The 60,948-nt window shown below is 37.7% G+C and overlaps 1 protein-coding gene across 1 annotated transcript; it reads left to right on the top strand.

The window, feature by feature from the left end:
• Positions 1–349: 349 nt before the first annotated feature.
• Positions 350–59,041, top strand: LOC134308114 (potassium voltage-gated channel subfamily KQT member 4). Its single transcript, XM_062990650.1, has 15 exons — positions 350–642; positions 34,880–34,970; positions 37,133–37,259; positions 37,351–37,526; positions 39,007–39,132; positions 39,277–39,387; positions 39,475–39,570; positions 40,510–40,598; positions 41,594–41,716; positions 47,064–47,120; positions 51,317–51,546; positions 51,628–51,727; positions 56,658–56,789; positions 56,927–57,065; positions 58,838–59,041. The coding sequence occupies exons 1-15, from the start codon at positions 350–352 to the stop codon at positions 59,039–59,041; spliced, it is 2,094 nt and encodes a 697-aa protein (XP_062846720.1).
• Positions 59,042–60,948: the final 1,907 nt, after the last annotated feature.

The raw sequence follows: 60,948 nt of genomic DNA, 5'->3' as shown, positions 1-60,948 counted from the left end.
GAAAGTGTTTGCGTTTTGAGTGAGTGCTCCATGCGCTTTAAGATGACTTTCTTTACTAGTCTGAAGTGTTTTAACCGTGTGGATAAAGAAATGTTAGCAGAAAGACCGCTGACCTAGAACTAATAAACAGAAGGATGTGAACGCGCGTGAATTCGCTCAGCTCCACATGATCAGCTTTTACATTCTGTAGGACTTCTGTCAGTTAACTTCTCAGCCGCTTTAACATGCTTTTAAATATATGTTTCTAATTTAATACAAATGCACTGAGAGTATTACCGACCCGCATGGCGCGTGTGTAGGCTATATGACTCGGATTGAGATCGAGTATTAGTGTCCGCTGTGCAGAGGCATGCTGTCCAGCCCGTCTAATAACGGCGGGGTGAGGATGCTGGTGCCCCCGGCGGGCTCAGACGACAGACGGGTTGAATTCGTGGCGCTGGCCGCTGTGCGCACGGAGCCTCCCAGTCCAGAGCGCGCACAACCCTCTCAGCGCACGGGGCTGCTGGGTACCCCGCTGTCCGCACCATCCGGGCGACGCACCGCCACCTCCGCCTCCAACAAGCGCTACCGCAAAATACAAAACTTCCTCTACAACGTGCTGGAGAGACCGAGAGGATGCGCGTTCATCTACCACGCGTTCATGTAAGTCCTTCTTACTCATTCATTCATAAACTAAGCTACAGTTTGCATTGGCACAGTCTGTCAGTCCTGCTGCACCTGGACTGTGAGAGTTCTTACAATGTCTCATGTAACCGTGCTGATTAATAGCATCACTGGATACAATAATGTGTAGGATGCATTTTGCACTGGCAGCAAAGCAAAAAAGCTGTTAGACTAAATTGTACACCTGCTGAGCTCTCACCTGGAAGCACTGACACTTTTGGAATGGAAATGTCCCAGAGATCAACTGCACTATTTAAGCAGAAGGGTTCTGACAGACCATTAATTCATATTTAAAAAAGCTAATTAAGTTTCTACCCACCAGGGTTATTATAGCTTCTGCATTTAATTAGTTTTTAATTTGCTTTTCACGTTGTTTACAACTGTTTAGTTCTTCACTCCACCGCTTTATCCTGGTCAGGGTCATGGTGGAATGAGTGCAAGGCAGGATTATGACCTGGACAGGGTCTCAGTCACTCACTCACATACTCGGGACAGTTAAAAGTCACCAGTCCATGTTTTGAGAGCACAGGGAAAGCCAGAGTACACAGAGGAAACCCATCCAGACACGAGGTCAACATGCCAGACTTCACAAACACAGTGACTGAAATAATGTGTGGCACCAATGACTTTCTATATATATATATATATATATATATATATATATATATATATATATATATATATACTGTATATATATAATACACATACACTCCATACAGACCAGTTAATAATAATTTAAATAATAAAACATTTACCCAAAGTTTATACAATGTTAAAGGATTCCCAGCAAATATCTGTGTTAAACAGACCACAAATACAAAAAGGTTTAGTTTGAATATTTGAAAAACAATATCAAACTATGATGCCATGTGATTTTATTAAGGCAATGCACATAATTTAAAGTTGTGGAATCTAGTGATTAATTGTGGTCATATTAAATTATCATAAATAACCACAATTAGAAGATGATGCAGTAATTATTACAAGAATTTGTTTTTGCATTAGTGCAAGTGGTATAGTGGAGAGGTTAACTGTAACTGCAAGGGTAGAGTAAAATATATCATATAAACCAAACTATTTACACTGCATTACTTATGCAAAAGGCAGTTATTATATCGTCCATTAATAATTAATAGCATATGGAAATATTATTAATCAATTCGTTGTCAATTTGACCACCACAAGGAAACCCACACAGACACAGGGTGAACATGCAAAATCCACACAGAAAGGACACTGGCCTCTCGGCTGGGGAATCGAACCCAGGCTCTTTCTGCTGTGAGGCGACAGAGCTACCCACTGTGTCACTGTGCCGCTCTAAAAATATTAACAGTTTTTAAATCAGCAATTGTATTTGCAGGTTGGTTACTTTTATAGTGCACTGCAGATATTGTGGATGCCACACAGCACCGTGAAGTCACACATCTGGGTCAAACCTGCCCACATATCATTGTCTGTACAGAGTTTGTCAGGTTCTCTCTGTTTCTTCTGGGTTCTCTGGTTTTCTTTTACTTTCCAAAGTACACAGGATTCAGGTTCCACATTATGCCTATTATACTTTACAGTTTGCTATTGTTATCAGATTCTTAAAACATTAATATTAGAGTTGGATTAGAAGTGGGAAATGGGATCACAGCATTTTTGTCCTGCAAGATAAATTAAGAAAATCTTAGTAAGCATGTTTACAAAATGTATACTTAGTTCTGTATTCTCAGTATAATGAGAGGTACGTTTTCGAGGTCTTAGTAAAATGCTGAGGTTGGCAAACTCTACAGTCAAGTGTCTTCACCTAACTGTTCTTTTATCCACTTGGTGGTTTTGGCTGTATATCAGTCAGCAGTTATGCTGCATTTCTCTGGTCTATTAAGATCATGTCCGCTTATGGTTAAGAGCATATCAATCCTGGGTGATATAAACAGACTGATGGGTGGCAAGCACATGAGGCTGAGTGCACATCTTCTCTTGTGCAGAAATGAAAATTTAGATTCAAGGATCTACTCCAGGCTTTACTGTTTTTAAAAGCAGGAAACAGTGGGCATATACAAACCCCATTTCCAGAGAAGCTGGGACATTAAAAAATGCAGTGAAAACAGAATCTGTGATTTGATAATGATCTTGAATTCTTATTTAACTGACAAAAGTAGAAAGGAAATATTTCTAACATTACACTTTCATTGTACTTTGTAAACACATTTAGAATTTGATGCCTGTAACATACTTTAAAATTTGGAAAGAGGCAAAATAAGTGTGAAAAGTTATTAAAGGTACAGTATTTTGAAACATTCCACAATAAGCAGATGAATTGGTAACTGGTGAGGGAATCATTATATAAAAGGCTATAAAAAGAGAATCCACCAAAAGCTTAGCCTGTACAAGCAATGATGGGTCACACACACACACACAAACACACTTTTCCCTACAATTTTTAGTAGCTCCAATTGGCCTGACTACACGTCTTTAGACTTGTGGGAGAAAACTGTAGTTCTCAGAGGAAACCCACATGGACAAAGGGAACATGCAAATTTCACACAGAAAGGACCAGCCCGCGGAATCGGACCTAGGCCCTTCTTGCTGTGAGGCGACAGCGTTACCCTCTGTGCCACTGTGCCGCTCCACTAACAACGTAAAAAACTCAAATCTTTAATTAAGTAAATCAATGTATAGATAATGAAAAACATTTATCTTGAAAAAAACCCACAATTTTAGGCACTTTTTTATTTTGTAGTTTTCCAGCATAACATCACTGAGAATGGTATATATAAAGCAATACAGAAAATCTCCTGATCTTCCAGGCACCTAGGTCCTTTCCTGTGTATTCTTTATGTTTTATTGGGGTTTAGGTCAGTGGAATGGTATGACAATGGCAAAAGTTTATTCCTGTGGTCATCCTATTTTCTTTTGAATTTGGACATGTGTTTTGGATTTATGCCTTGTTAGAAGATTTAATCAGCCAAATTTTCCCTTTTGGCAGTAAGCGACAGCTGCTTTGAGTAGTTGTAGTTGGCATCTAATTGAAGATTTGGAGACTTGGTGATGTCAAATCCTAATCTTTGGCAAATCTCCAAAGGTGATCATGACTTTCAGAGAAAAAAGTGTTACCATCATCCCCACAATGCACAGGAGCAAAATTACATATGTTCTGTTCCAGGCTGTTGTAAACTTTAGTTGTTCCAGTTGTAAACTTCTTTGTTTCTTACACTAACATTGGATATAAACATTTTCAAGTGTGTCACCTCATATTTATACTCCAGTAACACCGTAAGTCATGAATGACTGTTTGAATGCATTTGTAAACATTTAGGTAAATTCAAAAAGCAAAAATAAATGGGAACATCCTTGAAATACCAGGGGTACCAAAGTTCAGTATCAGTGTTTTACAGACGCCCTGATCTCACTGAAATTATTATTTTAAATTTAAGTGGGAAACATCCAGTTACCTACGAGGATTGGTCATGCTTAGCATCTCAGAGTTAAACCGATCAATTAAAAAATATTACAGTGATCACAGAGTTACTGAAATTTGCTCTTGGTGTCTACAGGCAGTGATAATTCAGTTCAATCGGTTCTATTTACATCTGCCATTAGTCACAGCGGGTTGTCTGCAGTGCGATTGTTGTTCAAACTTTAATTACGATCAGCCCCATCAAATGGTCTTGCCAGTTATCCACGACCAGAAAGGATGCAGTCTGCACTGCCTCACCTACTGGAGTTTAAACAAACCTTGCTGTCTGTCACCATCTGTTTATATTCAAAAGAAACCTAAGAGCGGACGGCATTCTCTTGTTCTTTCTCTCACCCTCTTTGTCTTTCTGATGAAATGGTGTTACAGTACGTGTTACAGTGTGTGAGCCATGAAAATCCATTGATAGCACTGCTCATTACGCATACACAGACAGGTGTTAGATTAAAGGATAAACAACATGACGTGTCTTAGTAAGGCATTGGGTCTCCACATGCTGCCAGAACAGCTTTGGTGTTCCCTGGCATCTCTCTCTCTCTGGAACTGTACTGGAATGATGGAACATAATTCTTTGGAACTGTATTGGAATGATGGAACAGAATTCTTTAAAGTGATTCCATATTGTTGTTTTAATTATTATAGTGTAAAGAGCTGTCAGACATGATGGTCCGAAATCTTCCATAGTTATTCAGTTGTTTGATGCCTGTGAAGGCTGTAGCATATCCTTTACATAGCTTTCATATTTATCAAACCCATTGTGCCCTGTGGATGGGGCCAGTATTATTCTGAACTATGTTTCTGTCTGACGCTTAACTTTTCCTCACCTCAGTAGACCAGTGCCTATTGGAACCACCGAACACTTACACGTATCTTTATAATTATATAATGGAGTCATGTGGGGTTATGTTTATTTAAAATCAAGGAAGTCTGGGCCTGGTACAGAACATAGGATACAGAACAGGATATTAATTGCTTAATTTAGCATCCTGTACATATGTCTGGAAGCATCTGCTCTTATTATGATCCTCCAGTCAAAAATAAATTTTTCGTTACCTGTCTGTATATCTTGCTGTGTTTACAGTGTTTACTGTTTCTGAGTTTACATAAATCTTAATTAAACCTAAACATTGAAAGCAACTACAAAAGTGCTCTAGAACTTTTTCCCCCCGTCTGATCCGATATTTAGGCAAGGCACCAATTGTAATAATAATCTAGAAAGCAAATCTTAAATGATGCTTTTGGAGACTCGGGTGACACAGCGGGCTAGTACACCGCTGCAAAGTGTTTCAGACTTGTGAGTTTGAATCACAGCAGAGCCACAAACCTGGCCAGTTGTCCACACAAACACAGTTGATCTGTTTGCAAGGTGGAACACTGGAAGGTGATAAGCGGCCGCAGATTGGACATATGTTGGAGGAGGTGTGTGGTGATACGGCACTCGTTGATCAGATTGGGAGTTGGAATTGGAATTGAAAACTACTAGACTGGAAGATCAAAGAGGAAAAATCCAGTCATGGTCAGCCATTGTTTCTAACAAACAGTATTAGTATTAATGACAACGAGCCAAGCTTGACTGTAGCATTGTACTAGTTTAAAGAATTTGACAGGATTACCTCTCCAAGATCCCCTGTACCCTACCTTTCCCAGCACCAAGACGTAAACCACCTAAACACAGTTTTTAGAAGTATAGGGTAATGTTGGGCCTTTAAACAGACCCTTAACTCTAAACTGCTTGAATTGAATTAGGTTAATTGTAAGTCGCTTTGGTGTCTGCTACATGCCATATATGTAAAGTAAGTGCATAAATGTACCAGGGCTGTTTTGCTCCGTTTTATCAGGTAGGGATTATGTGTTAAAGGGATTTCATAATTAGCAGTTTTTTTCCTCTCTGATAGGTGTTTAAATGTGGTCTATGTTTAAGTCATTTACCATTTTTACATTACATTGTTGGCATTTAGCAGATGCTGTCATCCAAAGTGACTTACAATTATGACTGTATGCAGTTCATAGCGCACTTAATAAAATGCTTTTTTTTAATGGGCAAAAATGAAAGTGATGTTGGCTGCTTGGAATAAGTCTGTAATGCAGAATAATTTACTGTTCACCAATTATCATTAAACACGGCTTGTTTTATAAAAAAATTTAAGTGTTTTGAAACTAATTCTATAAACCTAGTTTTAAGATTTCACTGAATCCTGGGAAATCAGTGTGAAAGGGTGCAACCCAGTAGTGTCATGTAAAGTCCACATGCAAATTTTGCAAAATCAGGTAATTACTGGCATTAATAACACAGTAATTAAACTTTTTAAGTCTAAAGTGGCTTTATAGGGGGTCAATGAGTAACCATCTAGCCAAGATCTTATTAGCACAAAGTATGTCTTAGCTTAAATGGTTTGAATTAGCTCCTTAAATGTAAACTGTTATTAGTGGGGTGGAGTGGAGCTCAGCTGTTGTACAAAAAACTCATCTATATTAAGCTTGTCCTTCAAATGACTTGACTCAACACTCCACAGGACATGTTCTCACTGCTCACTTTTTTGTTTAGACAGAAATTAACCACATATAATCCTATGGCTAACCTTGCAACTCTACACAAGGTTTGAACTGAAATGTTGTCACCATTTGGTAGCTTAAAAAGTAAGCACTTATGTATATAGAGGACATTTTACAGTGTAGAATACACAAAATGTAAAATACACAAATTTGTAAAATAGGCAAACAACAATAGGGTCTTCCCCTCACACCACGTATAGAAAAAACATGTGGTGATTTCATCTGACCCTTAACACACACTGTCATGTTCTGTTCTTAGTTTGTATCTCAAACATAACAGTAAGCTATTAAAGGGTGGTGGTGCTTAGCAGTTTGAGCTTGAACAACTGTTCCACATGGGAACATGCTTTGAGAGAGATTGTTTTTCATCTCAAGTGGAAAAGCATTTTATGAATGTAACTATTTTATGTGTGAAGACTAGCACTTGTGTATCTTTTACACTTCTCTATGTAACAGACAGGGTTAAAGAAGTATATGACACAATTCAGATGACATTTTAAATGCGCTTACGACACCACCAAATGAATCTAATAATTTGTTGGAGGATGTATATACATTATATGCACAAAAGTATTCGGACACCTACACATCACACCTACAGGAGCTTTTATGACATCCTATTTTAAATCCATAGGCATTCGTGGTATTGGTCCCCCTTTGCAGCTATAACAGCTTGCGCTCTCTTAGGAAGGCTTTCTACAAGATTGTGGGGTGTGTCTGTGAAAATGTTTGTCCATTCATGCAGAACAGCATTTGTGAGGTCAGACACTACAGTTGGATGAGAGGAATTTACAGCTTGGCAATCTCCATTCCAGGTCATCCCAAAAGTGTTTCATTGGGTTAAGGTCAGGGCTCTGTGCAGGCCAGTCAAGTTCTTCCATACCAGACGTACCTAATCCTGGCTTTATGAACCTTATTGTGTGCACTGGGTCACAGTTATGCTAGAACAGAAAAGGGCCTTCCCTAAATTTTTCCCCCCAGTTGAAAGCATACAATTGTGTATACAAAATGTATTGGTATACTGAAGCATTAAGATTTCCCTTTACTGGAACTAAGGGGCCTAAGGCAACCCCTGAAAAACAACCCCATAGCATAATCCCTCCTTCACCAGACTTCACAGTTGGCACAATGCAGTAAGACAGATAACATTCTCCTGCCATTCGCCAAACTCAGAATCATTTATCAGACTGCCACATAGATAAGTGTGATACGTCACTCCACAGAACTTGTATTCACTGCTCCAGAGTCCAGTGGTGATGTGCTTTACGACTCCATCTGACGCTTGGCATTGTGCTTGTTGATGGAAATCGTGCATGCTGCTACTTGACAATGGAAACCCATGCCATGAAGCACCCGGTGTATTGTATTTGTGCTAATGTTAATGCCAGAGCAGGTTTGGAACTTTGTGGTTATTGAGTCAGCAGAGCTTTGGTGACTTTTATGCACTATGCGCCTCAGCACTCAGTGACTGAGTAGCTGCGATTCCTAAATGCATCCAGTTTTCATTAATACTTACAGTTGATCATGGAATATCTAGGAGAAAATGAACAGAAACCATTAAAAATCTTTAGACTATTGTAAATAACTAGTAAAAAGAGTTCTTAATCTCACAACAAAAATAAAAAAAACCAAACCTTTAATTGAAGTATTGATTTATTACTAGAAAAATAAATCAAGAAGTAATTATTACCACATGTAACACAATTATTGGCACCTAGGCATTTAAAACTTTGTACAACCTCCATTTGCCAATAAAACAGCACTTACTCTTTTCCCATGACATCTTGTAAAGTTGGAGAACACAAAGCAGGGAATTTAAGACCATTCCTCTTTAAAGAATCTCTCCAGGTTGTCCAGGGTTTTGGCTCATCACTTGTGCATTTTTATCTTTAGCTCACCTCACAGGTTTCCTGTAAGGTTTAGATCAGGGGACTGAAAGGCCACGGCAGAAGGTTGTTTTTGTGTTGATCTAAAGATGTGTTTTGAATCATTTTCCTGCTGGACGATCCAGTGATAACCCATTTTTGACAGAGGCGGACAGATTTGGTATTTCATGGAATCCATGATGCAATTTACCCTAACAAGGTTCTCAGGAAAACAGCCCTATACAATCACAGACCTTCCACCATACTTAACAGTGGTCAGCAGGTGCTTTTCAGTGCAGTCAATTGTCTTTTTAAAAAGCAACTTAAGTCCTCGTTCAGGCAAGTTTGTCACAATTCCAGTTGACTGGGACATTTTATTTAATGACCTTATTTTTAATATGTGCATTTTAGGGCAGTAGCTATTTTTACAGCCATTTTCTGACTAGTCAATCATTTTTATGTAATATATGTAAACTCCTGGCCATAACATTCTTCATATATTTTCATTTATTTTCCTTCATTTCATTCCTAAACTTGACAGTTGACCAGAATTATGTTTATTGTTTAAAATGTTTCATATCACCCGAATTTAAATTAATACATAAAATTAAATGTGTGCTCCCTTAGCATAAACACAGCCTCATACAAAGAGACAATGTATGTATAAGTGAAGGCTTAGTGATTGCTGTGCTGTTGTGCTCTTTAATAATGCATTGTTTGTGCTTTTAAAGACATTACTCAGCAGTCATGAATTTGATCGGCAAAGGACCCTCTTCTTTTGGGAAGGTCATTGATTTTTCTATGTGGTGGCAAGTGCCCCATCTAGACCGCCCTGAGCTTGTTATTACCCAGCGATATGAGAAACGTACAACTGTAGTCAGAGGATAAGTGCATAACAGACTTAATTACAGTACTGAAAAAATTCTGATCATATTGTCAATTTATCTCCCACAGATTTGGCTCTGCACTATATTATAGTGCTATCTGCTCATATTGACCAGTTAATAGTGTTTTAAATAGACAGACCTGTATATTTACTTACACAGTAGTGATTTTTAATTGAGCTTTTTAGCCACAATACAGAACCATGAAAGAAGGGAATACTAAATAAGTCTCATATAAGAAGTAATATATTGGCTTGTATGTGGCATCATGTTTTTTGTCAGTGTTTACTCTGGGTACTTGTTTTTATCTAACCTTTCAAAAATGTGCAAACGTTGGAGAGGCAGTGTAAGATGTAAATAAGTAAGTGAATGTGTGGTACTCTTAAGACTGAAAGGCACCTTTTCCAATGCTTAATCCCTAAACTCTCCCCATATGTAACATGCCCACCTGCCAGCATTGGGCAACTTTTGCTAATACATTCTTTAGTATGTTTTGCCACTTGACTTACCATTTAACCTTCAATAATCCAGTAAAATGAGAGCAGTTGAGATGGATTGTGTTTATGAAGGCATCATCTTAAATCCTCATTATTTATACATAGAGAAAGAGATGGACCGCCACTCCTGCACTACAGCTCTTATCCACACAGGAAGAAATGATAAACCTTGTCAGATACAGGAATGGTCCAGACCATGCTAATGAGCCATGAATGCCATGCTGGTCTAATGAGAGGGGAAAATCTCAGGTCAGTGGAGCGGAAATTGTCTGTAATAATAATAATAATGCTCCAAGCAAGTGTGCTTACTCTGTGGCTCTCACGCCCGGACCATGACTCCATCTTAGTCACCTGAACAAAGAGGTTTATTTTGCAGAAGGGCTTAATGGGTCTGAACTGCCTATGAACTGGCACAATTTTTACTCTGATTTACCAAGGGAAAATCAAATACCACCTTCTATAAGAGTATTATTTAGTATTTTTTTAGTCCTAAATAGCATTGTGGGTAATTTCTGGCTCTTGATGTTTTTGTGGTCTGAGCAGGCATTTAAATTTGTGTTTATTGATGACTAAATAGAGAGAAATGCATCGTAAAGGGAGATCAGGCGGAAATAAAACACTTTCTGCACTTCATCTTTGTTTAACCTGCAGCCCAGCTTGTTTTATTGCTCACAGCAGTTGAGTGTGTAAATTATGATCCATTATGAAGACCCTTATTTGATTATCATTCTGCACGTCCTCGTCAGCTAAACTCTACTATTATCTCCTTTTCTCACATTGTTTTTAATTAAGCCTAAGTATGCACGATGCACTACACTCCAGTTTGTCTTGTCCTCAGCACCCATGTAGTTTTTTCATTTGATGTTGCTGATTGGTAAATACCTGAAAGAGGTGCATATGCCCTCAATCAGTGGCTTGAAGAAGCTAGTCCATTTTATACATACATCACATTCAACCACATCCATCCACAACAGCCATCAGTCAGGAAAGGTTTCATGTGTAGATCAGAATGTACTTTTATAAAGCCGCATGAGCATTATTATATTACTAGCATTGATTTTGGGTGGTGGCATAAGGAGTCATCCCATGATTATTGTATGAATATTTAAAAGTGAACATTCACAGTGGCTTGAAGGAGCTAGTTCATTTTTATTTGTAACAACATCTAACAACATCCATCCATAACAGCCTTCGGTCAGGAAAGGTTATCGTTTACGTGTAGGTCAGAAATTCCTTTTATAAAGCCATGTGAGCATTACATTTGCATTACATTACTGGCATTGATTTTGGGTGATGGCATAAAGAGTCATTTCATGGGTATTGCATGAATTGCATAAAGAGTGAACGTTTACTGTTGTACATTTACTATTGTGTTTTCGTTTACTGAAAACTAGTCTAGTTAAATTAATAGACAAATTAATTTCCAATTTCTTTACTGTTTTTTTGTCAGTATTTTATTATGCCATATTCTCTGTGCACAGTGATAAAGGTTAAGGATCTATGTTTTAAAAGACTATCCTTTTTTGGATGCCACATTGATGCCCTGCTGTAAGTTATGTCAAATCTAAGACCTGACGCATATAACACTGAAAAATGTAAAACTTGTATGTGTTGTGATGCAAACTTGGAAACAGATTTAAATATAGAATATTGTTTAAGAGTCCAGATTATAGCTTGCTTTTTGGAGGCATTAGCTAAAGGCTGAAGCTCACTGGAGTGAGTTAATTAAGGTGTTTGTTGAGAATAATTTCAGTCAGCACCTCTGTCTCCTGTTCACAGTAAATTTGACTCTTCATTTTGTATCATTAGTACAGCAGAGTTTAGGGAATCACATAGTTTAGGGAAGCAGGTGCCCCTTTTAAATCCATTTTCCCTTGAGACTTGCATCAAAAGCTTACAAGTAATTGAGCAAAAAATGTGATTATTGTCAGAGTAATGAGATTGCATTAACACAGCACAGATGGTCTAGAGGGATTACAGCTAACTAGCCCTGGAGCTGAGACTCTTTTGGGGAAAGAGCATTGCCTGGTACATGATCATGTGTAAGAGCTTATGCCTCTTCAACTCATAACACTTTTTTTTTATTCACTGCACTTTACAAAAGTATACTTACACAGTGCTGTAAAAAAGTAATGGCCCTCTTTCACATTGCTTTTGTAATTAAAGATAAAAAAAACTAAATAACTGAACACAATTTATAAAATAGGATTTCATTTATTTTTGAGACAATGGGTCTGTTTGAAAACCTAGTGAGCTGCCTTGCTGTCTACTGCCTACATAGGCAGCTGCCTAAGTAGAGAGGATACCGATACCCGTATATAACTATTGTGAAAGGTAATTAGCCACTTAACTGGTTACATCAACTAAACTGTTGGTATAGTTTGATTTTAGCATTTCATATCACTTTTCTCCAGCTGATTACATTTTTTTAGTTTAGTTTTTAGTTTTTGATTCAGTTTTTTACTTGATGTTTATTATTAGTATTATTGATTGGTTATATAGTTCTTTGTAACGTGTGTAGAAAAATTATGAGTTTGTATGCTTATCTCTGCTACATCAGTTATTAACATACAGAAGAGGGTAATAGTAGGTTGTTTGGGAGAGAGTCTGGATTAAGTAGTAACCAGAAGACACTATTGGCTTACATTTGCTCCATGCAGGAGATAGTAGGTAGGTAGACTTTAAGTTGCCTCTAGGTGTGCCTCATCGAAATTGGCGAATGAAAATAAATAAAGAAATTATTTTAATAATGTAGCAGTAAAAGGCTTTATATTAGAGCGGCACAGTGAAGCTGTTGGTAGTCATGTCACAGCACTAAGGATCTGGGTTTCAAATTCCGGCCTCCTGGCCAGGGTCCATTCTATATGAAGTTTGCATGTTCTCCTTCTGTTCGCGTAGGTTTTCTTTGGGTGCTTCGGTTTCCACCCACAAGTCCAAAGACATGCAGCCTGGCCAACTGGAGCTATTAAATTGCCCTAAGTATGAGTGAATGTCCTGTCTGGGGTGTTTCATGCCTTTCCAATGAATCAGAACCACCATGACCCTGACCAGAATAAGGCAATTGTAAAACAGACAATAAATGAATGAATGAATAAATGCTTTAGATTGAGTCTGTTCTATGTGTGTTCTTGTTCAAATCAGGTATATAAAACATTAATAGTTTTAGGGGTTTTAATTTAGGGATTTTAGTTTCTTTACTGATAATGTGAGCATTTACTGTTACCTTACGTACAATTAATTATATTAATTTTGCTTAATATATCCTGCCCCAAAAGAAAAATTATGAGAATAGTTTTTAAATGTTGAGAAAAGCTGAAATTTTAGTCCGGCACAACCACATAGACGGCTGTGATATCCTGGTAGGACCCTCAGTTGAATAATAGCTATTTAATAATATTAATTTAATAAAGTAACTCTGGAAGATAGTTCTGGTAGTAAGATGCAGTCAGACACAGGTGGAAAAATACTTAAGTTCAGTAGCGTGTTTTGTCAGCTGTTGGCAGACATTTACAGGAAGGCTTCAGTACGTCAGAGGGGCAGGTGTTTGAGTCCCCACAACTTACAGTCCTCTGTTGTCCCACTAAATATTGAAGGGAACACATCAACATTGGTCTGTATTACATGCCAAAACACTGTAGACCTTATTGTTTATTTGGAACGGCCTCCTGGCAACATTGTTCATCGTAGTTCTCCTATACAGAAATATACTCCCCTCTCTCTCTCTCTCTTTTACACACACACACACACACACACACACACACACACACACACACACAAATTAGATTATAAAAATAAACTTTTTAGCTGGTAGAATCTGCCTCACATTATTAAAAAGCATGACATCCACTTGGGGGTATTGTGGTAAGAAAAATATGGGTTACTGGGTGTATATAGAAAAAGAGGGATATATTTGAAGGAATACAGAAAGGTATAAGACAGAGGGTTGCCAGTAATGGAGAAAATAACTCGAGTCTCTTTATTTGTCCTTGTTGTACTGTTCAAGAGGTGAGGCGGCGGATTCATTTCTCCTTTCCAAGCAGAAATGTTTCCCTTTGGGACCGCCTGTCTGTCCCAAGATGCAGAGCAGCTGGTTTTAGGTTTCACGAATAATGAGAAACGTAAGCGGTTAGCTCAGTCATATAATCTCTTTGCATTCACACTGTTATTTTTAAAACTATACCTGTGTACGCGGTGCAGTTGCTTAGCTTGTAATAAATTATTTTTAGTATAAATTATTTATTGCAGTGGTAGCTCAGTAGTACTGCAGTAGTAATCAGAAGGATACAGTTCAAGCCCCACTACCGCCATGTTGCCACTGTTGGGCGCCTTAGTAAGCCCAATAACCCTTAATTGCTTGAATTGTATTTGGTCACTATTGTAAGTCAGTTTGGTCATCTGCTTGGGTGCACTCTGCCAGCTATTCAATACACCAGCAATGTACAACCTGAGCACCTACCAGAGAAACAAAATAGGAATAAATTACTTGAGATGCTGCCTCCCCACCAGTGGGAAAAGTCGAAACTGAAGGATACCTGTGACAGCTACAAAACCAAAAAGCTCCTTTTGTTTTTTGAATTCCCAGGAGTGGAAAAACGCTAGCAAGGAAGTTATTTTTCTTGATTTTTAAGTGTTGTATCCAGGTGCAGCTTTCTCACTCAAGCATAAAATCATCATTTCTAAAACTGAACTGGTGTCTCCACATAGCACAGTCACTTTATGTATTCAAATTCACCCATAATTTATTTTATAATTTATCTTGAAATCCATACTTTTAAATTGTACTGGTTATTGTGTAAATATCCATATGCTTATGTAAATACGTTTGCTTCTTCTTAAATATCCATATGCTTAAATATCCATATGCTTATGTAAATACTTTTGCTTCTTCTTTTTTATCTTTCGGAGAGTGTCAAACTAAATTTCGTTGTACGCAAGTATAATGACAATAAAGGTTCTTCTTCTTCTTCTTCCATCCAACCATGTCTCTTCTACCTACCAGGTCAACCTGAGCATGGCAGATGGGACATTACAATGAGTAAATGTTTATTATATGCAGGGGGGCAAAAGTCTAAGACCACTAGTGAACATGCTTTCTCGCCAGTGTATTACAGGGCAAACACACACACACACACTCATACCTCATTTTGTATCTCCAATTAACCTGACTACATGTCATTGGACTGTTGGAGGAAATTGGAGCACCTGGAGGAAACCCATGACAGAAAACATGCAAACTCTACACAGACCGCTTTACCTGTAAATACACCCTTGCTGTGAGGTGACGGTGCTACCCATTGAGCCACCATGCTGCCCTCTTTAGAAATTGATTTAATTGTTTTAATACATTTGCAGCAATTGTTTACCAATTATAAATATGGACAAACCGAATACTAAGAAATTCTGAAATTTATCTAAAATTCACTCACATTGTTATGCTGAAAGAAACAGTATATAAACATTTTCACTAGTGGTCTCAGACTTTCTGATTGCCAGTAGGTATAAGGGACTATGGGAATGGGAAGGATGTGGGGCCATGCAATAGACTGGTACCTGGTGGTTTTTGTGGCACAGGAGTCCATTACGCTTGTCCACTGGAACTTACTCTCTGGTCAAGGTGCAGGCATTAGCAGCGCACACACACACAGACACACACACACACACACACACACACACTTTAGCTATGTATATTTTAAAAGTAGAAATTCATGCTGTGTGTATGTTACCTAAAATGAATAAAACTTAACTTATTTTATCAGTATCTATGAAGTGCAGTGTTTGTAATATACTACTTAACACAAGTACATCTTGGAAGCATATTAATACAGCAGTTGAGTTTAATATTTGCTAATGTTTTCACGGTCACTCTTTTACGTTTCACGTTAATGTTTTGAATCATACATCTTGGCATTTGTTATACCTAGTAATGTATACACGATGCATTATGCTCTGCCAAGCACAAACTCTGTGGCTTTGTAAGTTTATTTTCAGTATTCTTTGAATTACCTGGGTCTTAGTTTCTCAACCCAAACCAGGCTACCCACACCCCAACTCCAGCAAACATGCACACGCACACACTCACAAGCCCTTGTGATATTTCCTCAAAGGACCCCTAAGCAAACAAAGCAGGAAAACATCTACAAAAGTTAGTGTAGGCAATATGCATTCTTAATTAGCCAGTCAGTTGTGCAGAAACATTTTAGTCATCACTAACTTTCAGATTGCAAAATGCACTAGGTTACAGTAAGCATGGTCATCATTATATATCTTAGTGACAAATCAGTGACATCATTGTACTTAATCAAACACTTCTTACTGCTTATGAAGGTCACTGATTTGGTGCACTCATTGGGTGCTTGGCTGGATAAGCAGTCTAAAATGCTGGCCCACAAAGTGTCTGTTTGGAGGAATAGTTGAATTCATTATTACTGCTTTAATTGCAGCCTCTGCTGACATGTTCAAGGTGCTTGCATAGAGACGGTGAATTATGGAGAGAAATGTAAAACTCTCTGTACACTGTAATGATCTCTGGTTGAACCTGTCTCTGTGTGAACCACTTAATGTGTCTTAAAGTAAGCATGCACTAGACATCACCCTCCTAGGTTTGTAGCTGCAATTTTGCAGAAAGATTTACATGTTCCTGGTGTGTCCCTTATACTTGACTGAATATGGTACAGTGAATTATTTTTACTGTATTTTTAGGAATAAATATAAAACTATTTGTATTTATTTTGAGGTATTCTGTTTACCTTTAACTTTGCACCTTATTTAATATTGTAATTTATATTTGGTATAATTATATTTAATATCATGTTCCATTATTTTTAAATGTATTTGCCCATTTACATACCAATATAATATTTGTTCTAAATATTACTAAATTAAGAGAAACAGAAAAACATGAAGAACAGAGCCATACAGGCTTGTTTACATTTCTTCTGTTGGTCATATTATATTTCCCCCTATAGGCCTTCACTTTAACATAATCTTTACCGCCTGGAAATGAAATAAAAACATGTTATCTGGGGAAATTCATCAGCTGCTGTAGTTTACCTTGTAACCACTGGAGACAAAACTTTTGACACTGCTGGATTTGCTGCTGGATTGCATGACTGAATACATGTGTAGTGTTATTCTTCTGTCTGACAGTAAAGTGCATCCTCAGCTGCTTTGAGCTTTACTGTATTTCAGTTTGATTTAAAGAGGGTTTGTGCCACAAAAGCAGCCCACTTACCCTAATAGGGAACCTCTGTCAAACTCTTCAGTCAATCATAAGCACTCCCAGAATTTACCTCTCATTTATTTCTCTGTCTCCTTTTCTCTCTACCATCCGTCTGCTGGTGGTTTACAGTCTCATGTAAGGCCTGACTTAAGTGTTGTTAAGACACTTTAATTTATAATAGCAGGCTTTATAAACATGTGTGGAAACCTCACCATGGAGACAGCACTAAAACAAATTCATAATATAGAGGCATATTTATACGGGCTGGCTCTCCTGCTCCTCAGTCATGAGTCTTCCTTTACAGTGTGTGTATGGAAAACACTGGAACTGAGTTAATGGACATTATTTGTCCAAAAGTATGTAGACACCTGACCTTTGGCTTGTTGGACATCCTATTTCGTAACTTGAACTGGAAACATGGGCATTAATATATAAATTGGAAGGTCACTGGTTCAAGCCCCACATCTGCCAGGTTGCGTCTGTTGGGCCCTTGAGCAAGGCCCTTAACCCTCACTTGCTTGCATTGTATATGGTCACAATTGAGTAAAAGTGTCTGCTAAATGCCCAAAATGTAAATGTAAATATTTGCTTTCTTTTTGAAGAAGAGTAGATACGACCTCTGATCCCTCAGACAGCACTGCATTAAAAACCGACATGCTTCTGTAACAACTATAACCACATTGGCTCAGAAAATACTATGGAAACACCTTTTCAGCTGACACAATATTATATTATTGACTTTACTATACAAAGCCATATAATATACAGTATATCAACAACATTCAGAAATGCTGTAAACTTTTTGAGCTCAAGCTTATTTTAATGGGTCTACCTTTTAAATTGTTTTTGTAAATTAGGAATGTCATGTTCTTTGGCCCAAAGAGGAAAAGAACCATCTTGATGCCAGCGTCTGTCATGGTGAAGGGCTGTGTTAGTGTCAATAACATTAACATATCTCTAAAGGCTGTAAAAATAAGGGGTGCATGCATATTTTGAACATATGCTTCCAAATGATTATAGAACATTTTACACACAGTAATAAAAATGCCCCTGTTCCTACTTTTTTGGAACATGTTGTAGCCATCAAACACAGTGAAGCTGATTAGTTTAAAAAAAAATCAATAAATATTATTTGTACTGTTTTTGTTAAACACGTATTAAAATACTTGGCAAAGCACACCCCCTGTTATGAAAATAAGGCTTCTAGATTTTTTTGGCCAGCCTATTTCTTCCCTTCTGACAGCAGTTTTTATGTACTTACTGATGATTAATTTTTTGTATCACACTGAAGTCCTATCTCTGTGTCCCCTTCTCCATGAGACGATCTTCTCACTCTGCACTAACTCTCAGTTAATAGTTTCCATTAAGAGAGAACAGAGAGTGAAAGCTTTGCCTAAAGGTCAGCCTGATTGGACCATAAATACCACATCAGCACCTCATTCTCCATTAACGCATCCATGATTTTGCACTGTGAAAGCAGAACATGTCATCTAGCCATAAATTTCACATTTTGACTGTGCTTGCATATTCTATATACAGTAACCACACAACATATTTCAATTGAAGAGAAAAACATACAAAATCTTGGTTTACAATGACTAAAATTATAAAAAATTATTTTTTTGGAGAACCCTTGCCAGTACACTATATTGTTGAAAGCAATGACTTATTTAGTACTGCATGTTTTTTTTAATTTTTTTGTTTATGCATTTTCTTCCCTTTTTCTCCCGATTTTAGCGTATCCAATCACCCTATTGCATTATGCTTCCTCTCTACTGATGTTGATCTCCACCCCGATTGAGGAGAACGAGACTGACACACGCCCCCTCCGACACATGAGCAGTAGCCAACTGCATCTTTTTACCTGCACAAGGCGAGTTCATATGTGAATCAGATTTGTGTACAGAGAGCCACACCCTGATCAACACTGTGCAGGTGATATCAATCAGCCAGCAGCGGTCGCAATTGCTCCAGTTATGAGGAATCCTCGTCTGGCTCCCACCCCCTGTATGAACAATAGTCAATCGTTGTTCGTGTAGGCACCCAGCCTGCTGGATAGCTGAGCTGAGATTCGAAACGACAAGTTCGAAATGTCAGCTCTGGTGTACTAGCGTGTTTTACTGCTGCGCCACCTGAGTGCCTGGTACTGCATGTTTGATGGAGCATTCAGCCTATGAAAAGAATCTTAATAAGAGTTTACTGTTTTGTTTTTTAAGCATATATGCCCAAAAGTATGTGGACATCCCCTTCATTTACTGGATTTGGGTGTTTCAGCCACGGCCATTTCTAACATAAAAATAAAATCAATTGTATCAAATAAATTGGATGCTTTTAACTTTGTGCCAGTAGGATTGTGTCCCTGTGCACAAAGTAAGGTTAATAAAAACATGATCAATGATCATTTGTAAGTGGAGGAACTCCAGTGGCCTGGACAGAGCCCTGACCTCAACCTTATTACAGTTTTTCCCATTTAGTTAGGTACATTTCTCATATCTTTGCACGTAGTCATGTGAAAAATTCTAATTGTTTTGAGATCTTTTTAAATCCCTTCCCAGACTCATATGCATCTACAACCTTCTTTCTGAAGGCCTCAGAGAGCTCTTTAGATCTCACCATGGTGATATCACTCATTTCAACAATCAAGAACAAACCAAACTAGCCGCTCAGGTGGCGCAGCGGTAAAGTACGCTAGTGCACCAGAGTTGGGTTTCTAGATACATCGTATCGAAACTCAGCTCTACCTTTCCGACTGGGTTGGGCGGCAGTATGAACAACGTTTGGCTGTTGTTCATGGGCTTAGCGGGTAGAGTCGGAGCATAGGTCCTCTTAACTGGTACAACTGCGGCCCCTGCTGGTTGGCTGACGGCTGAGGAATAACATTGAGGGGGGTGTGACCCTCCGTGCGCAGTGTCTCTCGGTGTATGAACTCGGCTCGTGCGGGTGTAAAATGCAAGTCTGTACCGATTGCGTACCGGAGGGGGCGCAATTCGGTTGAGTGGCGTCCTCAGTCAGCGGCAAGGGGTTGAACCAGTATAGAGTACATAATCAGGGTAATTGGATATGACTAGAATGGGGATAAAAATTGGGGAAAAAAGTGAGAAAAAAAAAAAAAGAACAAACCAAACTAATGTCTGAGGTTTAACTAAGATTCAAATGTCCTCCAACGATGGTCTAATCATTTGCAGCAGATGTGGTGCACCGGATTCTAAATTTTAGACATTTTAAGTAGTAATAAATGTGGGGGTGTCCTAGCTTTTTCTAATTTTGTTAATTACATTTTAACTTGTGTTTAAAAGTAATTTTTTCAGTTTTATTTGTTTAGTTATATAAGCTCCATCTTTCAATACTGTTCGAATGAAGCTGAATTGTCCATATGTTTAAATATGTTCAAAAAGACAAAGGTTTTCATGGAGTGTCCTATTTTTTCACATGACTGTATTCCCCAAAATTAAAAAGTAAAAGCTGCAAAACCATAGTATTTTCAAAACATTACAGAAGCAGATAATCTCTGAAAAACTCACTGAACAACTCTACACACACAAATAATCCACTCGGAATAACACACACATACAGCAGTTATGTACATACACCAACCACTCAGTTACACACTATGCAGCAAAATACAAAGGATTCACAGTCACTATTTTAACAATTTATTTACATTTACTGTAACTGTTCACAAATCAAATTGCAAATGTGATGAGCCACAAACCTAATATTTCTCAAAAGCTAATGGTAAACTAGTTGTATTGTATGTTATGTTTATATACTCAAACAAAAATAAAGAAACTTAAAAAGAAAACTCAGACATCACCCTGACAATCATGAGCATTTGGCTACAAAATCTCATCTACATTGCACCTAATGCTCTCTCTGGCCCAACAGCGGGGAAAGAAGCACCTAGAATGATGAATCCACACTTGACATGACTTTGCAGTAATATCTTCACAGGCTCCTTGCATTGGATCATATACCTTCAACCAAGGAAGGGGCAGCACTGTTGCTTGGTGGGTAGTACTGTCACCTCAGGTGGGTCCTTTCCATTTGGAGTTTGCCTGTTTTTCCCATACCCATGTGGGTTTTCTCTGTTTGGGTTTCCTTCCACAGTCCAAAGACATGCAGTCAGGTTAATTGGAGATACTAAAAGTCTCACTAGGTGTGAGTGTGTGAATGTGTGTTTGCCCTGAGATGGACTGGCAACCTGTCCCGGGTCCTGTCATTCGCCTAGTGAATCAGACCCACCCCGAGGAATAGTGTATGATAATGGGATGTTAGCGTAAGGAATTACTTTATGTATTAGTTCAGCTATAATTGCATATCCAAATAAGAAAAACTGTAAATTGTAAACTGTAAATCAGTATCTGCTCTAGTGACTGAATAGATACAAATTCCCAAAGACAAAAAAGTCAGGAAGAGTGTCAGAGGGTTACCTCTGTGTAAATGCCTATGGATTTGGATTGGGATGTCCATGGTGGTCCAGTCAGTATAAAATATGCATGGGTCTTATTAGAAGCTCAGGCATTAGTACAACAGCCTTGTGTGTTAGCTTTGACAGTAAGCAGTGCGTGGTTTGTGTGTGTGTGTGTGTGTGTGAGAGAGAGAGAGAGAGAGTGTTGTGAGTGTGCATCGGATGAGAGAAAATGTTGTGTGTGTATATGTATTCCTCATTGAATTCATCATTCATCATAAGCTTGGCAGTATTTGCCACCTACAAAATACAATCTCTCTCCTACATGACACTAATTTGTTTCAAAAGTAAAATATAGAACATTTAAACTACTAATCAAACAATGAATTATTTTCAGAAGGTCATAAAAGTGCACTTGTCAAATGCAAACATGTCAGATGCTAACAAGTAATAAGTCTGGTTATTTTTCAGTTTGTCCAGTTCTCCTTATTTTCCAGTAGCAGTGCAATTGTAACTGGGAACTGAAAATTGGAAAATGCTTAAAGTGGGAGTAAAAATGGAAAATGCATAAATTTGATTTATTCCAACTAAAAAACACCCACATTGTTTATTGCATTTACTTTTACTTTATGTAATTACAGACAGTATGAACCCAAAATATCACGGGTGTTCAGCTTAAGCTTGCGCTAATGCTTTATACATACATACTGAAATTCCTCCAGATTCCTTGTATTGTTAATGATATTATGCACTGCAGAGAGAGAAATATACAAATGACTTTAAATATTTATTTGAGGTACATTGTTTTTAAACATTTTGATTTTTTTCTCATTCATTTGTTGACAATCTGGATGCTGCCTTTGTATTACAATCATGATCACAATCACCTCTTGACATCACCTGTTTGAAATCACATCATTATTTATTTATTTATTTTACCTTATTATATGCCCTATATTGCCCCATCCCAACTTTTTTGGAATGTGTTGCAGGCCTAAAATGCAGGAATGGGTGTACAGTATATTAACAACTGAAATGAAGTTGAGCAGACAAAACATGAACTATCTTGGGTTCATACTGTCTGCAATCAAATAAACTCAAAGTAGTTGTAACAAACACTGTTTTTTATTTGCATTTTCCATACTGTCCCAACTTATTCTGATTTGGGGTTGTACTTTGGTGGTGAAAATCAACAACGATTGCAAATCAATTCATTTTGATTTTCATTTTTTTCCTCACTAAATGTTATTATAAAATAACATTTAAAGATTTAAGACCTACTTTTAAACCTTTTGATTGTTATGGACTATATAAGGATTTAGTGCACAAAATGTGCTTGATTTCACTAGGCAATTTGTATTGTCCCTTTAGTCTGAATAGTTCATGGCTTTATCTGTTGTATAAACAATAAGACCCTTGAATACTGGAGATCGACTGACTAAGAACTGGTACTGCAACACAGAATTGTTTAGTTGAGATCGACTGACTAAGAACTGGTACTGCAACACAGAATTGTTTAGTTGAGATCGACTGACTAAGAACTGGTACTGCAACACAGAATTGTTTAGTTGAGATCGACTGACTAAGAACTGGTACTGCAACACAGAATTGTTTAGTTGAGATCGACTGACTAAGAACTGGTACTGCAACACAGAATTGTTTAGTTGAGATCGACTGACTAAGAACTGGTACTGCAACACAGAATTGTTTAGTTGAGATCGACTGACTAAGAACTGGTACTGCAACACAGAATTGAGATCGACTGACTCCACACCGGTAGACTGACTTTATTGATGTGATTTATGGTCACTACAGGCTAAATCCCCATATCAGGGATGGTGCGTACGGGTGATGTAATTGTCTTAGCTGATCTGTGTCATGTCTCCTAACAGATGCTCAAGTGCTGACAGGCAGGCTGGTGCACCCCTGTCTGAACCCTCAACAGACACCAGAGCCATTCATGTCAACCAGTGATTTTGTGTTTGAAGTCTCGCTCAGAGACATTTGCTCAGTAATCACGGTATAATACTGTGAGTGATAACTGTAATGGTAAGATAAGACTCGACATTCTTTTGAACTGTTTCCTTGATGTTGCCAGATCAAGAGAGTGTTAATAGGGTCCCTTTTAAAACTTCAGCTTTTCCCACCTGCTGGTCAAAGGGTGCTCTGGCATTTGTTGGACTTGGTTCTAGTGTATAAAATAGGGGCTGGCAGGAAGAAAAAACATGCCCATTTTAGTTATGAAAAGTGTGTACTTCAGTAACTTCATACATATAGAAAACAAACATAGAATTTGATCCATGTGACATATAAAAACTTGGCAACTAGGCAAAATAAAAGTGAAAAGTTGATAGAACTGAAGCTACAGAAGTTACCAGTTACAAACACAATAAGCAGTCAAGGGTATCATGATTGAGCATAAAAGTAGGATCCACTAAAGATTTAGTCTTTGCAAACAGAGATAGGTGTTTCACCAAACTCACCAATTAGTCAGTTCAAAAATAACATTTTCAATATAAGATTACAAATACTGAAGGTTTTTGCTATCTACCGTACAGTATATTGTGAAAAGATTAAGAGAATCTGGAAAAATCCCAGAATCTCAGTCCATGTAGGGCAAAACCAGACACCACTGTTGAATATGCGTGACCTTCATGCTACTGCAATAAATGAAAAGATGAGTTCTCTAGGCCCAGCTTATATCAGATGGATCAAAAGTGTAATATGTGTGCTATCCTCAAAGTCAAAATAGACCATCCAAAATGTTATCAGCAAAAGGTGCAAAAGCAAGCATCTGTAATGGAATGGGAGTGCATCAGTAAAGACTGCATGGTTGACTTGCTTATGTGTGAAGGTACCATTGACACAGAGGTGTGTATTTGAATTTTTGATACACACATATCAAGGATAATAAAAAAAACAGTAGGTCAGTAAGTACCTTTCTATTGCGCACTTTGTCATGTGAAAATTTCTGCCTTCAAGCTTACTCAAGAAAAGTAGCTCTGAAATGCTGATCAAGCTAAACCAACATGAACTACTTAACTTTTTGTCCTACCACACAGCTCAAACAGTCCAATTACTCACAGATTAAACGGATAATACCATAACATCGTTTTAATCCAATAGACCAGTATGTTCTTATCTTTATATCCACAAACATTAAAAACTAGATTAACCAGATTAATTTGTTCTGATTGCTTAGAATAATTACATAACTGACATGCTGTGTGAAGTGGTGTGAATCCATTCATTTTTATCCATTCATTTTTATAGTCATTGTCAATAAACAACAGCTGTATAACCCAAGAAGACAGCCTTGTATCAAGAAAAGAAGAGCTAGAATTGTAATAGAAATGTTGTAGAATTTACATGAGAAACCATATACAGACGCCGCTCAGGTGGTGCAGCGGTAAAAAGACACGCTGCAACCAGAGCTGGATTCTGAGTACCCCGTATCAAATCCAGCTCTGCTTCACCGGTTCGAAGCTGAGTGGCTGTATGAGCAACGATTGGCCGGTTGCTCAGTTGGGGGGTGGGACAAAGAACCGGATGTGGGTCTCTCTCTGTCAGAATGCGAATACGACCTCTGCCGGCTGATTAGAGGCGCCTGCACAGAGATGAGGAAGAGTTCCCTTAGGGTGTGTCTCTCCGCATGCAACGCTAGGTGGCAAAAATGTGTGGGTGGCAAAAATGCATCCGGCTGCTGCTCATGTTTTGGAGGGGATATGGGTTAGCTTCGATCTCCTCGGTCAGGGCAGGGTTCGGCATAGACAGAGAGGAAGCACGATGCAAATTGAACAATTGGATGCACTAAAGGGGGAGAGAAAGGAAAAAAAAAGAAATATACAGTACTAGGAATTCCATCAATATTTTGCGTAGCCTCATTCTGAACTAAAATGATAAAAGGCATTTGCTCTGAAATGCTTTTCTAAATGGTATGTACTTAAGGGTAGTCATGATAACTTTATAATGAAACCTATGTGCCCAAATAGTGAATATGTAAATAATAAACAGTTTTAACTAATAACAAATGGGATGGCGGCACGGTGGCTCGGTGGGTAGCACTGTCGCCTCACAGCAAGAAGGTTCGATCCCCAGGTGGGTTTGATCCCCAGGTGGGGCGGTCCGGGTCCTTTCTGTGTAGAGTTTGCATGTTCTTCCCATGTCTGTTTGGGTTTCCTCCGGGAGCTCCGGTTTCCTCCCATAGTCCAAAGACATGCAAGTGAGGTGAATTGGAGATACAAAATTGTCCATGACTGTGTTCGATATAACCTTGTAACTACCGTTCCTGTCATGAATGTAACCAAAGTGCAAAACATGACGTAAAAATCCCAGTAAACAAACAAACAATAACAAATGGGTATAAGTAATTGTGGAAGCAACAGTCATTGAACAAATATGAAAAATTTAAAGCCATGGTCAAAATTAGGTGTGCAGATATACTGTAGGAAACCATAGAGGCCTGGGTTAACATGTACTCAAAGGTGTTTAAAGTACCTCATAATCATACTTTTTAAAAATACAATGGCTTACAAACAACTCAAATAAAAATAAAAATCATGAATAACAAAGTTTCTTAAGTAAATGTTTTAATGAGTTATTTTAGTTTTCTTTTATTATTGTCAAAATACTTCAAATTAAACAATATTTAAAATCAGTAGGACCTTATAATATTAAAAGCAATGACAGAATCTCAAGCACTTTAAACATGTTTCTTGTAAACAGCTTTGTGCACTGTAAATATCATGTATAAAAATATTATTATGATTATTATCATCATTATTATTAATAATATTATTGTCTGTTGTTGTTATTACTATTATATCCATTTATTCATTTTTCAGCAGTAAATAGTTGTAATGAGTGTTTCCAAAACAGACAATGCATCTAATGACATGATTGAGTGGGAAAGAAACCAGAGCACCTGTAGAAATCCATTCAGACATGTGGAGAACAGTCACTTCTCACAGTCAGTGACTGGAGGATTTGAGTAAACAGCCAAATGTTTAAAGAACAGATTTCAAAATTTCTCAGTATATGACACTTCTTGGAAGCAAGTAAATACATTTCTGAAAGGGACGGCCAGTTTCTTTGTACAAAAAGTCTGTTTTTTTAGTTGTTTCCTCTGATCTTAGATGACACAACGTGACTTGATAATCATAACTTGTTTGCAGCCATTGGTCACCTATTATAAATATGGCCAAGATTCAGATTTTCAGAAGAGCATTTTATACTAAGTTGCATTGTAACAGTGTGAAATATTGTTTGCCAAAACTGGATTATTTGTATTGAAGTCGCACCAAAAGTGACCACAGACTTGACAAGCCAATACATAATGCTTTACAGAACACCAACAAGATACAGAATGTGCTGAATGAAGAGCGAATGATTCCAATGAGCAAAAGTATTGTCAAAAGATGTTTCACAACATTTCACTGAGCTGTAGTTGTAATACAGAGCAACACACAAGCACACAAAGATTATTAAGTTATTAAATTAAGTTATTTGGTTATTAAATTATTGTTAATTTCATTGTTAATGTATTGTTATTTCTGCTATGAGACATTGTCAAAAAAGTTCAAAGTTAATTAGTTAAAATATGCTAAATAAATATTGTATGGATGCCAGACCAGGCATGGATCATATTTAAACTCTTGGCAGGAGGATGAAAGAATAAATAAGAACTTGGCAAGCATGACAATTGTTTAGAACAGTAAAGGGAAACAATAGAAAATAATACATACTTATTTAATGTTTTTGTATATATTAGCCTTATATGTTGGACTACATTTATTTATCTGTATTAATTTATTTTAAATTTGCGATTAAATACCCAATCAGGTGAGCTAGTAGCTTAAACGTTTGTCACCCATCTTTTATCCGGTCCATAGTGATGTGAGAGAGAAAAGGTAGAATGGGGGGGAGGGCAGAGGAAGTTTGTTATAAATAAATATGACTTAAATCAGCCATTTTGCTTCTGTCGCAGATGTTTACAGCACCCTAACCCTGACTTGACTTTTTCAGCCCTGTGTGTAAATAAAAGCATTATATTTTGCAGTGGTCTGGGCTTTTTAAAAACTAAGGTTAGCTATGTATTGGATGTCAGTACATAAATGCTGTAGTAAGGGGAAATGAAGCGTGTATGTTTCAGGCGGTGATGATTGGACATTGTGCATGTGTTTGAATATTTTTATCTGATTATTTTTTATGTTGTGCACTGCTGGTGAATTTGAGAAGTTTGGGTCTATGACGTTCTGTTAGTATGGAATAGAACTCATAGTTCCTTAGTCAGAGCTTGGTGTTAATCATCCCTGCACTGTAACAATATTGTCTGGAAATGCCAAGCCTCTCAGCACCTTCTATCCTCCAATTAACATCGCTTACTGCCCCTCTTCTGCTCCACTCAGCCACCTCAGCAAATATCAGCTGCAACACAATAGCCCATGATTGTACACACTGCCCTTTCAAACCATATCTGCAAACAGAGCAGAGGAAGAGCATTTAGATGGTTGATTAAAGTGGAGAAGGCCACTGTGTGATTAGGCCTTTGTGATTGCACGTGATCGTATTTTTCTGCATAAAAACTGGAAAACACTCTGGAATAAAAAAAAAAAGCTAATAGATGCGGAATAAATCTTTATAAATCAGGTCTTAATGTAAATCAAACTTAATGAAAGTCTCACAGTATCAGCTGACGTGAACAGGACGTGAATGATTACCGGTTAAGCGATAATTAACATAAAAATTATTGTTTGATTGATGGTGTCAAAATTCATTTCCAGCAGCTGATGCTTTATTCCAGTTGAGAGCATCACTTCAGCCTGCAGTGAATAAGAGCACCAGTTTGGTATACATTCCTACCCACCCTCAGCGTTCATCTGCTTACAAGCTGCATTTCTGACTCAAACAGCAAAACTTTTTAGTTTATTTATATAATTTCAATATGCCACTTTGCATGTGGATTTGTGTATAACGTAGATTTTTTTTAGATATATACTGATGTGGTTATTTTGCATCCTGCCTCTGTATAAAAATTTTAATTTGCTTACCATAAAAAACTGTAAGCTAACAGACTCTGAGCACAAAAATTTAAATCTACATTCTGAATTCTGAATTGGATTTGCTTATGATCATCTTGCTGTTGTACATTACTGTTATGTCTACCGTGTTACACTATTTAAATCAATAAATCATAAATGACGGTTGGTCAGTTAAACTAATGTGGCAAAATTTGCTTTCCTAGTATCAGTACACACACACACACAAACACACTGATTAAATATTACAGGTGATTCGGTTTCATTTTTATATTTAGATGTCTTTTGATGCTTAGAAATGCTTTAAGAAATTAGTACTGCAGCTCATACACATCGCGGCTTGTGTTGTATTCACAACCAGACCACACATATCTCTGAAGTTAGGCACTGCTTATATAGTTATTTGTTTATGATAGGGTAATTGTGGCACAGTGGCTAAGTGGGTAGCACTGTCGCCTCACAGCAAGAAGGTCCTGAGTTTGATCCCCAGGTGGGGTGGTTGGGGTCCTTTCTGTGCAGAGTTTGCATGTTTTTCCAGTGTCTGCGTGGGTTTCCTACGGGAGCTCCGGTTTTCTTCCCACAGTCCAATAACATGCAGTCAGGTTAATTGGAGACACTGAATTGCCCTATAGGTGAATGGGTGTGTGTATGTGTGTGTGTCTGCCCTGGACTGGCGCCTTGTCCAGGATGTTACTGTGTGCCTTGCGCCTATTGAAAAGCTGGGATAGGCTCCAGCGGTTAAAAAAGTGAGAGTGAGTCATTTTTAAATTTTTGAGCTGTGTATGGCCGAATTCACAGTGCATTTTTAATCTAAATTAATAGCCTCTAACTTGAATGTTAGATAAAACACAAAGACTTTACCTTAACTATTTAGACCTAATTACATTGCATATTGTGACATTTTTAGCTGGACAACTAGCTTCTTTTCAAAATTTGTCTCTGGATATTAAAGGTGTGTGTACACCTCAGGTTTCTTCAGCAATTCTTAAAATGTACCTGATTCATTAGGATGTGGAAAATTCTTGTTTGCTCTCATCAGCTCATGGGGGCATTTAATCACAAATCCTGCCAATCTTTGCTTCGGCAAACTTTTTATTTCCTGTTTGTATTTTGAGTCTTGCTTGGCTTGTAAAAGCTGACAGTCCCCAAAGACTTTGCTCAGCAGGGATTTGTGTAAGACTGGAGCGCAGGCATGTGCCTGGACAAATTTGCTGGCTATCGCTATGTAAGGTCTGCTAGTGCTATTTATAGCATTTTCTACTGTTACCATCTTTCTCCTCTGCCTACCAAGACAAAACCTTGCTCTCTTGTGTGTTTGTGTATGTGTGCATGTAAGATGGGTACATGATCCTTATGCACCTTACTGTACGACACAGGGCAGGTTTTACTGCATCTGTTTCCGCCGTCATCTATCATGCCAGGCTAAATTGTCCAGCTAAGCATTATGTACAAACCCTATTCATCATGGTACAAATTTAGACAAATGTCCTGTGCCTTTCATCATAAGTGTGATAATTTTTTGGACATTATTAATTGTTCAAGAGCTTAGAGCTGCATTTTCCTCCAGAAACAGAACAACAGGACAACCTTTACATCTGCTAAGATTCTTGCAAATACTGCAGCGTGAATAACTTAGACAGCTATTTTTAGAGAGTATTTTAAATGAATAAAAGAATATTAAATAAACAAATGTATACACTTGTTCAGCAAACAGACTTTTTATTGCCTAAATCAGAGTGATTAATGTGGAGCTGTGGCTTCTATTAAAATTTGCTACATGGTTAAACCGTATTTTGCAGTAAACCTGTAGAAATGTGACACTCTAACATTTATAGTTTTAAATAAACTTGTTTTAAATAAAGCCTTGTTTTTTTCTGATGATAATAGTGACATGACATATATTGTACACACAAAAACATGGACAACTGACTTGGGAATAAGCATTTTTATTTCACATTAAAATGAAATGAACTGTAGATCAAATAACCACTATATGTTTACAGTCAGATCAAAATGTGAATATATCAACAAAGTGCTTTTTGATAGACACTCTGCCAGCTGAATGATTACTTAGGAGAAGCTGGATGGTGGGAAACTGCATCCATTTAATTTCTGTTCCACAACAATGTTACACAGAGCACAAAACAGTTTTCCACATTCATGATAAACATACAAAAAAGATCTTGCCATGTCTTAACATAAAATATATCTAGTCTCATTCTCTTACTCTATTTTTATTGCAATTTTAACCCAACTACACATTGAGCATGAAAAAATGTGTAGTAATTAGATGAATTGTCACTCACTCACTTTTCTTATTCGTTTATCCAATTAGGGTCGCGGGGGTGTGGGGTGCTGGAGCCTAACCCAGCTTTTTAATGGGCACAAGGCACACAGTAACACCCTGGACGGGGCGCCAGTCCATCGCAGGGCAGACACACATACACACACACATTCACCTATAGGGCAATTCAGTGTCTCTAATTAATCTTGACTGCATGTTTTTGGACTGTGGGAGGAAACTGGAGCTCCCGGAGGAAACCCACGCAGACACGGGGAGAACATGCAAACTCCGCACAGAAAGGACCCGGACCGCCCCGCCTGGGTATCGAACCCAGGACCTTCTTTTTATTATTATTATTATTTTTTTTTCCCCCTTTTTCTCCCCCTTTAGTGCATCCAATTGTTCAATTTGCATTGTGCTTCCTCTCTGTCTATGCCGAACCCTGCCCTGACCGAGGAGATCAAAGCTAACCCATATCCCCTCCGAAACATGGGCAGCAGCCGGATGCATTTTTGCCACCCACACATTGATGAGTGTGGCGCCACCTAGCGTTGCATGCGGAGAGACACACCCTAAGGGAACTCTTCCTCATCTTTGTGCAGGCGCATCTAATTAGCCGGCAGAGGTCGTAATTGCATTCTGACAGACAGAGACCCACATCCGGTTCTTTGTCCCACCCCCCAACTGAGCAACCGGCAGATCGTTGCTCATACAGCCACTCAGCCTCGAACTGGTAAAGCAGAGCTGGATTCGATACGATGTACTCAGAATCCAGCTCTGGTTGCAGCGTGTCTTTTTACCGCTGCGCCACCTGAGCGGCGAACCCAGGACCTTCTTGCTGTGAGGCAACAGTGCTACCCACCGAGCCACTGTGCCACTCTAGTTAAATTGTGATTCCTGCAAATAGTGCAAGGACTAGTTGAATTTGCAAATGCAAGTCCATAAAGGCTCTGCATACATGTATAAATACAGTTCATAAACTTCCTTGTTAATTATTTTTCCCTTGGTAAAAGAACAGATAATAAATAAATCATTCAGACACAATGTTGGCTTCTAGTCATATGAATGGGATTCTGTTATGAATGTAAGCCAAATACCCTCATTTTGTGCTTTTGGACACTAACACAGTCATCCATCATAAATTAGGTAATGACTTATTGATTTAGTACAGTACATTTGGAGAGATGTAACACCCAAAAAATGAACCTGAGAGTAAACGTACCTTTATTCTGCCATTCTCGAAATAATGATGTTTACATCACTAGGACTGAAATAAATCACACAATCGTAGTAGATTTAACTTTTATTTTTACAACATTATAAACACTGGTTGTACACACAGATGAAATGTGTTTGATTGTGGATGTTTAGGCCTGGATTCATCTGAGTCACTTGTATATAGTCATAAACACTGAGGATGTGCTCTCACATGCTTTAAACCGGACATCATCATCACAAACCTTGTGTTAGACAATAATATTGACAACATTTATAGCTAGGTCATGGACTTGTTTTCAGGGATTGGAAAACCAATCCTAGCCTTAATCTCCAGGGACTGTCTTTTTGCTGATTTTAAAGATAACATTTCTGTTTTCCAAAACTGCCTTTTTTTCTTGGTAGAAAAGGCGCAGTGTATGAACCTGAAATCTGCCTCTTTGCTGAAATGTGAGCTTGTTCAGAAACTGATCGGCTCCGGGGCATGCCTTCCTCTTTTCAGCCTGTTTTCTGCTGATTCAGGTGTAAAACCCGGCTCTTATTTCTCCTGCTGTATTTATGTCATCTTTTCTCTAATATCAGAAGCTAATGTGGCAGGGTTAGCAAAATTGTAAAAGCTGAAGGAACAAATATGTGTACTGTTGACATGTGACTGCCTGCTGTCAAAAATGTAGCTGCTTTTTATTGATTTAAACTACACCGGAACATCTACACAAAGTTATTATTTAATTTGCTTGCACTTGCAAGTTCTATTCATATTATGGGGTTGTAATTTTTTTAAATGAGAGCTGTATGTTTAATGTTGTTTTAATGATTGGAAATATTGAGATTTAAAATAATTAATATTTCATACAGCGCTCCTAGCACCTCAGTGTTCCATTCAGTTGACCCCTTATCATTGAATTTAATATCCAATGTATGCAGGGTAATAAAAATATAATTTAAAACTGGATTTTCTCTTATTTTTATTTTTATTACCTCCATCACTTAAACACTGAATACTAATAAAGCATCTATGCGAGGGGCATACCTAGAACTGTCCTTCTCCAAAAATGTATCACCTCTATGATCCTCACTGGTTCAATTTAAAAGATGCTTCTCACTCCTTGTCGTTTGTCCAGTATAACAGATCCACATTTAAGAACGGAACAACAAGTAGCGAGTAATTAGCAAGTAATTTTAGATAACATTATGATATTGATAAAGCACTTGCTGGCTGGGAGAAATACCATGTTTAGTACTCAGATACTACCCTAGATAGTTTTTACTTCTTTCATTTGTGCCTAAATCTGTTTTTGCTTGTACAATTTGCTGTTTCTTCTACGACAATTCCATAAATATAAACTATTACGTCAGCAAATTTGAACACCACTAAGCCATTTTAAAGGATTTTTATGCTGAAATACTGTAACATGAAAACACACAAATAAAAAGTCAACGACAATAATAATGAAGTATTGTTTATGTACTGAATAAGAGCTTTAAATGAAATACTACTAGTAGCAGCACTACTATTTCTACGTTCTATTATTACTACTACTAATAATAATCAATTTGTTTTTGTTAATACTATCTCATAAACGTTACATAGGACAGATGCACCAGTGTCTTCCAGTGTATTTTCAATATCTACCTTGGTAAAGCTTATATTAAGAGACTTCTGTTCTTCCGTTTAAACAAATCTCTGTGTAGTGTCTAGTCCAATTTTATCATTTGTAAGAACTGCTGTTCCTCAGCTAAAATAAAATTGCCTGTAATTTACAAACATCTAAACACCAGCAGATAAGAAATGTAGGATATAATTTTTGTTAAAATATCTCTCTTGAGAAATGTTACTCATCGGTTCTTATTTAAACTTTGGAAACAGACATTTTAATTTTACTATTTATGTGTTATCACACATAAATGTGCATGTGTAACTTAAAGGTTTGTAAAAATTTTGAAGACCTTAATATGGGATGTTCTACACACTCCTAACAAAACCATCCTCATAACACTAAACAATGATAGATCCTTTCCTTGTGTATTCCAATTACAGAATGTAGAATTAAGCCAGCAGGAGACGACCCAAGTGAGCTGTTTGAATGACTGAGAGAAATTGCTCCTCCAGCAGAGAGAAGTTAAAATGATGTAGGATAAAAGAAAGGCTGCTTCTTTCTGTAGTTGCTGTTTTCAACTACAGAGAAAGCAGTTTCACAACACCTCAGCTGAAAATACCAAGAATAGCCTTGGAAACTGTTACTGCATTAGGTTATATACACATACACACATATATATGATATATGAAAGGATTTCAGTTGTGTAGCATATTATAATTTATTTTCTAAAAATTGATTTGCTGTAGTGTGACGACATTGAAGGCTTTTATGAAGATAAATGGAGAGTTAAGTTGCATAGCACATCATTACACAAAAGTACTGGATGATCAATAAACAGGAAATCTCACACATGGTACAACATTGGCCAGGAATTAGGCTTTTAATCTCTTCTGTTAGCCTATCTATTTTTCAGGCCAGCATGTTGGGCATGCTGGGTGCGGTCCATCACAGTGGTGATTATGAGCATCTGTATGTAAAGCTCAGTTCCAACTTCAATTGGATGACTTGTCCAGAGGTTTTGATGAATCATTTTTCTTTGTTGCTTCAGAGTCCCTCCTGTGGCTGTTTTTGTGCAATGTCTACTGCTAGTCATTTTTTTTAGTCTTTTAAATCATGCTTTTTTTGTACATTTTTGTTCTGCTCTCATTTGTAAGCATTGACATGTCTTTGGGTTTCTTTATGTGTGTGTCCTACAGTTTTTTGCTGGTGTTCAGCTGTCTGGTGCTTTCTGTCTTCTCCACCATTCCCACCCATCAGGAAACTGCCAACCAGGGGCTATTCATCCTGGTAAGCTTTCTAGCTGACAAGTACCTCAATACACAGTAGCATACTTATATAAGAGTTTTAAGAGTTTTGCATTGACATTTTGGTAGGCAGAGAGGGCAAGAAGGCACAGATGATTGTCAGTTTCTCAATCTGATCAGTCAGAATCTTCTAATTGGTGGTCACCTGCACTTCATGAGAGTTTATTTGCTCCTGGTGGGGAGTGAATTAACCAACCGGGACTAGCAATGCACACCAATTGGCGCATTCGTGCATAATATGAATTTATAAGTGCTCGAAAAAGGGACATTACGCCACCTCTGGGAAAATCTACTTTCCCAGGGCGGTTCCTTTGTGAGGCCCAAAATGCCATGACACTGGTTGAGTTCCCAGAAAGAGATAAGTATGCTGGCATTGCATGCCAGCGGAAAACTGGACCAAATTGCGCAATCCGGAATCACAGTTTCAGAAAAAATAGCTGGTGTGCCAGCAAAGGAGCAAGTCTAAGAGGAAGAAACTGACCACGTGGACCCTGTCTCATTCCTAATCGGTTGAGATTGCATTCCAGACACGGTCAGTACTTGGATAAAAGTTTTACTATTTTTCTTTGCCCTGGGAGCGCAGCCTGCTCCAGAGGTGGCATAATGTCCTGTTTCCAGATTGGACCTTGCCCGTAAATCCACGTTACGGGTGGGGTGCGCCAGTTGTTGTGAATGTGTGAGTGCCGCTCATGCATTGATAGTCCTTTTTGGTTCTGAGTGATCTCTAGTTTTCTTTTTTTCTGAGAACTGAGTTGTTGTAGACAGCTGTAGCAGTATGTCATATTTACAATCAGTTCCTAGTTTTAGCCACCTTATTTATTTGCGATTTTTGTTTGTGACTTTCAGCAAGGATAATGTTCTACCTTGGTTAAATACCTGGCACCTGGGTTCTTGCAGGTGATGGCTTCACCTTGCAATTCGGTAGCAAGGTGCAACCCACCCGGTTACACATTGGGTGTCGTTTTTAAGGATGTGTCTAAAGGGTGGTAAATAGGAAACAATTTGCAAATTGTATGCAATGTGCTTTGTTTGCAGTATATTGCTTTTAATAATTGAATAATCTCAGAATTGTGGACTATAGTAGGAAGAAAAAATAGGAATTTCAAAAGAATAAGAAGTTAATGTCTAATGGCACAAAAAAGGTAATGAACTTGTAATACACAATAATCATCAATATAAATATATTTTCCATCTTCATCATGTTGTCTTACCTTCAGCAGCTCTTAAGGTCTAATGACCGATTGGCATGTTGCATGATGGGCTGTTTAGTGTCATGTTTCCTCATGGCCACATTATGTGTGCATCACCCTCTGGAAGCTGTTTAGAACCAGTAGTCCTTACAGCAATGATTTATATATACACCAGTAGAAAGTTCTTTTATATAAAGACCGAGAGCGAGAGAGAGAGAGAGCGAGAGAGAGAGAGAGAGAGCGAGAGAGAGAGAGCGAGAGAGAGAGAGAGAGAGAGAGAGAGAAAAAAAGAGAGAAAAAGAGAGAAAAAGAGAGAGGGAGTTCTGTGCAAAGGTATTAGGCAGGTGTGGAAAAATGCTGCAAAGTAAGAATGCTTTCAAAAATAGAAGTATTAACAGTTTATTTGTCAATTAACAAAATACAAAGTGAATGAACAAAAGAGAAATCCAAATCAAATCATTATTAGGTGTGACCACTCTTTACCCTCAAAACAGTGAGGGAACTTGGCAGGTAGTTTGTTCCAAACATCTTGGAGAACTAACCACAGATCTTCTGTGAATGTTGGCTTGCTCAAATCCTTCTGTCTCTTCATGTAATCCCCATGTAATCCGGGAAGTTAAATTTTGGTCTTAACAAACCATTAGCCTCTTATTCATGACTTTCAAAGACTCAGTTTAACAGTGTACAAAAATGTAATAATTTAGAACAATTTAACATGTTTTTTCTCTGGGCTTTTTTGGTAAAGTCATATTGATAGAGTTGGGTTATATATTTTTATTTTTATTATATATTATATAAATCTATTATATCTATTTATTATTATATTTATTTATATTTAGTGTAAGCTGTACACTGCCTTCTAGACATTTTGGACTTGGGTTACAATTAGACATTAAGATTTTCAGTGTTTAAAATAGAGCATTGCAACTCTTCTGTGTTTGCTTGTGTACTGTAGGAATTTGTCATGATTGTGGTGTTCGGGCTGGAGTACATTGTAAGGGTGTGGGCAGCTGGTTGCTGCTGCCGTTACAGAGGATGGCAGGGTCGGCTACGTTTTGCCAGGAAACCTTTCTGCGTTATAGGTATAGTGTGTCTGCCCTCATAACGAGCTTTTACATGTTAATATGAAAGTTTTTACATTTTTACCATGTTTGCGCCCCTCTCCGTCTTTAGACTTCATTGTGTTTGTGGCATCGTTGGCTGTGATAGCAGCAGGCACACAGGGAAACATCTTTGCAACATCGGCTTTGCGTAGCATGCGCTTCCTGCAGATTCTGAGAATGGTGCGTATGGACAGACGAGGAGGCACCTGGAAACTGCTGGGCTCTGTGGTGTATGCTCACAGCAAGGTGACCGCATGTTTAGCCCACAACCTGGGATTTATATCTGTTTTGACCAGGAACTTCAGATGCTTATTTTCTCTGGAACAACTAGAAAAAAGAATGAAAAAGAAGGGAAATAATAATATCACTTAAAAATAACAAACATTAACGGTTTATAAGTCGTTTAGTACTTTGACAAGATAGTCAGCAATTACAGTCAGTCACCTTTTCAAGGTGCCCCACTGTCACTTTGGCCACTTTTCATTGTCTAGGCTGCTGAAAAGCCACCCCATAATATGTTTGCTGCAACAGATTTAGTCTTTAGTCTTATCACCGTTACGGGTTCAGTTTTGCGCATGGATAGTCACACCATGATCCCATTATCCCCCGTCTCTGTGCAGGCGCCATCAATCAGCCAGCAGAGATCATAATTGCATCTAATTGTTAAGAGGATTCCCTTCCAGCACTTTCACTGCGAATGAGCCAATCATTGTTCACATAGGTGCCCAGCCTTTCGGTAGCAGAGCTGAGATTCGAACCGACGAGTTTGAGATGTCAGCTCTAGTGTGCTGATGTGTTTTACCGCTGCACCACCTGCACATCGATTAGGACTTTTTGATCACTTCTGTTTCAAATGATGTCTTGCATAATGTCCTCTTTGGCTGATCTATTAAAATGGGCTTCAGCTGAGTCAGAGTGACAGTTGATAGTGAAAAGCTATTTACCTCGCCATGACAATATGTTAATAATTCATAACATTTAAATTAAGATTTAAGTAAAGATGCATATATAAAATATTCACTTTATCACTAGTGCTATTATATTTTAGTGCTATTATTATTGTTTAGTTTTTTCTTAATTGATTTTGGCAAATTTCACACTCTATACAAATAAGTGTCTTTCCCTCCAACTAAGTCTCCCCTGTTGAATAAAAGCTATTTGGAAGGGTGATGTGATTTAAGAAAGATGTATCACTGCCTTCTTCAATACACATGACCTCACAAACTGTCTAGAATGACTGTTAATTGTGTGATCAAAAGGGGGACAATACATTGTCAATTATTCTTGGACTTGATCTTGGACTCCTTGATTGCCAGGAATCAAACCCCTGGTAATAAAGTGAGCACATGGTTTTTGTGCCACCCAAGAGTCCATACTTTTGATGTATATTTTGTTTTCAGATTTTATTTAAAATTATGTTTAGATTGAGTTTGTTTTGGTCTGTTATTTCTTAGCTTTAATTTAAAATTTTAATTTACAATTTTAATTTACAATTTTAGTTTAAGTTTTGTAAATGTAGTTGTTTTTACACAAATTACATTAATTTACACTGCAAAAATGGTAACAATAATAATAATAATATGGTAATAATTACTTGTGATTTTATTATAATTGTAGTCTCTTTAAATTTTATTCACTTTTTCAGTTTAGTTTACTAAAATGTACTTATTGTAGCTTGTTTAGTTTTAGATTTACTGTAATACACTTGTTTCTGACTCTCTTTTAGGAACTTGTCACTGCCTGGTATATTGGCTTTCTGGTATTGATTTTTGCATCATTTTTAGTCTACTTGGCTGAAAAGGACATCAACAAAGAGTTTTCCACCTATGCAGACTCCCTCTGGTGGGGAACTGTGAGTACAATGCTTAGTTGTTTGAATTTCTTAATTCAGTTCTCTCAAATCTCAAGTTCTCACATGTACAGTATGCCTCTCAAGAAATTTTATAATAAATCTTCCTAAAACTTCATTTACTTCTGTTGCTGTGTCTGCTTACAGATAACCCTCACCACGATTGGTTATGGTGACAAGACTCCACACACATGGCTCGGGCGGCTCCTAGCTGCTGGCTTTGCTCTGTTGGGGGTGTCTTTTTTTGCCCTTCCTGCAGTAAGTGCAACTGTTTGGCCATGATCTGTACAATTTTAGCATTTTGAAGGAATAACTAATGGAAATGTCTATGTTCTATTTTTCAAGGGAATTCTTGGTTCAGGTTTTGCTCTGAAAGTACAGGAGCAACACAGACAGAAACACTTTGAGAAGAGGAGGACACCTGCAGCCACGCTAATACAGGTGATGATCTGTTCAACATCACAACTGCAAAGAAAAAAAACAAAACCAGACATAATTTAATAATAAAAGCACATATCTGAAGAACAAATTAAGGGAATTTGTCTTCAAAAGGGTGGGAGCAAAGCCATTTGACTGAATTGATAAGCCAGTTTGTAAGCCAGATTAACTTGTTTGCTATGGTTTGATAGATTATGTACAGAATACAGGAATGTTAGAGTTACATATTTCATACATATTCTTTACATATTCTATTTGTTCCATTACAGGAACACATTGTGCACAGTGTTAATTGGGTATGTTTTTGTCAAATAAAACATAATTGCTTATTTTGTGACATATGTGAGCTGTACAGTTATAAATTCCAATTAATCAGCATTCCTGCTCTTCAAATTGAACTTTGTGTTGCATTTCAGGTAGTTTCATTAGAACAGTAAGGTGTGCTATGTGACATAGTTAGCATTGCATTGCTTTCTAATCAATGTAACTAAAACAGTTTAAAAAAATGAGCATTGTTAGCCTAGTGCATCTGGGCAAATAAGCTGAAACTGTAATATATTCAAGCACACATTGTTGGTTAAACTGGTAAACTCATGAATACAAAACATATAAAGCAGTAAATAGATTAAAACTAATACAATTACAACAGTCCAATATTTAAAAAATGTAAAATACTTTATAACTCTTAACATTGAGATCACAATTAAGATGTAAATAACTGTAATTGCTCACATTATTAGTACAAGCTTAAGTACAACAAACATTCTTCCAAAACAGCTTTGACAATCTCTTTAAATGCTGTAAAATGCTTTTTCATTCTGTCCCCAGTGACACTGATGAATGAACTCAGGATCTGTAAATGTGTGAATGTGTTTGTATGTATGTATGTATATGTGTGTGTGTGTGTGTGTGTGTGTGTGTGTGTGTGTGTGTGTGTGTCAGGCTGCATGGCGTCTCTATTCTACAGATTCAAGGCATTCATACCTCACAGCTACCTGGTACTTCTATGACAGTATGCTTCCATCCTTCAGGTGACTATAAACTGACATAACTCATGTACAAGCCATGTTAATAATTCACTCCTTTCAGACGTAAAACATTATTATATTATAAGATTTCTTTTATTATAGTTCCAAAGTCACCCAACTGGTGAGAGGTAGTGTCACCAGTAAATTTAGTGTAAATAAAACACTTTCATTTCAACAGTAATAAGACATGAATATAATTTGGTTGTTTTTTACCATAATCTGCATAAAGATTCCTGGACAACACGTTTATTTATACTAAGTATATTTTTAATAGTTCTAGTTTACTCTCTACATCAGGTCTTTTATTAGTGTTAATTTAATTTGCCTGAATGTTTTTCATATTTAGTTTATGTTTACCTTTTATGTAGTTTTGCTCATTTACATGCTTTTTAATTGTTCTTATTTAATTGATCTGACTAATTAGTTTGCTAAAAACATCATATCCTTAATATATACAGTTGCAGTTGGAAATAATCAGTCAGGAGTAGCAGTATAATTTGTTATTACTGCCAGATGGGATTTGGATAGGCCTGCAGACTTTTGAAAGAACGCAAGAGTACCAAGGCAAGAGTGCCAAGGCATTTTGAGGAGAGGAGGTAATTTCTGGTGGTAAAACAATGTCCCACTAAGTACAGTGGTGATTAAATAATAGTGCACATTAACATTTGTCAAGAGAACTAGATTTTTTTTATTTAAACTAAAAATTATGTCAACTTATCTTCTCATCCTTGCAATCATAAAATAGTAGTGATTATTTAAAATCAAATAATTGGGGGATGGGGGGCTAACAATATTTCCGATTGCAACTGTAAATAGCTTTTGTTTTTTGTTTTTACCTCAACTTATTAAACAAATTCTTTTTTAAATTCACAAATTCTCTCTTGATTTTGATTTTGTGATGATTTGCATTTTGCTATTTGTTGATCATTTTTTTTGCTTTTGTCATGATTTTGTTATTATTATTTATTTATTATTTATTATTTTTGCTCATTGGTCAGGGAATTGACATTACTGTTCAGTCACCTCCAACGGCAGCGTAACACCAAGAAGGTTCTTCACAACTACCACACCCTGCTGTCAGGGCTACGACCATACAGTTCCCTCTATGTGTCGGGGGACAGGTATGCAGCTGTCCACCTTCAAAATACACACACTTAATAAGCATTATTATCTGACATATTGTACAGCAGGAAATTACACTGGATCAGTCTGTGTGGGGCAGGGTAAAAAAACACTGTTGTGTGTGACTTTTGAGTCCTCCGAAAGAAAAGCATTAAAAACCATCCTGCTGCTGTGTTTAAATATAACCACACTGGTTTGAGAGTACTTCAGAAAACCATTGTCACGTAACATTCTACCACTACATTAAGAAATGCAACCTGAAACTCTATTATGCAAAGAGAAAGCCATACATTAATTCTATACAGAAATGCTGCAGAGGCCCGAGGCCATCTCAAAACACAAAAAGCCAAAGGTGCAAAAGGCATTGGAAACTTACATTTGTATAAAGACACCATTGACACCAATCCCATTGTATATTAGGATTCAAGTCATCATGATGACATTTTATATCTAGGAACTCTATGTTTATTTCAGCAATACAATGTCAATCCTTCTGTACATGCTTCAACAGTGTGGCTTCATAGACTATTGAATCCTATTGCAAATCCTGTATCCCTTGCAAATACTGCAACAAATAGTATTTTCAGTTTCCAAAAGTGTAAATAAAAAAAAATCTGATTTAACATAGTGGTAGACATGCCTTTGTCCCAACTTTTTGAATGTATTGCAGGCATCAAATTGTAAATAAGTTTATATTTAGATTAGACTTCAGGGGAATATATTTGCAAAAGTTGGTTATAAACAGAGCTGTTTTCATGTTACCATTTCTTTTCTGACTGCATGATCGGCAGAGACACACAACACTTTTACCTCTTGTCCAGAGATTTATTTTAATGCCACAGCAACTGAACATTTTTTTTCTATAACTATAACTATATACAGTGCCTTGCAAAAGTATTCAGCCCCCTTGAACTTTTCAACCTTTTGCCACATTTCAGGCTTTAAACATAAAGATATGAAATTGTAATTTTTTGTGAAGAATCAACAACAAGCGGGACACAATCGTGAAGTGGAACGAAATGTATTGGATATTTTAAACTTTTTTTAGAAATAAAAAACTGAAAAGTGGGGCGTGCAATATTATTCAGCCCCCTTGCGTTAATACTTTGTAGCGCCACCTTTTGCTGCGATTACAGCTGCAAGTCGCTTGGGGTATGTCTCTATTAGTTTTGCACATCGAGATACTGAAATTTTTGCCCATTCTTCCTTGCAAAACAGTTCGAGCTCAGTGAGGTTGGATGGAGAGCGTTTGTGAACAGCAGTTTTCAGCTCTTTCCACAGATTCTCGATGGGATTCAGGTCTGGACTTTGACTTGGCCATTTTAACACCTGGATAAGTTTATTTGTGAACCATTCCATTGTAGATTTTGCTTTATGTTTTGGATCATTGTCTTGTTGGAAGATAAATCACCGTCCCAGTCTCAGGTCTTTTGCAGACTGCAACAGGTTTTCTTCCAGAATGGTCCTGTATTTGGCTCCATCCATCTTCCCATCAATTTTAACCATCTTCCCTGTCCCTGCTGAAGAAAAGCAGGCCCAAACCATGATGCTGCCACCACCATGTTTTACAGTGGGGATGGTGTGTTCAGGGTGATGAGCTGTGTTGCTTTTATGCCAAACATAACGTTTTGCGTTGTGGCCAAAAAGTTCGATTTTGGTTTCATCTGACCAGAGCACCTTCTTCCACATGTTTGATGTGTCTCCCAGGTGACTTTTTATAGATATCTTTGAGAAATGGCTTTCTTCTTGCCACTCTTCCATAAAGGCCAGATTTGTGCAGTGTACGACTGATTGTTGTCCTATGGACAGATTCTCCCACCTCAGCTGTAGATCTCTGCAGTTCATTCAGAGTGATCATGGGCCTCTTGGCTGCATCTCTGATCAGTCTTCTCCTTGTTTGAGCTGAAAGTTTAGAGGGACGGCCGGGTCTTGGTAGATTTGCAGTGGTCTGATACTCCCTTCATTTCAATATGATCGCTTGCACAGTGCTCCTTGAGATGTTTAAAGCTTGGGAAATCTTTTTGTATCCAAATTCGGCTTTAAACTTCTCCACAACAGTATCTCGGACCTGCCTGGTGTGTTCCTTGGTCTTCATGATGCTCTCTGCGCTTTAAACAGAACTCTGAGACTATCACAGAGCAGGTGCATTTATACGGAGACTTGATTACACACAGGTGGATTCTATTTATCACCATCAGTCATTTAGGTCAACATTGGATCATTCAGAGATCCTCACTGAACTTCTGGAGTGAGTTTGCTGCACTGAAAGTAAAGGGGCTGAATAATATTGCACGCCCCACTTTTCAGGTTTTTATTTCTCAAAAAAGTTTAAAATATCCAATAAATTAAATTCCACTTCACAATTGTGTCGCACTTGTTATTGATTCTTCACAAAAAATTACAATTTCATATCTTTATGTTTAAAGCCTGAAATGTGGCAAAAGGTTGAAAAGTTCAAGGGGGCTGAATACTTTTGCAAGGCACTGTATATATATATATATATACTGTAGATACAGGTCCTTCTCAAAAAATTAGCATATTGTGATAAAGTTCATTATTTTCCATAATGTAATGATAAAAATTAAACTTTCATATATTTTAGATTCATTGCACACCAACTGAAATATTTCAGGTCTTTTATTGTTTTAATACTGATGATTTTGGCATACAGCTCATGAAAACCCAAAAAATTAGCATATTTCATCCGACCAATAAAAGAAAAGTGTTTTTAATACAAAAAAAGTCAACCTTCAAATAATTATGTTCAGTTATGCACTCAATACTTGGTCGGGAATCCTTTTGCAGAAATGACTGCTTCAATGCGGCGTGGCATGGAGGCAATCAGCCTGTGGCACTGCTGAGGTGTTATGGAGGCCCAGGATGCTTCGATAGCGGCCTTAAGCTCATCCAGAGTGTTGGGTCTTGTGTCTCTCAACTTTCTCTTCACAATATCCCACAGATTCTCTATGGGGTTCAGGTCAGGAGAGTTGGCAGGCCAATTGAGCACAGTAATACCATGGTCAGTAAACCATTCACCAGTGGTTTTGGCACTGTGAGCAGGTGCCAGGTCGTGCTGAAAAATGAAATCTTCATCTCCATAAAGCTTTTCAGCAGATGGAAGCATGAAGTGCTCCAAAATCTCCTGATAGCTAGCTGCATTGACCCTGCCCTTGATAAAACACAGTGGACCAACACCAGCAGCTGACATGGCACCCCAGACCATCACTGACTGTGGGTACTTGACACTGGACTTCAGGCATTTTGGCATTTCCTTCTCCCCAGTCTTCCTCCAGACTCTGGCACCTTGATTTCCGAAAACAGTACTTTGGACCACTGAGCAACAGTCCAGTGCTGCTTCTCTGTAGCCCAGGTCAGGCGCTTCTGCCGCTGTTTCTTGTTCATAAGTGGCTTGACCTGGGGAATGCGGCACCTGTAGCCCATTTCCTGCACACGCCTGTGCACGGTGGCTCTGGATGTTTCTACTCCAGACTCAGTCCACTGCTTCCGCAGGTCCCCCAAGGTCTGGAATCGGCCCTTCTCCACAATCTTCCTCAGGGTCCGGTCACCTCTTCTCGTTGTGCAGCGTTTTCTGCCACACTTTTTCCTTCCCACAGACTTTCCACTGAGGTGCCTTGATACAGCACTCTGGGAACAGCCTATTCGTTCAGAAATTTCTTTCTGTGTCTTACCCTCTTGCTTGAGGGTGTCAATGATGGCCTTCTGGACAGCAGTCAGGTCGGCAGTCTTACCCATGATTGCAGTTTTGAGTAATGAACCAGGCTGGGAGTTTTTAAAAGCCTCAGGAATCTTTTGCAGGTGTTTAGAGTTAATTCGTTGATTCAGATGATTAGGTTAATAGCTCGTTTAGAGAACCTTTTCATGATATGCTAATTTTTTGAGATAGGAATTTTGGGTTTTCATGAGCTGTATGCCAAAATCATCAGTATTAAAACAATAAAAGACCTGAAATATTTCAGTTGGTGTGCACTGAATCTAAAATATATGAAAGTTTAATTTTTATCATTACATTATGGAAAATAATGAACTTTATCACAATATGCTATTTTTTTGAGAAGGACCTGTAGATAGATAGATAGATAGATAGATAGATAGATAGATAGATAGATAGATAGATAGATAGATAGATAGATAGATAGATAGATAGATAGATAGATAGATAGATAGATAGATTTTTTTTAATCTCCTGAAGTATTTACAGCAAAACCAAAAAAAAACCAAAAAAACCTAGGCTGCAAAAGATTTTAGTCCCATTTATAGCCTTTGTAATGCCTTAAAATCTCCCAACCAATTCTGTGGATGGGTGTCAAAACATGGACCAGAAGTTTTTCTGTGAATTTAGTAGGGCCCTAATTATAGGTGAATGGTGTAATAGCTCCTCTTGCAAAGATTCTTACACTTGCTACGCCTAAGTGAGTGAGTTTCTAAATAATGAGGTGTAATTTTAATATTTAAAATGAAAGGAATCAAATACAATTTTATTTAATTTCTTTGTACATCATTAATTCATTCATGCTCTCCATTTATTCTTTTCTTTCCATTTCTTCCATCTTTCCATCCACAGTATAAGGAACTCTGCAGTCACAAGGTTTGTGGTAGGCTTTTGAGAGGATTTTCATTCCTCTCATGGATAAAGCTTGTTAGCTTGTTATGATGTTGGTTTTTACCTCTTGTATAGTAAATGTAATAAAATATAGTAATGTCTAGTTTTCCAGTATGTTAATGCTAAACATGATATGATGTAGTGTTGTTGAGAATTAAAAGTAAAACTTTGGGGGCCCTGAGGCCTGACAGCTTTTGTATTTATTATGTTTTATTTCAAAATAAAAACGGACTAGGATTACACATGCTCACATTTTTTCCTGCTTGCAAACGAAACCTTTCCTCTTTTCTCTTTTAAGTAATTTAACTGTCATTTAATTTCATTTTAACTCCTTTTAACAAGTGATCCCTGTTTAGTTGCTTAGTTGGTGCTTTTGACTTTTGTAAGTACTTTGTAAAGTATTTAGGTAACAGGTATACAATAAGTGATTCATGAATCAGAGAAATACCCTGCTCATTTTTATATTGCTCAGACCTTATTCTATGACAAAAAGTTGCACTTGATTTTTAAGTGTCTATTATCAGCTAATGACTTGTTATCTAAAGTAACTAATGTGACGGACCCTTATATTAACTACATATGAGAATATCAGGTGACTGAGCTTTTACTCTGTAATTAGCTGATGGTAGACTCATAAAGAAAACAAGTATAACTGTTGTATCCTGCTGTGGCTCGTTTCCCTTCACAGTCCTCATGCTTCACCCCTCTGCCTTGTGTCTCCTCAGTCAGCTCATATCTAAAAAGCGGGGTTTCTTCCGGAATCATGGTGGCAACAAGCAGAGGTATCCATGTCACGGTGCCTGCTACACATCAGGCATAACTCCCTTTCCGTTGCCTGAAAGTTTCAGTGCCTTACTGAGCCGGAGCTACTTAAACAAAATGCTTACAAATATGTTAAATCATAAAACAAGGTTTGGATAAAATTTATAATGTTAGTGTCATTATATTATATTAATAATATAATATAATATAATATATAATATTAAAACTAATATGAATTTGTAACATTCCTCTTTTTCAACACTACACCACTTACTACTAGTCCAAACAAAGTTATTAGTTGGACAACACAAAAAATATGAGAAAAAAACTCAACTCTGATATCATTCCACACAGAACTACTGAAACAGACAAAATTACTGAATTTTCTCAAAACTCTAATGAATAATTGGATTTCAGCCACATTTGTACTTCAACTCATCTCTGTCAAATAACAAGTGCAGGAATTATAGAAATCACACCACCACTTTCAGCATGAAGAAAAAACAAAAGAGCAAAAAAATAACCAAAAGTGTGCAAAAGCTACAAGTCCATTTCCACAGAACTTAATATTTATGTGTCCACAGTGCACAACATCATTCAGAAGTTCACAGCCCATGAGAAAAATGATTAACAATTATTCAAATGTTAGACAACGAACCTTAATCAACCTCCAAACTAATTCAAGTTGATTTACAGACACAGGGTACAACATTGTCAGCTCACACATGTCATCAGATAAGCAAGAAGGTCCTGGGTGCGATTCTGTGTCCTTTCTGTGTGGAGTTTGCATGTTCTCCCCATGTCTGTGTGGGTTCCCTCCGGGAGCTCCGGTTTCCTCCCACAGTCCAAAGACATGCAAGTGAGGTGAATTGGAGAAATTGTCCATGACTGTATTTGACATTAAATACTTGAACTGATGAATCTTGTGTATAGAGTAATTGCCTGTCCTGTCATGAATGTAACCAAAGTGTGTAAAGCATGATGTTAAAATCCTATAAAATAAATAAATAAACTGTAATCATCTGAATGAAATGGGATGCTATGGTATGAGACTCAGGTGGACCCCACTGCCAACACAGATAAAAACACAGACTGGAAAATATGCTGTGGACAGAAAAGACCAAAATTTTTATTTTATTGTATTTTTTTGGTAAAGCACATCAGTGTACTGTTAATGAAAATCAAATTGAGGCACATTTTCCTATGGTAAAACATTGTGAAGGCTCACAAATTTGCCTGCAAGTTCAAAAATCCAACAGAGAATCCAGATGTAGTTCCCATCGAATACCTGTGCAAGAATTCAAGAGGATGACATTTTAAAACCCATAAGTATGATGTTTTAGACGATTGATATGTTTGGCATTCCTCTTTAAGGTTGTAGCTTTTATACATAGGGTAGATATAGTCAGTGGTTAAGAATGAATGAAAATCAGTTGTTCTGCTAACATAAATTTCAGATCTCTGTCAATTTCATATAAAGAACAATTAAAATTAGTTATCAATTTTAAGTACTGCATTCTTAAATAATAAATACTAAAAAGTAACATATGATCCATTTTAACCTAAAATAAAAACATTTCTTGTGTGTTGAACATTTTGAGTCTACTATGTTATTTTAACTAGGAATATTGTTTTAAAAAACACATTTTAAAGCTGCAGAAGATAGTCTTTACTGTAAAATTTTACACATTCCAATATATATTTTTAATTGTATATGATTAAAAACAAAGGTAACTCTGGCTTAGTAATGTCTGAATGTGGCATGTAGCGTGTGAGAAGTAGACCAAAGATTTTAAAAAAACTGTATAGTTTGTGTTCTCCAGGTTTGGGGCTGGTTTGCCTGTGCTGAAAAGTCTCAAGTTCAGATAAATTACTGATCTTTATGGCTTATCTGAACATAAATATCAGCACTAGCTAAACTCATTAGAGACGTTTTAATGGCATGGTTACATATTCCAGAGATCAGGAAATGTTTTTTAAAGAAAGTGCTTTCTAAGTGAAATGTGCAAGTTGGACTGCGATTCTTCTTTGAGATCTTGTGGGTTTGCAGAGCAGTGGTCCAGGCATGATTTGCATGTTCAGCTTGGCCACTCCTGCTGAGAGGTTTATGATAGATCAAATGCATGTGACTTGGACCTGCTGCATGAGGATAGAATGTTTTAGTTGTTAGAGCAGGACATGAAGCCCCTGCACCTGTAAGGTGCATAATGTCTGAACCCAATTGCAGTATACTTAACCTAGGTAGAACGATACTGAGACTAAAGAGCCACAAACGAAAAGGAGATAGAAGGAAACCAACTACAAGTGGCCAAAATCACAGAAAAGAGAAACAAAAAGAAACTAAAACAAAATCTTTGGGTCTGAAGCAGAGAGGCTATAGAACACTTAGTTGAAGTAGAGGGTATTACACTCCACTTCTCCCAAAAAAAAGCTTGATGTTTACCCTACAGGGACTTTGGCAATAAACTACCAGTGAAAATTTAGATAAAAGAGAAAGTTGAAAACTGAGTTACCACCATGCCAGCTACTCAGTCCACTCACGTGTAATAACCAGTGTTCTCTTATAAAACAGAGTAACTCAGTTAAAGTCAGAATTTAGGAACAAAGCCAGAATTGTAGGACTTTCCCAGCTTCATTGTATTAACAGTGATGAGGTGCAGATACTGCCTGGAAAACACCACTGTCATTCGTCTGCACATTCATGCCCTCTGCTGCTTTTATGATTCTGTAACATGCACCCTCTGCCGATCTCTATGGCAGGTGTCCCAATTAACATTGTGCTGCATATGAAGCAGCTTGGGCTTGTGTTCATGAAACAGCTTACTTAGACTTATGAAATTTGCTAAGTGAAACAATATCAGCAATGTTTCAGTCATATGTAACGTGCATGTCTTTGCTTGATGACCTCAAAAAGATTATTACATTGCTTGTTCCAGTAGCATGCTATGAGTTGACTGATTTTCTCTCTTTAACAGCTCTTTAACATGGAAAAGGATTTTGGGGGTTTTTTTCTGCTAATGTGCCTGCTTTTGTTTCTTCAGCAATTTCAATAGTGATTTAAATGGCTAACCATTAAGAGTGCATACTAGCTTAAAATCTAACGTTTGTTCATTTACTATTGTTTATTGTAGAGAGTTATGGATTTTTGTGCAACAGAACTGAGGACACCATTGTTCAGCAAAGCAAAAGATATATAATTTTACAATGAATCAGAATAAAAATTAATGTAACAATTCTGTACAGTTTTAGCTGTCTGTATAACACACATGTACGCAAATCTTTTGTTAGAGGTTGTCATGTATGAAATCAAAATGAGCTTAAATGTTTTTAAGCTTGTAAGTGTGTAATTAATATCCACATTGACTTTGAACTGACTAGAAAGCCATTCAGCGATTATTGTATATTGTTTTTTAGTGATCTAGTTCATCAAAGACATATTTGATTGATAGTTTTCTCATTATCTAAATAAATAATGTGCATGCACATGCATTAATAACTGTAAAAATAAAGAAATCATTGGTTAAAAATGTTAAACATAATCAGCACATAAATGGAAATAAAAATAAGGAGGTTACAAATAAGTAAATACAAAAATACTTATTTGATCATCAGCTAATAGCTTAGTATCTTAACCTTAAGGGTCTTATTTACCATACTGTATTTTTATTTAAGGGATTTATTAAAGATATTGCATAAAGCTACCGAGTCAGCTAGATAAGTGTTGCAGTTTGTCTCAGAGTTGTGGATTTTTACTCTTAAGCTAAAATCTCAAACCACTTATTTGTTTTCTGTCAGAAGTACTCTATATGCATCTGATGTGACTAATTTAACTAAAACCACTGTATATATAATTTGATGCTTAAGAAAAGTTAGTCATACCAGCCAATGTTTTGAATTTAGGTCAAAAGCTTTTTAGAACAAACACATGCATGTATCTTATACATTTATTTCTCTTTCTCTCCTATTTACTTTATTGGCTCTTTAACTTTATCTGTTGTTGTCTATCTGTTCATCTTTGTGTGTTATTTTACCAAAACCTCCCTGTTCCCTAAGTAATATCTTATACAATTGGCCCATTAAGTTCTGTAGCAACCGTTAAAACACTGGTGGCTGTTCTATATAACAATGTGATGGTAACTATTCTATATATTAGCCTGATAAGTGCAATGAAATTACGCTGTTGTTTGAAAATATAGTGTTGTAAATTTCCTGGCAGTGGGAAGATTGGATTTCGTGATCGCATTAGGATGAACAATTCCCGCTCCACTCAGGCAATCCGGAGCAAGACATCGTCCCCTGTGCCCACGGGGAGTGTACGCCAGTCACCAAGCACTGAGCATGTTCCTGAAACCACCAGTCCCAGTAAAGTGCAGAAGAGCTGGAGTTTTAATGACCGAACCCGATTCCGCACTTCACTACGTCTGAAGGCACGTCCTGCTGCAGATGGTATAGCACTGCAATCACAAAGCCCAGTGCCCACATACAAAGAACTCAATAAAATTTCTTATGATAGTGTCTTTTTTGTAGTGGAGGGCGTTGGTGAAGAGAACACAGAGGATAAGTCATACTGTGATGTTGCTGTAGAGGATGTTATACCAGCGGTGAAGACCCTGATCCGAGCAGTTAGGTGAGTCTAGAAAATATGGCCAGTGTTGCAAAAGTAACCAGATGGTCTTTCGAGTTTAGGTTATACTATGTAGCAATTTGACTGGCACATTAGTGTGGAATTTCAGGCATTCCAAATGCTTTGGGCTGTTTACTTTGTCTACAACAGGCTTTACTGGATTTTCTTTACAATGTTGTCATTGCATTTTGTTTTTGTTTTAAAATCCTTCTTTACCCTTGATTTTTTAAGAGGCAAACATTAAGCAAATATTCCTCTGCCTAAAATGTAGAAGACCTGGCTCTTAAGAGGTGGAAAACTTTTACTCCATCATCTTGAGATTATGAGTAAAACCCTAATGATACATAGTCCCGATTTCTGTGGATTTTTCATATGGTTGCATTTGTGTCTCCACTATCAAAGTAACACTGCATATATAGATAAATAATAGGTAGCACAGTGGTGCAACTGGTACGGTGGGAGAGTCATAGGGACCTGCCTTTGGGCTTTGCCTGTAGTCATTGTTTTCTCTCTTATCTCATAAAAAACATGCCATTTGGCAAATGACTGCTCTAGATTGGCCATAAGTGTGACTGAGTGAGTGAGTGTGCGACTGAGTGGCTGACCAAGGCCTCCAGGGGTGAAGTAGTTGTCTTGGGGATGGAAAACCAGTCAAGCATGTTCATTAAAATGAGAAGGCATTTTTTTATGTTTTTAAATGTGATATTATATTGTGTCTGCCATATTGTTTAGTAAATAAATGTTTATTAAGACTTGGTGCTTATTGATGTAGTTGAGTTAAGTTAAGGTTGATTTTGGACAGTTCTCTCAAGGAGTCACAATCAACTTCCCGCCATGGTGAAAAAATAAGACAATCCAGAGTCCAAATGCATGGAATACTTTGTACTGCTGAGAAGTGTAAGTTCTATGGCCAGTACAGCGCAGGGCTTGTAAACATCTCATGGAACAAGAATATTTATCTTACCTTTTGCTTTGGCATTTTGACTTTGCTGTCCCATAGATAGATAGAAGGGGTGTCCTAATACTTTTGTCAATATGGTGAATAAAAAATAAAAGACTTCTGCATCTTCTATCTAAGTTCCATTTTCCGTGTGAAGCAATTTTAAAAGTAGGTCAGTTACAAAGTTCTGTCATTGCTGTTCTTGAAGAAAATAGGAAGCCATGGAACATTGCAAATGTTGCAAAAGTTGTGCTTTTTTACCATTAATATCTCAATTGACAGTGATAGATGAGATAAGCAAGGTGCGTGGCAACCATTATCTTCAAGATGAAGTTACTAAAAATGTAACGCTGACATGTTCTTGATTAATGCTTTCATCAGTTGATTAGGTTCACTATCCATCTATTTCAACTAACATGGCAGTGTTTTTATGCAGCTTGAACAATATATTGGGACAAGATTATGTATTAGTTTCCTCAACAGTTTTAACAAAGAGTCAATTGAGAGATGTTGTTAGGAAAAGTCATGTTCTATGCAATAAATAAAATTAAACGTGTAACTATCCAGCCTTTGTCACATAAGGGAAATAAAATATACAACAATAATTAGTAGTGACAAGAGAAATCAGAATAGTTTAGCTTACATTTTGCATTGACATTTTGACTTTGCTGTCCCATACAGTTGGGTATGAATATAAGATCATGCCAGCCTGATTCTCATACTCATCGATCACTAACAAGAAGGAGCATAGAATACAACAGTGATAAGCAACAAGAGTAGCTACACAGTTGTAAATGTCCATTTCAACTTCTAGGGCAATAATGAAGTTTATAAGCAACTGGATATGTTTAGAATCTACCTGGGGGAGGACAAATGTCTATACTGACTGCACACACAATGAAGAGGATGGTTCGAGTGGCCAAAGAATCTACAATTAGGTGCCACCTATTTAACCCAAAGTTGTTAAGGAAAGTTGCCAGAGAAAAATTAAGTACTTACAGTTTGCCAAATGTTACTAGAACTTTCAGTAGGACCATGTTCATGTCAAATTCAGCATTTTGGCACCTAACATCACACTAGTTTTTATCAAAACAAAACTGCCTTAAATGGGCAGCAACTGGATCTACCTGCGGGACATTTGATCCAAAAAGCACCTACAAGTCAACAGAAACTGAACACAAAATCACAATTTACCTGAACATCTAAAGTCCTCATAATAAATACTTGTGGAATAAGCTGAAACAGTATGGATTTAGGAATTTAAAAGAACTGGCGAAATCCTATATGAAGCAATAATCTCAGATCACCTCCCATCTGTTCTCCAGTTTTATTAAGCGTAGTAGTAGAAAACTTCAAACTTAGCAACGGAAGATTACAGAAAGAACTTAAAGAAGGGGTGCCAGTATTTCTGACACACAAAGATTTGAAAAAAAATGAAGGACAAAATTTAAATTTTGTGTTAAATCGTACATATAATAAGGGTGGTGTGTTCATATTTTGAATAAAATATCACACGGATAAGAAGTGAAGAATGTAGCCAGTTTTGTTTTACTAGATTTATTTTCAACCACAATAACTGTTCCTATGGCTGTAATTAGTCACAGCAACAAAAACGGTTGCTTGGGGCTGGGGTCGTCTTAAAGATTGACAGTATAGTGATACAAAATAGAGTCAGCAGTTATGGAAACCCTTGGAGAGAACAAAAGAGTGGAATTTTTCCCTGCTTTTTCCTTCCTTTTTTATACCTGCATCTGGGACCCAGCAGAGCAAAATGTGCACCTATCTGCAAAATTATAGGACAAGCAAAATGCTGCCTAAATTCAAGAGTCATCAATAAATTTGGGTTCTGGGGCGCTAGAGTGTGTGTAGGTACAGCTGTAGAGTTCCACTTGCATCCTCCCAGCAGAAAGGTCACTGTCACACAGACTAACGTGCAGAACTTGCCATTTATGATTTGCAAATTCAAAGCATTCCTGCAAAGTTCAGCCTCTTCCCCTGCTGGCCCTGCCTTATTTCTCAGCTTTAGCTGTGATGTTATCTCTCTTGTCCTCAGAGAAAGAATAGTTTCTCTATCAAAGGTTTTTTCCAGGGCAAAATGTCTGCAACTGCAAACACACACCACCCCAGTCACATGAAGTCATTTATCATGGTATATTAAGACAGTTTGAGTACAGCTACTTGCCCATGCCATGTATTTTTTTTATTTTTTTTATTTATTTAATTATTTTTTATTTTGTCTAGTAAGCTTTATGAAGAAACGCAATACACAGTAAAACCATTTGGCCACTAGAGGGTGCTTTACGGTGTGTTTGAGAATACATTTAGTAGAACTTCTTTGCCATACAGTAACCAAGTAAATTCCTACCAGGTGGCATCCCATCTTAAAAAAGTCATGTCTGTAAAATGTATTTAAACAATGCACCAAAAAATGTTGCCAAACTTATCTTCATTCCTTACTAAGACAGCTAAAAAATAATCTCCTCTACCAGGGGGGTTTCTATACTACTTGTATTGGGGTACACTCAGAATTAAGTGGGGCACAGCCACACCTCTCTGCTTGCCCATCAGTTGTAGGGCCGCAGCTGTGCATCTGGCAAAACGCTTGTTAAAAACTAAATAGTTGAAGCGGGCATTACTCTGTCATGTATGAGAAATGAAAAATCAAAGTAACACTATTCTTTCATTAATACATCAGTTTTGTTTATGTACACTTTATTAGACTTATTTTATTTTATTTTATTTTATTATTGAACAAATAAAAAAACAGAAACAGTGAACATCTATTCAGTTTTGCACCTCTTTGCCAAAATTGCATCCACATTTCTTTGTATAACATACACATAAGGTAGACTGAAAATGTAAGAGAATCATTTTATTAGTTACTTTCTGCAGTTCCTAATTTTATGACATTATCTATGTTATATAAGTGGCTAGCCAAAACAAGCAGCCTTGTCTGCTGTGTGGCTGACTTGCTTTTAAATATTTATGTATGTCCATCACTCCATGTGAAAAAACGAAAGAAACTGGCTGTGACTGAAAGCATTAACTGCTAAAGCTTTTGATAGAATGCTTGGGCAATATGAGAAATGTGGTGCTTGGACATACATTTGATATGTACGTATGTCATGGCAGTCTTGAAATCTAAATGATATCGGCAACTGTTCTTTTTGTGATTGTATAAACTAAACACATACAGTACTTTCTTGGCCAAATCATTTTTTACAATATTAAGTTGTTTTATACATTTTTTTGTTTTTCCTTTTTTAAACAAAATGGGAGAACGTACATTCAAATCATATTGTCGCGTTGGCGTTGAAGACGCAGAGGAAATAGCTCTTTCAGTGAACATGTGGGCAAACACCCATTCACACACATAGACATTCATACCACATTCACACAGCTGGTGATGCATTTCTCAGCATAGCCAACCCATTCCCAGCGCTGAGCAACACGGTCACGGTAGATCTTGATACCACAGCCGCAAGTCCTTCTGGGTAAATCTCCGCCCCCTTCTAGTCCACAGCAGCGGGTCGCTACAATATCCTATTAACTACTTGTGTCTTTGTACCCACTGCTGCAGACCCCTACCCTGACCAAAGAGGGTAGTACCTAACACACACACTCTTCAACATGTGTGCAGTAACCATCCACTTTTGTTCAACTGCCAGAAACAGGTTCACACAAACAGTAGAGGCCGCAATTATACTAAATAATAAGGAATCCATTTGGCACATTACATCCAGTTTATTTTACTGTAGACTGTGACCTTCATGTTCCTTTACCCTCTAGTTCTTAGTATCTGATCATCTAGACAAATTTATTTTAAACATAAGGTAACAATTTAGGGTTTCTTCCTGTTTTCTTCATTTACATGTTTATAAAAAAAAGAAGGTAGACCTTCTGTTCTTATCATTGTTTAACCTTTTGTATGATTTCTTATGTGTTTGTTTGTGTGCGTGTGTGTGTGTGTGTGCGTGTGTTACATTGGTTCAGGATACTCAAATTTCTGGTGGCTAAACGTAAGTTCAAAGAAACATTACGTCCATATGATGTAAAGGATGTAATTGAGCAGTATTCAGCTGGACACCTTGACATGTTGGGAAGAATCAAGAGCCTGCAAACAAGGTTAGATTTAATTATAGGTTTAATATCAATCAAGTCCATAAACTATTATGGTTAATGTTTTATGAAAGTTCTGTTGTAATATATCAAAAACAGAGGGAGGAATAAACAATAACCCACTTTTACTTCTGCTTTAAAAGGGTCGATCAGATTATGGGCCGTGGTGCTCTTCAATCTGATAAGAGGCCAAGGACTGAGAAAGTTGAAAAGGTCCCTCCAGAACTGGATCCACTGGATGAGCTGAGCATGATGGGCCGTGTGGTTAAGGTGGAAAAGCAGGTAAATCATAGCTGAAAAGTTCTATGCACAGAAATGACTAAATAACAAATTTTACTATATCGTAACCAGTTACAGGGGCTTATATCTTATACAGGGGTTGGACAAGATAACTGAAACACCTGTCATTTTAGTGTGGGAGGTTTCATGGCTAAATTGGACCAGTCTGGTGGCCAATCTTCATTAATTGCACATTGCACCAGTAAGAGCAGAGTGTGAAGGTTCAATTAGCAGGGTAAGAGCACAGTTTTGCTCAAAATATTGCAATGCACACAACATTATGGGTGACATACCAGAGTTCAAAAGAGGACAAATTGTTGGTGCACGTCTTGCTGGCGCATCTGTGACCAAGACAGCAAGTCTTTGTGATGTATCAAGAGCCACGGTATCCAGGGTAATGTCAGCATACCACCAAGAAGGACAAACCACATCCAACAGGATTAACTGTGGACGCAAGAGGAAGCTGTCTGAAAGGGATGTTCGGGTGCTAACCCGGATTGTATCCAAAAAACATAAAACCACGGCTGCCCAAATCATGGCAGAATTAAATGTGCACCTCGACTCTCCTGTTTCCACCAGAACTGTCCGTCGGGAGCTGCACAGGGTCAATATACACGGCCGGGCTGCTATAGCCAAACCTTTGGTCACTCGTGCCAATGCCAAACGTCGGTTTCAATGGTGCAAGGAGCGCAAATCTTGGGCTGTGGACAATGTGAAACATGTATTGTTCTCTGATGAGTCCACCTTTACTGTTTTCCCCACATCCGGGAGAGTTACGGTGTGGAGAAGCCCCAAAGAAGCGTACCACCCAGACTGTTGCATGCCCAGAGTGAAGCATGGGGGTGGATCAGTGATGGTTTGGGCTGCCATATCATGGCATTCCCTTGGTCCAATACTTGTGCTAGATGGGTGCGTCACTGCCAAGGACTACCGAACCATTCTGGAGGACCATGTGCATCCAATGGCGGTGCCGTGTATCAGGATGACAATGCACCAATACACACAGCAAGACTGGTGAAAGATTGGTTTGATGAACATGAAAGTGAAGTTGAACATCTCCCATGGCCTGCACAGTCACCAGATCTAAATATTATTGAGCCACTTTGGGGTGTTTTGGAGAAGCGAGTCAGGAAACGTTTTCCTCCACCAGCATCACGTAGTGACCTGGCCACTATCCTGCAAGAAGAATGGCTTAAAATCCCTCTGACCACTGTGCAGGACTTGTATATGTCATTTCCAAGACGAATTGACGCTGTATTGGCCGCAAAAGGAGGCCCTACACCATACTAATAAATTATTGTGGTCTAAAACCAGGTGTTTCAGTTATTTTGTCCAACCCCTGTATATACCAACCCCATTTCTGTAAAAGTTGAAACATATTGTAAGAACATTTGTTAATTCTCTTGAACCTTTATTTAACCAACAGAAATGTTTTCACTGTTCAACTTAACTGTATATTGTAAATATAAATAAATTAGGAATTTGATGTCTGCAGCACACTTAACAATGTTTTTATCACCTTTTAATACACTTTAATACACTTAAACTGTGGATACAAATTGTTATTTTTTATTTTTAATTTTTTTAATTTTTGCACATTCCTACTTCAGACAAGACATCAGTTGCTCAAAAGTTTATTGTCACTGTTGTCATTCTCAATAAGAGATGGATCAAACCCATGCACAGTGTGTTGTTTTTTTCTCCTTTTTCTTTAGATTTACATGCAGACACCTTAAGCCACCACTAATAAATATTGTACTTTTCTGACCTCTCAGGTGCAGTCTATTGAGAACAAGCTGGACCTGCTGCTTAACTTCTATTCTCAGTGCCTAAAAAAGGGCTCGTCCCACTTCACACTGTCCTCCTTGCTGGAGCCTGACCTTACCTCTGACTACCACAGCCCCACTGACCAGCGGGATCTCTTTCCTTCTGCCAACACACTCAACATCTCTAATTCAGAAAGCGGCAACATGGAGTGAGCCTAGCACAAAACAGAAGGACCATAAGTACATACTATAGCCACAGGGCGATTAATACTTAGCCAGGAGCTTCAATACTCATCCCGAAGCTTTAAGAATCAGCAGTGAGCTTTACCGCAGCCTGGAGCTTCAACGCTCAGCCACAAGCCTCAGCCACAAGCTTCAGCACTCAGCCACAATCTTCAACACTCAGTCAGGAACTACAGCACTCAGCCACAAGCTTCAACATCAAGTCAGGAGCTTTGACACTCAGCCACAAGCTTCAACATCAAGTCAGGAACTACAGCACTCAGCCACAAGCTTCAACATCAAGTCAGGAGCTTTGACACTCAGCCACAAGCTTCAACATCAAGTCAGGAACTACAGCACTCAGCCACAAGCTTCAACATCAAGTCAGGAGCTTTGACACTCAGCCACAAGCTTCAACATCAAGACAGGAACTACAGCACTCAGCCACAAGCTTCAACATCAAGTCAGGAGCTTTACACTCAGCCACAAGCTTCAACATCAAGTCAGGAACTACAGCACTCAGCCACAAGCTTCAACATCAAGTCAGGAACTACAGCACTCAGCCACAAGCTTCAACATCAAGTCAGGAGCTTTACACTCAGCCACAAGCTTCAACACTCAGCTACAAGCTTCAGTTCTCAGATACAAGCTTTTACATCCAGTCGCCAACTTCAATTTCCTTCAGTTTCCTCATGACAGACCCTAACCATTACAAGTCTTTCTACTGTTCCAGCCATCATCACATTTTCACATAAAGTTGCCTACCTCTAAACAGTTGTATGACTTTCATGATGTAGTAGGACTTTGCCTTTGAGTCTGGACCATGTGAGGACCCACTGCAATATAAATATACTTATGATTGCATACTTTGTCCCTTTACCCCAATATCAGCACTAGATGTGTTTTTCTGTCATTCTGTCTTATAATGTTATTTTATTTTTGCTCATGTGACACTGGTTTTAATTTGCTCTAATTTAAGTGGTATGACTATTATAACACTAATGCTCAATTTTTAGGAGAGCAAGTTTATCCTTTGAGAATTTTACAGCAGAGCTTTTTAACTTTTCAGTCTTCCAGAGCAGTGACTTAACCACTAGAAACTGTCATTACTACCATCTGTCTGGTAAGTTTTATAAAATGCAAACAAACTTACATAGTATTTTGTCCAAGTTTCATTTCCTTAATTTATTTGATGTGATGTCAATAGAGGTGTATATTTTAGAAAGTGAATCTGCCTAGGAATTTCTTCAAAGTTCAGAGCTGGCTAGTAGACAAAAGCTGTTAGTAAAATCAGCTGGCTGATAGAGAACCCTGGCATGTCTTTTTTGCTGGAATTATTTACCTCGGTATAACAACAGCAGTTTTGCCTTTCTGATTTGCCATGTTATAGTTAGTAGATCTTTACAGGAATGCTATTTTTGAGACAAGATGTGTAGTTTTCTAATGAATCTGAATTTGGTTGAAATTTTAGACTCCTTTTTATTTTTAAGCTTTGAATTTATGTGGCATTGTTTGTGCCACAAGGTGTCTTTTGAATGTATTGCAGACCTTTACCTCATGCTGCCCTACTAACTATTACAGTTCGGCATGATGCAAATAAATGAGTCTGAATGATGAACCTAGTCTGGACAAATGACAAATTGCAGTTCCACCAAAAACATCTTCACTTGCAAAACTCCTGAATTGTTTTTGCATGGCTCTGTTTACTGATAACATGCGGGCGGCACGGTGGATATGTGGGTAGCACTGTCGCCTCACAATAAGAAGGTCCTGGGTTCGATCCCCAGGTGGGGCGGTCCAGGTCCTTTCTGTGTGGAGTTTGCATGTTCTCCCCGTGTCCGTGTGGGTTTCCTCCAGGAGCTCCGGTTTCCTCCCACAGTCCAAATACATGCAAGTGA

The sequence above is a fragment of the Trichomycterus rosablanca genome, chromosome 2, assembly GCF_030014385.1.
Source record: "Trichomycterus rosablanca isolate fTriRos1 chromosome 2, fTriRos1.hap1, whole genome shotgun sequence".
Taxonomy (NCBI): Eukaryota; Metazoa; Chordata; class Actinopteri; order Siluriformes; family Trichomycteridae; genus Trichomycterus; species Trichomycterus rosablanca.
The sequence above is the reverse complement of the archived record's forward strand: the minus strand, read 5'-3'. Positions and strand labels throughout refer to the sequence as shown.

What these genes read in the sequence shown, in the direction of transcription:
- LOC134308114 (XM_062990650.1), top strand. Translation starts at nt 350, where the DNA reads ATGCTGTCCAGCCCGTCTAATAACGGCGGGGTGAGGATGCTGGTGCCC. An exon ending in CATGGTGGCAACAAGCAGAG is followed by an intron (nt 47,121 to 51,316) that starts GTATCCATGTCA and finishes ATTTCCTGGCAG; the next exon opens with TGGGAAGATTGGATTTCGTG. An exon ending in GGCACGTCCTGCTGCAGATG is followed by an intron (nt 51,547 to 51,627) that starts GTATAGCACTGC and finishes TCTTTTTTGTAG; the next exon opens with TGGAGGGCGTTGGTGAAGAG.